Consider the following 72,089-nt stretch of genomic DNA (forward strand, 5'->3'; position numbering starts at 1 on the left):
CCACCTACACTTGTTTACAAATCCGTGTTACTTATCGTTATGCTATCGAACTATTCAGGCTAATCTTACTCTCAGCGCTCTCTTCAATCCATAATCAATCACTATGAGTATACTCGATCCCTTTTTGCTTTTAGCACTTTTGGGTGATACATACGTTGCCTATACCAAACCACAATCGATCACACTACTCAAACTATTTGAACGCTAACCAATGTGCATGTATTACGTGACTTAATGAATGCTTGTTGATTGTGTTTACACGTGGAATGCTGTCTACCTGCCTTAACGACGTAGTACTATAGTTTGGACTCAGCACCCGTTCACACGGGGGTTGTTAAGGACAATTACTTGCATGGATTACGGTGGTAATCATGTATTGCGAACCGTCTCGGACGGTCAACCCGCAGTCATTGGTATCGATAGGTCCATGTCGATAATTAACACGCTTCGTTTTCCTCTGTGTGCGTGCTGGTTATGCGTAAACTATTCAAACTCTATATGCTATTATCAAACCTGTATGCTCACCTTTACATTTTATGTATTGACTTTATTTTAACGTATGTGACAGGTGCTTAAGTTGCTAGGATGCTTAGGTGCTTGGTGATGAAATCGAGGCTAGGGAGGGTCTAGAAACAATAAACAATTGTCTGTAATAAAAATCTGAGTTGTCGGAACAGAATTACTTGTTTGGTTGTTATCTGTAATAATATGTTTGTTTATTCGGGATACGGTATGGGACGTATCTTTAACTGGATTATATGAATAGTTGTTATGGAAACTTCTGGACAATCTGTTTCGCTCAGTGTCGCGCCCCGATGATTCCGCCATCGATTGGGGTGTGACAGATTGGTATCAGAGCCATAACTATAGGGAATTAGGTTAGATACGACCTAGTCTGGGTCGCTGTCTTAGAGACCTAGACTATAGTTAGGAACCAACAGACCCAGTTTATGTGCCTTATTCTGCAATTCTCCGTTATCACTTCACTTGAATTTTCAATTAAACTTAAACGATTTGGTCAGGAATATGTTTGAAAGCCGCAAAACTCCTGACCAAATTGCCTGACTAATGCTGATTTCATGCTTATCGCATTGTTTTCCAAAAAGGTATGAGGAGAATTTTCATCAAGAATAGGTGTGAAAACCGTGAACTCTCGATGAAATTATCCGCTCAATCTCCTTAAAATTTTCTTAAAACAAGGAAGAAATTGCTAAGCCAAGGGGTTTCACCCTAACCTTGGCAGTTTGTTCTGAACTTTATCTATCTCACCAAGGCCTCGACGGACTCTAACGACCTGAACTCACAAGTATGACCTAGGGAACGCGTGTGGAATGCCCAAGAATCGAGGCAGAAACACGACCTCTAGAGTCGAAAATGATGACAAGTCTACTGTGAATAGTCGAGTTGCCTTGGGTAGTCGATGTCTAGTAGCCGCAGATAATCTACCTCTCGATTTTTATGTATTTCGATTCTGAGAACCGCAGCCGTGTACTCTGATGACTCGTTGATTTTATGTGTTTCTGTGTGCTTCGTCTGTTTACGTGTTTTTATTTTGGATGTTATTCGATTTTACTGCCATTCGATCAACACACACCATTTGCTGTTCTATCTCAATTTGACATCCAGTTTTCGCAACTCTAGACGATATCATACTATATAATGCTATACGACTAAGTTAGGCTATACTATACGATGCTATTCGATATACTATACGAACGACACGCGAGCCTTGAATGATAGGATCTTGAGGCAGTCAGAGTACTCTGTGTGTTTATAGGAGAACTACGTGCTTAGCTGCCTCTGTGATTAAATGCGTATGTGCCTTTCGTGACTATGTGCTTCTATGCTCTACTTGCTTACGTGCTTCTGTGGTTATGTGGATTCTGTGCTTTTGTGTCCATGAGATTACGTAATATATGTTTCGACGTGTTCCTAAGCTTTAGCAATCTAGACGTGTGAGGTGAGAATCGATTACGTTGTGTTGAGTCCTGTGACGATGTCTATTGCAGACCATGTCGTCGTCTGGATCACGTCAACGTCTGACCCGCCAAGAAAAGAGAGACAGGCGTCTCGCTGCTATCATCTCCAAATCCGTAGCGAAAGCTGTGAGTGAGGTGTATGAAAACGCTAGCAAGTCGTCTGAAGGATCTCATGCTGATACTCCTAAAGATTCCAGCAAGACTGCCTTTAGCTTCAAGCAGTTTAAAGCATGCGGACCGAAGGAGTTCACCGGTGAGGATGGCCCTACTGCCATGTTTCATTGGTTCGACTCGGTCGAAGTCACCCTGCGACAAAGCGGATGCCCCGAAAATCTCCGCACTCTCAATGCTACTGGCATCTTCCAGTCCCGTGCTCTAGACTGGTGGACTGCTGAACGAAACAAGCGTGGGAATGATGCAGCTTATGAGCTGACATGGGAGGAACTGAAGGCAATCATGATTGACGAATTCTGCCCTCCCCATGAACGCCAAAAGCTGGAGGATGAATTTTGGGTCATTAAGCAGAAGGACGGAGACAACGCTGCTCTCACTGCTCGCTTCAAGCAGCTCAGTATCATATGTCCCGATCAGGTCAAGACTCCAGAAATGACCATCAAGAAGTACATTCGAGCTCTGCCAGACTGTGTAGCAGATTTTGTTCACGCCTCCAAGCCAGCAACGATCGAAGAAACCTACCTACTCGCCGCTGAGATCAATGACAAGCGAGTAAAGTCTGGTTTCTGGGACAAGCAAACCAAGTCTCTGCACCAAGCCACCGCAACACCCACCGACTCATCTGCTCAATCCTCCAAGTCATCTAGAAGGAAGAAGAAGCACAACAACAACAGCTCCAGCAACAAGAACTGTGCTGTGACAACCATTGCTGCTCCTCTTCAAGCTGTACCAGTTCAACAGCAGCAGCACCAGCGCTCAGCCCCAGTGATCAATGCACCGCCAGCGAAGCGTGCATACACAAGCCCTCACCCACTCTGCCCGACATGCTCTTATCATCATCCAGTGGGTCTGGCTTGTCGCTTTTGCGCTCACTGCAACCTTTACGGTCATTTCACTGCGAACTGTCGCTATGGTCCCCGTCAAGCCTCAGTTCAAGCCACTGTCAACCAGGCTCTACTCCCTGCCCCTCAAGGCCAACAAGCGGCTCAGGTACCAGCAGCCAATGTCACACCCCCAAAATCCACCTGCGGAGTATCACCGCTTGGGAGCGTGACTGACCAGGATCAAGCCACCAATCATATAGAACAATATATATAGTAAAAGTAATTGCCATTAAACCAAACCAAATCCATATGAAAGGTGTTCCAAAACATAAGTATGTTATCACAGTTTAGCGGAAGCGTATAAATAAAACCCATCATAATAAAGTATCAAATGTCATAAGTGTTTAACAAGACAATCACGATTTAAGCCCACAACGACCAGCTCCTCCCTGTGCAAGCTTCATGTATCTAACGACCTGCAAGGCATGTAACAGAGGATCAACAACTAGTTGAGCGAGTTCACAGAAAGTAAATGCGTAATAGTAAGTTCGTTCGTAACATATGGCTCTACTGGGCCGATAGTACGTTCTATTGGTGGGGGCTTCCCATGTTGTATATCCACTAGACTATTCGTAACCATAAGTGTTCTTCACAACCGAGAACAGTAGCACGTACAAGCTTTACGTAGGTTTTACGTAAGTGTCCTTCTGTACCCGAGGACAGTGGTACGCGTGGGGTTTACGTAGGTTTTACGTAAGTGTCCTTCCTGACTCCGGAAGATAGTAGCATATTATTATTTACGTAGGTTTTACGTAAGTGTCCTTCCTGACTCCGGAAGACAGTAGCATATTTCCTGTTTACGTAGGTTTTACGTAAGTGTCCTGCTTAACCCGAGGACCATGGTATATAGTCTAGTAACCGTGTATGTACGCGTAATTGTTTAATTCCATCATTCAACCCATTCCCTATCCCCTGGGAATCCCATGCCTTAGTAAGAGTGTGAACTCACCTTGGTTTGCTCGGTATGTTAGTCTACGTGCTTGTAAACAATCAATCAATCAGTCAAGGCCTATGGTAATGCATTTACACACAGTCACTCCATGTCGGTCAAGTTTCACATACAATCTAGGTCATAAAGTGCTTGATAGTTAATCTCATGTATTGTAATAGCAGTTGATTGGTTTCATGTCATTCATACTTCACGTCAGAGTCTTTCATAGATTATCTCACGTATTCATCGTTCACATAAAGCACCTTGTCGTACATGTAATGCACGCATGCAATCTCATTCATGATAGCTCATCCATACATCTAGTGTCATCTAATAATCATTTAACATGTATTTAGCTCATATGTACAGCATATAGACACACATAACATACTCGCATACACTTCATGTCTAGTTACTAAACATGTGCAGCCCATGATCTAAGCAAGGCCCAAACAGGTAAAGCTTAACCCAACCGACCCAACTAAACTCGGACCCTAAGCTTGCCATTCATCAAAATTCGGACAAGAAGTGAGGGGGGGGTTCCCTGTTCAAAAGTCGGACCAAAGGGTAGGGCCAAGAAACTCGGACCACAAGGTTGGGGGTTAAAAGTCGGATAACATAGGTGGAGGGTCACAAAGGTCGGACTTGGGGTGGGGGTCACAAAACTCGGACTAATGGGCATGCCAAATAAAACTCAGACTTCTCACTCAAAGGTCGGACTAAGCTCTAAAATAAATGAAAGTCGGACAACTCCCTCCTCTCAAATAAACTCGGACCCATGGGTTTGTTTAAAAACTCGGACGACATGTTTTAAAGAGTTCGGACCTTTTACATAACCAACACTTAATACAAACATCGGACATCATGTTAAACACATAAACATCGGACACATTACATGTTAAAAAGTCGGAACATATATGTTTATTAAAAAGCTTGGAGCATCTCCCTTGTTATTCAGAAACTCAGACATTAACATTCATTCACAAACCTCAGACAAACATTCAATCATTCGATATTTGCAATTGAAACAGTTACGTTTCCTTTCGATCAACAGTTTCATTCATCATTCTAAAAACCCTAATTTCTTTCACTTAAACGGCAGAAACATAATCAATCGATCAATGCTTAACAACAATAATCATCACAAGAACAATCTAACAATCATGTAACTAATCATCATCATCATATTCACAATTATCCAGAATCAATTCAAAATCACAGAATATTATATAAGGAACTAGGGTTTTTTTTTTTATGAACACATAATCAAGAATAAAAACAACAATCAATCATTAACAATTTACCTTGGATGATCCTAGAGAGAATGTGGAAACAAAAGTGATGAATGTCTTGCCAATGATTTGGTGATGATTGCCAGAGAATGTGAAGTACGTGTTTTGGTTTTGTGAAAATGATTAGTGAACAAGGGATTAGGGTTAAGTATAGTTTAATTTTCACTAATTACTCTACACACCCTGAATTACTATATCTTACACAAGCACACCATCTCACATCAATTTCACAGTTTCACCACCAAGTTCACATATTTGACAAGTCTTTCTAAATTAACAAACAACCATACACAAATCACACAATACACTTCATTGTATTAAAACGTATACAATTTCATAGCAACTAATCGCACAAATAATTAACTACACAAACAATGAACGTGCAATAAATGCGAAATAGAAATCTTGGAAATTCGAGTTGTCACATTATCCCCAACTTAAAAGAAATTTCGTCCCGAAATTTGGTACGCACTCACTGAGGAAGCTAGGTAAGCTGTATTGTTCACTGGTTTTCCTGGGGTGTCACATCATCCCCCCGTTGATTTGGAATTTCGTCCCGAAATTCAGTAGTAGTAGCTTCAGCCTCAGTAGTGGTTGCATTGGTTCCGAATAACTGGGGGTACTTTTCTGTCATCTGATCTTCGCGTTCCCCGGTGTACTCTGGGCCATGTTTGGAGTTCCAACGAACTCGGACAAGAGGGATTCTCTTGTGCTTGAGGACCTTAACATCCCGGTCCGTGATTTCAACTGGTTCCTCGACGAACTGCAACCGCTCATCGATAGTGAGTTCCTTGAAAGGAATTATGAGAGTCTCATCTGACAGGTACTTCTTCAGATTCGACACGTGGAATACGTTGTGCACTGCACCGAGTTTAGCTAGTAGGTTTAGTCTGTAGGCTACCTTGCCTATTCTTTCAGTGATTTCGAACGGTCCAACATACCGTGGATTGAGCTTGCCTCGTTTACCAAATCTAACCACACCCTTCCAGGGTGAAACTTTGAGTAAAACCCGGTCCCCGACCTGAAATTCCAATGGCTTCCTACGCTTATCTGCGTAGCTTTTCTGACGGTCGCGTGCTGCCGCCATGCGTTGTCGTATTTGTGCAATTCGTTCAGTAGCATCAACTACCATTTCTGGACCTGTAATCTGACTATCCCCCACCTCTGCCCAACAGAGAGGTGACCGGCATTTACCTCCGTACAATGCCTCGAATGGAGCGGCTTGTATGCTGGTGTGGTAACTGTTATTGTACGAAAACTCCACTAACGGGAGATGCTTTTCCCAGCTGTTGCTGAAATCGATAACACATGCCCGAAGCATGTCTTCTAGAGTTTGGATCGTGCGCTCAGACTGCCCATCCGTCTGAGGGTGATAAGCTGTGCTCATGTCTAATCGAGAGCCAAAAGCTTTGTGCATCGCTTGACATAGTTTTGAAGTGAATCGTGCATCGCGATCCGAGATGATAGAGGTGGGCACCCCGTGCCTCGAAACAACTTCTTTCAAGTAGATGCCTGCTAATGTAGAGAACTTATCCGTTTCTTTGATAGCCAAGAAATGAGCAGACTTTGTGAGTCGATCTACGATCACCCAAATAGTATCATTCCCCCGCTGGGATCTAGGCAGGCCAGTAACAAAATCCATGGAAATTTCTTCCCATTTCCACTGTGGTATCCTGGGTGGCTGAAGTAGGCCTGAGGGTTTCTGGTACTCTGTCTTGACTCTCGCACAAGTCAAACATTTGCCGACGTAAGTTGCAATGTGGGCCTTCATGCTAGGCCACCAGTATGTAGTTCTAAGATCGTGGTACATTTTATCCGAACCTGGATGTATCGAGTAGCGAGACTTATGAGCTTCATCCATCACAAGTTCTCGTAAACCGCCGTATAGTGGGACCCAGATACGTCCTGTTACATAGTAGGCGCCGTCTTCCTTCTGTTTTAATCGTTGCCTTGAGCCACGTAAGGCTTCAGCCTTTACGTTTTCTGGTTTCAATGCTTCCACCTGAGCATCTCGTATCTGTGCAGGAAGACTAGACTGAATGGTGAGCTGCAAAGCTCGTACACGCCTAGGTAGAGTGTCTTTTCGACTGAGAGCGTCAGCCACATCATTGGCTTGCCTGGATGGTACTTGATGGCGCATTCGTAATCATTAAGTAACTCGACCCATCGTCGTTGACGCATGTTCAATTCCTTCTGCTTGAACATATGCTCGAGACTCCTGTGATCGGTGTAAATTGTGCACTTGGTACCGTACAGGTAGTGTCGCCATATCTTGAGCGCGAAAACAACAGCTCCCAGCTCTAAATCGTGCGTCGTGTAGTTCCGTTCATGAACTTTGAGTTGACGAGAAGCGTAGGCAATAACTTTATCCCGCTGCATCAATACACAACCAAGCCCCTGTATCGACGCGTCATAATAGACCACAAAATCATCCGTGCCCTCTGGCAATGAGAGAATAGGTGCGCTGCATAATCTATCCTTCAGGTACTGAAAAGCGGTTTCCTGGGAGTCTCCCCAGCGGTAGGTGACACCCTTCTGTGTCAGCATTGTAAGCGGTTGTGCGATCTTGGAGAAGTCTTTAATGAATCGTCTGTAATACCCCGCCAAACCCAAGAATTGGCGTATTTCCGTTGGTGTACGCGGTGCAGGCCAGTTCCGTATCGAATCTACCTTGGATGGATCGACATGAATCCCATCCCTGTTCACCACATGGCCTAAGAAGTGGACTTCACGAAGCCAGAAGTCACATTTAGAAAATTTGGCGTACAATTGTTCCTTTCGAAGAAGTTCCAAGATAAGACGTAAGTGCTGCTCGTGTTCCTCCTGACTCTTGGAGTAGATCAGGATGTCGTCAATGAAAACGATTACGAACTTGTCTAGATAGGGTTTGCACACCCTGTTCATAAGATCCATGAAAACTGCAGGTGCGTTCGTAAGCCCAAAAGGCATGACTAGAAACTCGTAGTGACCGTAGCGAGTTCCGAATGCTGTCTTGGAGACGTCCTCATCCCGGACTCTCAGCTGATGATAACCTGACCTTAGGTCAATCTTGGAGTAGTAACTCGACCCTTGCAACTGGTCGAATAGGTCGTCAATACGAGGAAGAGGATAGCGGTTCTTCACTGTGACCTTGTTCAGTTCGCGATAGTCTATGCACATCCTGAAAATGCCATCCTTCTTTTTCACGAATAGTACTGGAGCTCCCCAAGGCGAAGAGCTTGGACGAACAAAGCCCTTATCCAAGAGTTCTTGTAGTTGCATAGACAGTTCTTCCAGTTCGGTTGGAGCTAATCGATACGGTGAGCGAGGTGTAGGTGCTGTCCAGAACTATAGGAATGAAGTCGATAGGGAACGTCTACCCAGCGAGGATAAGATTACAACCCTGAACTATGGGTGGCCTCTAGTCTTGTACCATAAACTAATACTACGACAGGTTAGGTGTTCAAGGGAGTTGGTGTATGTTGTAACATTTGACTATCTTTCAAGAACATATAACTGGTATCCACACCCAAAACAAACAAGACAGTAACATAAAAGTCGTCGAGAAGAAACTTACCCATTTTTACGTTTGGATCGTTCCTTGCGTCACCCTGATCAATCACGTACATGCGGCCTCGGCGTCAATGCTTCCATTGTTTTCCCCAACATTATCCCCATTGTCGTCCCTGTTTCCATGGTCGTGGTTCTGAGTCTGGTCCTGGTTTATATGCGGACAATGTCTCTTGTAGTGATCTTTAGCATCACACTGAAAACATCCTTTAAAACTTTGTTGTTGCTGCTGATTCTGTGAAGATTGAGGCGGCCGTAGTTGTTCTTGAGTTACAGGACGTGAGCTTCGACAATCCTTAGCTTCATGACCAATCTTGAGACACCTGTGGCAACGACCCTTGTTGCACTGACCGCTGTGGTGTCTATTGCATCTGTTACACTTTGGATGATTTCCTCGATATCCACTCTGCCCGCGACTACTAGAAAATTGCTGTCTGGGGCTCTGGTAGTCATCTATCTTTTGCTGCTGCGCCAGAGGCTGGACCAAAATTAATTCCTTGCTCAGGCTTTCATCCCACTTGCGTTTGTTATCACTAGAAGCACATGTAGTATCAGTCTTAGCACGTTTCGGTAACTTGTTTTGTTCTACAGCCAGGTTTGTGAGACGATGAGCAAGTCGAGTGACTTGCTGGATAGTGCCAAGATTAGCTGCGGTCATATGACTCTGAATTTCGGGCACCAGACCCTTGAGATACAGTTCGATGCGTTTGGTGGGAGGGTCTACCATAGTGGAACAAAATGTGGCTAATTCGTTTGATCTCCTCGTATAAGCTTCAATTTCAGACCCCACCATCTGTAGGTTGAGGAACTCTACCTCTAGTTTGTGGATGTCTTCTCGACTGCAAAACTCTTCCTTAATTAGGTCCTTGAACTCGTTCCAGGGGGTGGCATTAGCAGCTGCCAGCCCTAACATTTGAACCTGTGCTTCCCACCAGGTTAATGCAGTACCTTCGAGTGTTCCAGTAGCAAACTTTACTCTACGAGACTCAGGGCAATCACACACCTCGAAGTCAGTTTCGAGCCTCTCGAACCAGTGGAGGAGGCCTTCAACTCCCTCAGTTCCACTGAAGGTACTAGGTTGGCAATCCTTGAGATTTTTGAAGGTGCAAGCAGGTGGCTGAGCGTGTTGACCTATTGTGTATAAGAATAGGACAAGGTTAAACACAAGAGTTGGTTTAGGAGTGTAGGATCTAAAGATCCTAGTTACGACTGCAGGGTATACCTCCTGCTTGTATGGCTGCAAGTGCCACAGCAATCCGTTCGTTAATGAGAGCCGTCAACTGGGCTTGTGTCATGTTGATACGTCCGGCCACGATCTTCATAGCAAATGTAACGTAAGTGAGAGAGGTTCGCGAATAGTGCGATGACAGAAGAGTGTAAGCACACAAGTGTTCTCCAGCAATAACAAATAGTGAGCAATGTAATCTAAGCATACCACGAGAAAGGTTCTATGTAATTCTAGCAAGTAGGCAATAAACATAAACCTTATTACCTAGGACGTTGAGTCTTGCACGTGGAGTGAAGCGTCGTTGTGGATCGTTGAGAGCACTGTACTGGTTATAGTCTGGCTTTAATAAAAACGTTTTCCCATATTAAAACCAAGTTCTCTATAACCAATGGCTCTGATACCAATCTGTCACACCCCCAAAATCCACCTACGGAGTATCACCGCTTGGGAGCGTGACTGACCATGATCAAGCCACCAATCATATAGAACAATATATATAGTAAAAGTAATTTCCATTAAATCAAACCAAATCCATATGAAAGGTGTTCCAAAACATAAGTATGTTATCACAGTTTAGCGGAAGCGTATAAATAAAACCCATCATAATAAAGTATCAAATGTCATAAGTGTTTAACAAGACAATCACGATTCAAGCCCAAAACGACCAGCTCCTCTCTGTGCAAGCTTCATGTATCTAACGACCTGTAAGGCATGTAACAGAGGATCAACAACTAGTTGAGCGAGTTCACAGAAAGTAAATGCGTAATAGTAAGTTCGTTCGTAACATATGGCTCTACTGGGCCGATAGTACGTTCTATTGGTGGGGGCTTCCCATGTTGTATATCCACTAGACTATTCGTAACCATAAGTGTTCTTCACAACCGAGAACAGTAGCACGTACAAGCTTTATGTAGGTTTTACGTAAGTGTCCTTCTGTACCCGAGGACAGTGGTACGCGTGGGGTTTACGTAGGTTTTACGTAAGTGTCCTTCCTGACTCCGGAAGACAGTAGCATGTTATTGTTTACGTAGGTTTTACGTAAGTGTCCTTCCTGACTCCGGAAGACAGTAGCATATTTCATGTTTACGTAGGTTTTACGTAAGTGTCTTGCTTAACCCGAGGACCATGGTAGATAGTCTAGTAACCGTGTATGTACGCGTAATTGTTCAATTCCATCATTCAACCCATTCCCTATCCCCCGGGAATCCCATGCCTTAGTAAGAGTGTGAACTCACCTTGGTTTGCTCGGTATGTTAGTCTACGTGCTTGTTAACAATCAATCAATCAGTCAAGGCCTATGGTAATGCATTTACACACAGTCAGTCCATTTCGGTCAAGTTTCACATACAATCTAGGTCATAAAGTGCTTGATAGTTAATCTCATGTATTGTAATAGCAGTTGATTGGTTTCATGTCATTCATACTTCACGTCAGAGTCTTTCATAGATTATCTCACGTATTCATCGTTCACATAAAGCACCTTGTCGTACATGTAATGCACGCATGCAATCTCATTCATGATAGCTCATCCATACATCTAGTGTCATCTAATAATCGTTTAACATGTATTTAGCTCACATGTACAGCATATAGACACACATAACATACTCGCATACACTTCATGTCTAGTTACTAAACATGTGCAGCCCATGATCTAAGCAAGGCCCAAACAGGTAAAGCTTAACCCAACCGGCCCAACTAAACTCGGACCCTAAGCTTGCCATTCATCAAAATTCGGACAAGAAGTGGGGGGGGGTTCCCTGTTCAAAAGTCGGACCAAAGAGTAGGGCCAAGAAACTCGGACCACAAGGTTGGGGGTTTAAAGTCGGATAACATAGGTGGAGGGTCACAAAGGTCGGACTTGGGGTGGGGGTCACAAAACTCGGACTAATGGGCGTGCCAAATAAAACTCAGACTTCTCACTCAAACGTCGGACTAAGCTTTAATATAAATGAAAGTCGGACAACTCCCTCCTCTCAAATAAACTCGGACCCATGGGTTTGTTTAAAAACTCGGACAACATGTTTTAAAGAGTTCGGACCTTTTATATAACCAACACTTAATACAAACATCGGACATCATGTTAAACACATAAACATCGGACACATTACATGTTAAAAAGTCGGAACATATATGTTTATTAAAAAGCTCGGAGCATCTCCCTTGTTATTCAGAAACTCAGACATTAACATTCATTCACAAACCTCAGACAAACATTCAATCATTCGATATTTGCAATTGAAACAGTTACGTTTCCTTTCGATCAACAGTTTCATTCATCATTCTAAACACCCTAATTTCATTCACTTAAATGGCAGAAACATAATCAATCGATCAATGCTTAACAACAATAATCATCACAAGAACAATCTAACAATCATGTAACTAATCATCATCATCATATTCACAATTATGCAGAATCAAATCAAAATCACAGAATATTATATAAGGAACTAGGGTTTTTTTTTTATGAACACATAATCAAGAATAAAAACAACAATCAATCATTAACAATTTACCTTGGATGATCCTAGAGAGAATGTGGAAACAAAAGTGATGAATGTCTTGCCAATGATTTGGTGATGATTGCCAGAGAATGTGAAGTACGTGTTTTGGTTTTGTGAAAATGATTAGTGAACAAGGGATTAGGGTTAAGTATAGTTTAATTTTCACTAATTACTCTACACACCCTGAATTACTATATCTTACACAAGCACACCATCTCACATCAATTTCACAGTTTCACCACCAAGTTCACATATTTGACAAGTCTTTCTAAATTAACAAACAACCATACACAAATCACACAATACACTTCATTGTATTAAAACGTATACAATTTCATAGCAACTAATCGCACAAATAATTAACTACACAAACAATGAACGTGCAATAAATGCGAAATAGAAATCTTGGAAATTCGAGTTGTCACAGCCAATGCTCGAGTCTGCTTTGCATGTGGTGACCCTAACCACTTTGCAAACAGGTGCCCGAACAGGGTGGTTAAGCAAGAGCCCCAGCAGCAGCAGCAACAGCCTCAGCAACAACAGCAAGCAGCCTATGCCCGAACCTTCAACATCAATGCCCGTCAGGCTCAGGCGGATAACAACGTGGTTAATGGTACGTTCCTTTTGAATGGTATTTAGGCATCATGTTTGTTTGATACTGGAGCCGATAACTGCTTTGTGTCGTTTGAATTCGAGAAGCTCCTTAGTCGTAAGCGCTCTTATCTGTCCTCGTCATTCGAAGTCGAAGTCGCTACGGGAAGAACTATTGCCGTTAATTCAGTACTCCGTGATTGTACTCTCGAACTCAACAATCACATCTTTCCAATCGACCTTATTCCAATGCAACTCGGAAGCTTTGATGTCATAATAGGCATGGACTTTCTTTGCGAAAACCATGCTGAAGTTGTGTGCTTTGAAAATCTGATTCGATTCTCGCTCGCGAATGGTGATCTATTGTGTGTGTACGGTGAAACAGCGTCGAAAGGCCTCAAGCTTATGTCATGCATCCAAGCTAACAAGTATATCCGCAAGGAATACCGAGCCTTCTTGGCCAACATTATAGTAGCAGAGGAGGAAAAGAAAAAGAACGTTGAAGTCAAGGACGTTCTAGTGGTTCGTGAATTTCCTCAGGTGTTCCCTGACGATCTTCCCGGACTACCACCAAGTCGTGATATCGACTTTCGTATCGACCTCCTTCCTGGAGCTAACCCCGTTGCCAAAGCCCCTTACCGACTCGCACCATCCGAAATGAGGGAACTCTCGAACCAACTCCAGGAATTACTCGAAAAAGGCTTTATTCGCCCAAGCACCTCTCCTTGGGGCGCGCCAGTCCTTTTTGTCAAAAAGAAGGATGGATCGTTCCGTATGTGCATCGACTATCGGGAATTGAATAAGCTAACCATCAAGAATCGATACCCCTTGCCCCGAATCGACGATTTGTTTGATCAGCTACAAGGTGCGTCATGTTTCTCTAAGATCGATCTGCGTTCAGGATATCATCAACTACGGATTCAAGAGGAAGACATTCCTAAAACCGCTTTTCGAACCCGTTATGGCCATTACGAATTTGTTGTTATGCCCTTTGGTCTAACCAACGCACCCGCGGTTTTTATGGACCTGATGAATCGCGTGTGTAAGCCTTATCTTGACCGTTTCATCATCGTGTTCATCGACGATGTCTTGATTTATTCCAGAACAAAAGCAGAACACGCGCAACATCTACGTTTGGTTCTCGAGTTACTCCAGGGGAACCAACTCTACGCAAAGTTCTCCAAGTGCGAATTCTGGTTGGAGGAGGTTCAGTTTCTGGGTCACATCGTGAATAGTCAGGGTATCCATGTCGATCCCGCGAAGATTGAAGCCGTCAAAAGCTGGATTACGCCTAAGAACCCGTCAGAAGTTCGTTCTTTTCTCAGACTAGCGGGCTATTATCGACGATTCATTGAAGGATTCTCCAAGATCGCTGTGCCACTTACCGCTCTTACTCATAAGGACAAGCCTTTTGTGTGGGGAAACGCACAAGAGACTGCCTTTCAAACCCTCAAGCATATGTTGTGCAATGCTCCGATTCTTACGCTGCCCGACGGAAGCAACAACTTCATTGTCTACTGTGATGCTTCTAACCTTGGTCTCGGCTGTGTCCTCATCAGTGTTGTAAAAGTCGGATTCCAAGGCCGAGTACTCGGCGAGTACGCGGTCCTCGGAACCCCTCCGAGGCGACTTCCTCCTAGGCGGACTCAATTAGTCGGCCTCGGTCAAACTCGGCGCCTAGTCGGCCTAGTCGGCGCCTAGTCGGATGTAGTCGGAAAGAGTCGGCCTAGTCGGTCTAGGCGGTCAACGTGGTTTGTTGACTTTTAATTAGTCAAAATCGGTCAACATCGGCCTACTCGGCCTTGTACTCGGACTACTCGACCTTGTACTCAGGCTAGTCAGACTTGTATTCACAATATTTGAACAATTAATTTTCTTTGTAGTTACCATGTCCGCGTACTCCCCGAGTACTCTCCGAGTACTCCGATTACTCCCAACTCCCCAGTCGGCCGACTAGGGACCGCCTAACGACTTTTACAACACTGGTCCTCATGCAGTGAGACAAGGTTATAGCCTACACATCTCGTCAGCTCAAGATCCACGGGAAGAACTATACAACCCATGACCTTGAGCTAGGCGCGGTTGTCTTTGCATTAAAGATTTGGCGACACTACCTGCATGGCACTAGGTGTACAATCTACACGGATCACAGGAGTTTACAACACATCTTTAATCAGAGAGAGCTTAATATGCGTCAACGCCGATGGGTAGAACTACTCAACGATTACGACTGTGAGATTTGTTATCACCCAGGCAAGGCGAATGTGGTTGCCGACGCGCTCAGCAGAAAGAGTTACGTGCTCAGTACCCGAAACATCCAAGCCCAGCACAATCTCGAAACCCTTATCCGCGAAGCTCAACATGCTTGCTTTAATGAGCGTACATTGAAGAAAGAGAGGATCTTTCACGATGGAGCTCAGTCAGTAAGCAAATCCGATGGGATATTCTACTATCTGGACCGAATTTGGATCCCTAGGCGGACCGAATTGCGAAAGATTATCATGAATGAAGCCCACAAATCCCGGCATTCCATTCATCCCGGTGCAGATAAGATGTACCAGGACCTTCGTTATAAGTACTGGTGGCCGGGTATGAAACGGGATATCGCTCTTTACGTTGGAAGTTGTCTAACTTACGCAAGAGTCAAGGCTGAACATCAAAGACCTTCTGGCTTACTCGAACAACCGCCGATACCTATATGGAAGTGGGAGAGTATAGCTATGGATTTCATAACCAAACTCCCGCCCACACCATTAGGTCACGACAGTATTTGGGTCATAGTCGATCATCTAACGAAATCAGCTCACTTCTTGCCGATACGAGAAGACTACAAGGTGGAGCGACTAGCCCAAATCTACACCGACGAGATCATTTGTAATCACGGTACGCCTCGTGACATCATTTCAGACCGTGACGCTCGGTTCACTTCGCGATTGTGGGAAACGTTTCAATTGGCCCTTGGTACGTCGCTTAACCTGAGTACTACATTCCATCCTCAAACCGACGGACAGACTGAAAGAACGATCCGTACTCTTGAAGACATGCTCCGGGCGTGTGTCATAGATTTTGGGGGTAGTTGGAACAAACACCTGCCATTGGTGGAATTCTCGTACAATAACAGCTATCATGCCAGCATCCAAATGGCACCTTTCGAGGCTTTGTATGGTAGAAGATGTCGATCGCCTATTGTGTGGCACGAGATCGGTCACTCGCAACTAACCGGTCCCAAGATTCTACAAGAAACGACTGACAAAATCCACCAGATTCGAGACAACTTGGTAAAAGCCCGGAACAGACAGAAAAGTTACGCCGATAGAAGACACAAGCCCCTTGAATTTGACATTGGCGACTACGTACTCCTAAAGGTATCCCCTTGGAAGGGTGTAGTCAGATTCGGCAAGAAAGGGAAACTAGCGCCTCGATATGTTGGACCTTTTAAGATTCTGGAAAGGATCGGAAAAGTCGCCTACAGACTCGAACTACCGGAGGAACTCAGTAACGTCCACCCGACTTTCCACATCTCTAACCTCCGAAAATGCCTTGCTGATCATGATCTAATCATACCACTCGACAATCTTCAGGTCAACGAAACCTTCCACTTCGTGGAAAAGCCTGTCGAAATCATGGATCACCAAACCAAGCAACTCAGGCGCTCACGCATCCCTATCGTGAAGGTCCGATGGGAAGGCAAACGAGGCGCGGAGTTCACTTGGGAACTCGAAAGCGACATGAAGGCCAAGTACCCACAGTTGTTTAAATAAATAGATCTGAAGCATCAAATTGGTAGATCACGGCGTTGTGTAGCCTTCGACCTAATTTCGGGACGAAATTCCCTAAACAAGGGGAGGCTGTAACACCCCGTGTTTTCGAATGCAAAGTCAAAGTCAAAGTCAAAGTCCAAGTCAAATTTGACTTTCTTTGACTGTAGATAGTCTATTTTATGTTTTAGTTGTATTCTGTGGAGTAAGTGTTGTAATCAGCAAGAATCGAATGTTTTAACGCGAACTGATCTACGACTGTGAATGATAGGAAGTAACAATGCGATAAAGTTAACTAATCAGAACTCAAACCGATCTAACAATCATCGAACTCGAGACTCGGATTATGCGAATTTTGGTATTGTTATACGTGTGTGTGCCTTATGTGTTACTTGTGCGTGTTTACTTTATGTTTGGTGTGGTATTCAAGCAAATCAATCGAAAATCGAATCGAAACTTGAAAAGCAATCGAACTCAATGGAAACCGACAACGAAACGTGAAATGTAGATGCTTGTATGTAAATATAGTGGTTGGGACTGAAAGTAATTTGACTAGGAACTCTATCGTATTCGTATCATCGTCCATCGAACTCGAAACATCGAAATTCGTCGCGAAATACTCAAAGTGGGTCGTGGATCGAACAGAAGGCACCCTGATCGAACAGGCCAGCCGATCGGCTAGCATCTTCCTAGCCGATCGAGCAGCCCATTCGATCGGAGCTCCTAGCCGATCGGCTGCCACTTTCCTCTTTTGGAGCCTATAAATAGGGCTGTCATTGTCACACTTTCTATTTTTGGAGAGCTTTGACCGAACCAGTCATCTTCTTCACCTTTTCTCAGATTTCTCTCAACTCCGGTAAGTTTTCACTCTAATTCTTGTACGTTTTTTATCATTACTTGATTCTACACCTTTCTATCTTTCAAAACTCGATTTCTAACCATGAAATCACCAAGATCTAAGTGTTCTTGGGTGATGTCATCATGGTGTTCTTGAAGAACATCAAACTTTGGCCTCATTCAACCGTGAATAGCTTAGATCTAACCGATTTCCACATAAACAAGTTAGGATCTATCAAAGATCTAAACATCCACATGTTGTGAAGGATTGAAAGAAGGAACCCCAACTTTCTTTCAACTCTTTTACACTCAATGCCTTCAAACCGGTAGAAACGGAGCTTGAGCCAACCCACCGATCATTCCAATGGTTGGATGGTTCAAGAATCGGGTTCTATCTACGAGATTCACCGACAATGGGTTAAACTCTAAGCCGACGTCCCGAACCGCTCAACGGACGGACTTGGGTGATTCCTGTCCGAGCCGGAGAAACGAGTAAGAACGAAGGTATCATAGTTCAACTCGTTATCAAACTACCTCGATATAATGTCAAGTAACCAAACAGCCAAGTGTTAGACGAAAGGCCGACCAGGTCAGACTTGCTGGCCGAACGGCTAGGCCCAGCCGATCGGACACACCAGCCGATCGACCGGGCCAGCCGATCGGCTAGCACATGGTCCCACACTTTTCAAAGTTCATGAAGCATAGTATCGAGGGAGAGATGTTCGATCGAACTGCGTTGGGTGAACATTACTCTTCGGATCATGAGATACTACTCTTCAACACTTGATCGATTTTACAACTCGTTCGTAGTTTGGAATGCCACCCGATCGAACATGTTGTCCGATCGAGTGACATTCAGTTGAGGACTATTTCTGAAGTTCCTAGCCGATCGAGTGAGCTGGCCGATCGAACGAACCGTTCGATCGATCGACTTAAAAGGTAAGAACACTTCAATGTTCTCAAATACTACAACGAAGACTTCAAAAGTTCAAATCCTCGAACACAAACACACCAGAGGAAGAAACAATCCACTCGAATGACCCGGTCGATCGAGCCTACCGGCCGATCGAACAGGACTGTTCAACGGACATACCAGCCGATCGAACAGCCGTTCGATCGACCAGCCAATTCGATCCACCTACACTTGTTTACAAATCCACGTTACTTATCGTTATGGTATCGTACTATTCAGGCTAATCTTGCTCTCAGCGCTCCCTTCAATCCATAATCAATCACTATGAGTATACTCGATCCCTTTTTGCTTTTAGCACTTTTGGGTGTTACATACGTTGCCTATACCAAACCACAATCGATCACACTACTCAAACTATTTGAACGCTAACCAATGTGCATGTATTACGTGACTTAATGAATGCTTGTTGATTGTGTTTACACGTGGAATGCTGTCTACCTGCCTTAACGACGTAGTACTATAGTTTGGACTCAGCACCCGTTCACACGGGGGTTGTTAAGGACAATTACTTGCATGGATTACGGTGGTAATCATGTATTGCGAACCGTCTTGGACGGTCAACCCGCAGTCATTGGTATCGATAGGTCCATGTCGATAATTAACATGCTTCGTTTTCCTCTGTGTACGTGCTGGTTATGCGTAAACTATTCAAACTCTATATGCTATTATCAAACCTGTATGCTCACCTTTACATTTTATGTATTGACTTTATTTTAACGTATGTGACAGGTGCTTAAGTTGCTAGGATGCTTAGGTGCTTGGTGATGAAATCGAGGCTAGGGTGGGTCTAGAAACAATAAACAATTGTCTGTAATAAAAATCTGAGTTGTCGGAACAGAATTACTTGTTTGGTTGTTATCTGTAATAATATGTTTGTTTATTCGGGATACGGTATGGGACGTATCTTTAACTGGATTATATGAATAGTTGTTATGGAAACTTCTGGATAATCTGTTTCGCTCAGTGTCGCGCCCCGATGATTCCGCCATCGGTTAGGGTGTGACACACTGGTTCTAAAGAAAAGAATCTAAAAGGAAGCAATTTCAACATCCGCGCACCAAGATAGAGATAACATATCCTTGCGCAAGCTCTCATGCAGCAAAACAGTTAGGATAAAGACCTAACAACATCTCCGCCCGGATATCACCCAGACTTGGACAAAAAAGTAACTTTTCTGTTACAACAAAATTTACATGAGGCAAAGCCACATGGGATTACAGTTGTAAACCTTCTAGAAGGCTTTATCGTGCACAAACCATTCGGTTATAACCGAATGGCAACGTGGCATCATCCTGAACACCCCTCAAGATCACGGTGATGGCACTAACTTGGAGAAGGATCCACTCTTGCCCACTTTCCACATGGCATCACCCTAGCCGTGGGTCGTAACCATGATCCGTGTGCACACATGTAAACGTTAGTGGTTGACGGTAAAAGGATAACCGCTTACGGAAGTTACTTTCCGTCATTTCTCCCGTCAGCAAACTTTCCCACCCAAATTCGGTTATAACTAAGGCAATTCATGTATCATTTCTCAAGTTACATTCACTTCACTTTACTATTATTTCTTCTTCATCATCAAACCTTGTACTTATTCTCACGCCGAAGGGTGGTCACGGAGAGAATCCCCATTCTCCCCGTGGCGAGTCTAACGGCTGTTTGTTTTGCAGTTGTTGTTCGAAGTAGGAGATCATTTACCCCCAAATCAAACGAGAAGAATTAACCCTTTTATGCAGATTCAAACCTCCTGGTTCAATTGATTCTGGTCGATTAAACCAGTGTTTCTTCAGTTTGGATGGCTAATAATCGTTTTGTAAGATTTCTATGACATAAACAACAAAGCTTTTATTTTATTATATATTCATATTCGCATTTTGTTTAACTGATATTTTATCCTGATGTTGTTGTGAAGATGGCTAAACTAGGTGAGTATGTTAAACCAATCACTATTCGAACAATAGAACGTGAGGATGTTTTGGTAGGCGTTAGACCTGAGAACAATGGGGAGGGATATCGCTATGCGTTAACCGGATGGGCCGATTTCATGTGCTTCAATGACATCCAGGTTGGTGACACAGTTTACTATACTTTCGATGAATCTAAACAGGTGTTGATTGTTGATATGGTTGTGCGTCGCATCAGGCGTCGTATGTAGTAGTTGATTATTATCCATATTTAATAAAGGATGACATTGAGAAAAAACTTGAATTTTTAAGGTTATTATACCTTTGGTTTTATTTTTATTTATGGATAAACTACCTACGTATGAATAAAGATTTAACTTTTCGTGCCTTTTTTTATTCTTTACAATAGATGTTACATCCTTATCACAAACTTATAATTGTTTGACGCATCTTGAGACCACTGATGTTAAATTGATATGGTTTATTACATTTAAGTATGTTACTAAGACGCTGTATGTTTTGTATATTGTTGTTGTGTTGCTATAAATTTTTACATATGAATAAAGTTATGTGTTGTTCTAGTGTAATCGAATTCACATACAACTTACATTGCAGATATATATCATTGTTTAGATTAGATGTGATATGTGTTTCATATATACTTACAGAATGATCATCTATTTATCCTTATTACAAACCAAAATATTTGTTTTCCTGTAACCTAATTACAAACCAATATATTCGTTATACTGTAAAGAACATCTCAAAAACTACGTATATATGTAATTTGACCGGCTTATAAACCAATATCATATACTTCTCAATCTTTATTTAAAAAATAAATACAACTATCCCTTTACTATTATATGTTGTATATATATTTTATATTCTTTGTTCACTGCTATGATTTAACAGTGATCACTGTAAAATCAACTACACGAGTAATACAAACTACACCAGTAAAATCAATGAAAAAGACAATTATTTCTATTCAAATCTTTAAGTTAAAATCAACTACAGTAAGTGTATTGAATAACATACCATGAATACTAAAATGCTTTCACTCAAACATCTCTATGATTTTTTATTTTAATATTATAATCAATATTTTTTAAGTCAGTTAAAGTTGTTTGATTTATTGATTTGTTAAAAGTGTACATAAATACATAAATCAACTAATTTGAAATTCTATTCATTTATAAAACATTTCTAAAATTACTAAAATTTCTAAAATTACTAACATACTATCAGTCAACCATATATATGATTAAGTCTTACTTACCCTAAATACAGGTGAAATCAAATCAGTTAAATTTTAACAAAGAAAAAGTTATCCAAATCGAGCCAACTTATAAGATATCTCATTTTTCAAAATCATATACAAGAATTCAAGATTTCATGGTTGACTACTTTTGTAGACTTTTCTATGTTTCAGAAAATTATTTTTGCTAATGATTGATGTATTCCTTTTATAATGTATCCTATTATACACATAAATAGTGTTGTTAGGTTTCCACTACCATGCATATTCACTCACAAAACCTTTATTAGGTCTTTCTTATTTCTTATTTCTTATGCTCTCCTTAACATTGTCTTTTTTACTGCACTACATCACGTTGGAAAAACAAAAGAAGTCATGTTTTGGTTTCTATTTTCTTTGTTTATTTGCTACACAACTTATTTTATCTTACTAAGCATTTTTTAATTCTCTTTTGCAATGAATAGCATATATTATGGAGCACCGGAACATAACAATGTTGAGAGCTGTTGATGCTTTTCAAGAAAACTTCACAGTCAAGGTTCCCAATCCACCGGGAATACATGCTTTTAATGTTAGTGTGAACTCACCTTTGCTTTGCTCGGTAGATAAATTGTTTGTCCTAAGTTGGTCAACCACTTCCTATTATGGTTACCACTATTAGGACCGTATACAAGAAATCATGTATTTACAGGTATTTAACAAGTTGTGTACAAGTAACAACTATCGTATGTTATACCAATCATGTATATATATTCACATATATCATAAACCAAAGTGTACAATGTATGTGTGCGGTTTAATAAGGGTATGGACCTTATAGTGTGCGACCCACTTCGAGTGTGTGGCCCACTAGAAACATGACCAATACATATCAGTGTGCGGTCCACACGGGAATGTGCGACCTCCTAACAAGTGTGTGGTCATGCAGAGCTGAGTTGTACCTTGTGCCTTAGTGACTTGTACGAGGAGAGTGTGCGGATCATAAGGTGTGTGACCTTATGCATCCTGCTTGTACTTTATGAAACAGTCCCTTGTACATCGTGCATTAGTGATCGTACACTTAGGAGTGTACGGCCACCAGGAGTGTGCGGTGTGCTGGGTGAGGATTGTACATCATGCAGATAATCTTGTACATTCATATAAGCAGATCCCACAAGCAAAAATCATTTCATCAAACAAAACCACAACTTTTACATCACTTCTTATTTTGAATCCTAAAATTGTTCTTATCAAGCATGAATCCTATGTTCATTACTCAGTTACAAATACTCATCAAATATTCATAAGGATTTAACCCCAAACATTTATTCATACATATCTAGGTCCCCGTTATGACCTCATAATTAGATTATTTACTAAATCAGTGGACAAAGTTCTTTGTCTACATCATGAACATTTGATCATCCAATTCGTTCATTAAATGGATCTAAACAATTATCATTATCACATCAAAAAGATCCAAACTTTATATCAACATCAATCATCAAAGATATCATCAAATATACTCAATATTCACGGATTATTATCAACTCATTCGTACCATATAAAATCAAATCATCATGAACATTATACAACTCATCTACCTAGATCTATGAACAAGCACATCATTTTATACAAATCATTGAGACATGTAAAGATATCTGCAATCCTAATCCTTTTAAAAACACTCATGAACCAATACAACATCATAAAAACATTCATCGATGAAATAGTGACTCGCATCACATCAGCCCTAAAATTAACTAAACATAATCATTCATTCAATTAATTTAGTGACACTCAAGTGAAGAAACACAAGATTACATAACACATAATTACACCAACCTGGATATGGAAGTCCAAGAAGAAGTGTGCGAGTTAAGAGAGAAGAAAAAGATCTTTGGAAGCTTCAAAAAGAATGAAAAAGTTGCTGATGATGCTTGAATCTTCAAAAAGGAATGAGAGAGGAATGTTGGTTGAATTCTAGGAGAATGTTTCTAAAAATGGGTCAGCCGCTAAGAATGTTTTGGGAAAAGGTGTTAGGGTTTTGACTGATATGTGAATTTATACTCCCACTCAAGATGTCGCACACTCAAATGGTGGTGTCCAGCTGTCAAAGATACCGTATACATATGCAATTGGTGGATGGATTAGCTTGGAGCACCTTGTCCTTCTACACGAAGAAAACATAGGTGTGTGAGTTTGGGGAGATCGGAAGATTATACATTCGGAGTCTAAAATGTATGGAAAATAACATAAGTGAAAATAATCATCTTGTACACATAACACTTGTTCTTGACACTATTGAAACTCAAAAGAGTTTGTATGATTTCATGGATTCAAAGGTCCATTAGAGTCGTAACAAGTGCATGGTCGTAGATGATGTAACATATTCTTGACAAGTAACTACTAAGTTATCATCAAGTTTAGTTACTTAGGTATATATATGGAATATATAGATAATATAAAGATTACAAACTCCTATAGGTCAAGTATGAGGTAGGAGATTAAAGTCTCCATTTAAGCACCTCTTTGTGTCATATAATTCATACATGAGGTAGGAAGAACAAAGCTTCCATTTAGGTACCTCTATTGTTCACCACTACACTTGTTGTTATAAACAACAAGGAGGGTCATGAACTTACAAGTAATAATAAAATAGAAACAACTAATCTATGGAAAAAATCAAGTAGTGAGTGGATTTCTATGAAGGATAGCCCAAGCTAGTCCAACTATCACACATTCATCAAGCTTCATGCTTGAACACTACTTGTGGGTAAAACCCTAACTAAAACAGAATGTTTATGAGGTTTTAACCTCTGATTTAACATTTCTCAGCCTTGTTTTTAAGCCCAACTAACCATTTAATTGATTATGAGCATTAGGACATAGGTTTGAGATGAGATAGACTCAAGTTCAACTAAGATTAACAAAGTTTAAATGAAAACAGAAACTGACAGTCCACTTTGGAGCCTTTTTGGTGACATTCCAGAGCTTGGTTTTCCATGGAAAACCTCTGGAAATGTTCCTAAGGTTGTTCCAAGCAAGTGGGAAAAAGAATCAAGTGAAAAGGTTAAGTATTGAGTGAGTTATGCTCACTGTAGTGAAGGTTGATGATTCTGCTCGAACTTCTGATTAACAGCTGATTAGAGGAGGATTTGAGAGTGTTGTTGTTGATTTGCAAAGTGTAAAATGCTTGGTAAGCACTTGGGTTTTATAGGGGAAGATTAGGGTTGGGTTTGGTGAGGTAGTTAATGCTAAAACAAGTTTAAAAATCAAATAAAACACCAGAAACCCGCTAAAAAATGCGTCTGATCATAATTTTGCGAGCTGGGCTGCTCTCGCGGGCCGCGAAGCCCGAGCTCAAGTTGTCCGTGGGCCGCTACTCTCCCAAAGTGGTCAGATTTTATTTTTGTCACAACAGCCCCTATAGTTCCAAGTTTTGACGTTGTAAGTGTAATTTAGGGTATTTTAGGTACAAGAAACATATGTAAAGGTATGTTATGCAATCGGATCATAAGATAGATATAAAACAAGTATATTTATGTTTATTTGTCAAGAATTAGCATCAGTTTTGCGTAATTTAGCATATAGATCAATAGTTTGCAAGTTTGACGTTTTAGCACAAAATATGAATAAAGTGTCACACGAATAATGTTTTCGAACGTATGAGCATGTATAAGACGTATATAACATAAATGTAACGAAAACATGAATTTCATTATGGTTCAAGTCTCGGATTTTACATGGATTACGATGAATGAACGATTACAAGATCACAAAATTTTCAGAAATAGAATGACAAGCGAGGGTTTCCAAATATGGAAAGTATGTAATAGCATGGCGTTACAGTCTCTCCTCCTTCAGGAAATTTCGTCCCAAAATTTAGGAAGAAGTAACGAAAAGATGCGGATACTTGGTCTTCATATCACTCTCGATTTCCCAAGTAAATTCAGCGCCACGTTTTCCTTCCCATCGGACTGTGACGATAGGAATTTGAATGCGCCTCAGTTTCTTGACACCTCGGTCCATGATTTAGACGGGTTTCTCCACAAAGTGCAAAGTGTCGTTGATTTGGAGATCTTCGAGAGGAACTTGAAGTCCTTCAGCAAGACACTTCTTTAGATTCGAGACATGAAACGTTGGATGAACATTGTTAAGTTCTTGACGTAAATCGAGTTGATAAGCCACCTTGCCAATCCTTTCGAGTATCTTGAAAGGGCCGACATAGTGAGGGGCAAGTTTTCCCTTTTTACCAAAACGAACCACTCCTTTCGGAGGAGATACTTTGAGTAGAACATGATCACCAACGTTAAATTCCAACGGTTTGCATCTCATGCCAGCATAACTCTTTTGTCGACTTCTAGCCTTGAGTAGATTATCACGGATTTGAAGAACCTTATCCATTGTTTCTTGTATGATCTCACGACCAGTAAACTGCTTGTCACCAATCTCATGCCAGCTTAAAGGAGATCGACATTTGCGACCATATAATGCCTCGAAAGGAGCCATTTGAATACTGGAGTGGTAGCTATTATTGTACGAGAACTCAATCAATGGTAAATGCACATCCCAACTACCACCAAAGTCGATGACACAAGAACGGAACATGTCCTCTAGGATTTGGATAATACGTTCAGTTTGTCCATCCGTTTGGGGATGAAAGGCTGTACTAAGATTCAAATGAGAACCCATAGCGGACTGAAAAGTTTGCCAAAGACGTGAAGTGAAACGACCATCACGATCAGAAATGATGTTGAGAGGAATACCATGACGGCATATGATTTCGTCAGTGTAGAGTCGAGCAAGTCATTCAACCTTGAAATCTTCACGAATAGGAAGGAAATGAGCGGTTTTGGTCAAACGATCGATAATTACCCAAATACTATCGTGGCTAGAAGGTGTACGAGGAAGTTTGGTTATGAAGTCCATAGCGATGCTATCCCATTTCCAAACGGGGATTTCAGGTTGTTCGAGTAGACCAGAAGGTCGTTAATGCTCGACTTTGACTTTCGAACAGGTAAGGCACTTAGAAACGTACGTGGCAATGTCTCTCTTCATACCAGGCCACCAATAGGATGTACGTAGATTATGGTACATCTTGTTAGCACCAAGATGAATCGAATACTTGGATTTGTGTGCCTCGTTCATGATGAGTTCACAAAGATTGTCGCGATTTGGCACCCAAATGCGATCACGACAATATTGAAGACCATCAGATTTTGTAACAAGCAGATCTTCAGTAGCACCACGTATTTCGACGAACAAGGTTCCTTTGTTAGCAGACGAGTATTGAGCTTCATGAATGCAAGTGTGAAGATCGCTAGAGATGTGAAAACAACGAATACTGCTAACATGAGTCTTATGACTAAGTGCATCGGCCACGACATTCACCTTACCAGGGTGATAGCGAATCTGGCAGTCGTAGTTGTTAAGTAATTCCACCCAACGTCGCTGAAGCATGTTAAGCTCTTTTTGGTTAAAGATGCATTGTAGGCTCTTATGGTTAGTGAAAATCACACAGTTAGTACCATATAGGTAGTGTCGCCAAATCTTTAACGCAAAAACAACTCCGCCAAGCTCAAGGTCATGGGTAGTATAGTTTTTCTCATGTATTTTGAGTTGACGAGAGGCGTAAGCGATGACTTTGTCTCATTGCATGAGAACACAACCAAGACCACGATTCGAGGCATCACAATATACCACGAAGTCATCATTCCCATCAGGGAGAGCGAGAATAGGAGCGTTGCAGAGCAAGTCCTTGAGAGTTTGAAAAGATTCCTCTTGCTCAGGACCCCAAGCAAAAGGTTTCTCCTTTTGAGTCAATGAAGTGAGAGGAATGACGATCTTAGAAAAATTCGAGATGAATCGGCGGTAACAAGCCGCCAATCCTAAGAAAGAACAGATTTCAGAAGGAGTTTTAGGTGCAGTCCAATTCTTCACAGCTTCAATTTTGGAAGGATCCACATGGATTCCCTTTTCATTAACAACGTGCCCAAGGAATTGGACTTCTTTGATCCAGAACTCGCATTTGGAAAACTTTGCGTATAAGCGTTCAACATGTAAGAGCTCGAGTATAAGACGTAGGTGACGTTCGTGATCAGCTTGAGATTTAGAATAAATAAGAATATCATCAATGAAGATGATTACAAAACGATCCAAATAAGGTTTATAAACACGACTCATAAGATCCATGAACACAGCGGGTGCGTTGGTCAAACCAAAAGGCATAACCACGAACTCGTAGTGTCCATAGCGAGTGCGAAATGCGGTCTTGGGAATATCCTCTTCGAGAACACGAAACTGGTGATAACCAGATCGAAGATCGATCTTGGAGAAGCAGGTAGTGCCTTGAAGTTGGTCAAAGAGGTCATCGATACGCGGAAGAGGACAACGATTCTTGACGGTGAGTTTGTTAAGTTCACGATAGTCGATGCACATGCGGAATGAGTCATCCTTCTTTTTGACGAAGAGCACAGGAGCACCCCAAGGTGAGGTACTTGGACGAATGAAGCCCTTTTCGAGGAGTTCTTGTAGTTGACTAGATAACTCTTGCATTTCGGAGGGAGCAAGACGATAAGGAGCTTTGGCAACAGGAGTCGCACCAGGTATGAGATCAATACGAAAATCGATAGATTGAGGTGGAGGAGGACTAAGCAGATCTTCAGGAAAGACATCAGGGAAGTCGCGCACCACTGGAACATCACTTACGCTCTTTCCCTTGCCATTTTCTTCCACAACGTGGGCTAAAAAGGCAAGGTATGGTTTGCGTAAATATTTGTTCGCTTATGTGCAGGACATCAATCTTAGTCCTTTTGAAGGTTGGTCTCCATAAACGTGCAAAGTGTCACCAGATGGAAGAGGCGGAAGAACATACTTCTCGTAGCAAGCAATTTCAGCATGGTTTTCACGAAGCCATTCCATGCCAACGATGATGTCGAAACTACCCAATTGCATGGGTATAAGGTCGATAGTGAAGGTATGATTGTTAAGAGTAAGAAGAAAATCACAAAGAACGAAATCGACTAAAACGGATTTGCCATTGGCAACTTCGACAAAGAACGACTTAGGCAGTTTAGAGCGTGTAACATTTAACAAAGGTTCAAATTCAACGGACATAAAGCTTTTGTCCGCACCAGTATCAAATAATAATGAAGCATAAAGGTAGTTGACAAGAAACGTACCATTAACGACTTCATTGTCGTTGCGCGCTTGGTTCGCATTGATGTTGAAAGCTCGACCTCTAGCGGGCTGTTGTTGCTCTTGGTTCCATTGCGGGCATTAAGGACGGAGATGAGTAGTATCCCCACATTTGAAACAAGCTCTAACTGGTTTGGCATTTTGCTAAGCTGGCTGTGCTTGTTGAGCTTGTGGTTGAGGGTTACTTTTACAATAGGCGGTATCATGTCCAAAACGGTTACAATTGGTACAACGGCGACAGTTGACATTGGTAGGGTGATGGAAATTGCAAGTAGTACACTTGGGATGAATCCCAGTGTATGGCTTTTGCTCGTTTGCAGGTGTAACAGGGTTTGGGTTCACAGCTGGTACAATCGCGTTACAACCAGGGTTCTGTTGCTTTCGCTTCTTCCCCCTGTTGCTACTCAACTATTGGGTGATTTGATTGGCTGGCTTGGATGAAACGGGGTTTGCAGCTTGCTTATCGCGAATGCGATTGTTGTTCAGGGAAGCGGCTAAACGGTAAACGGCTTCGATATTATCGAGTCTAGCTGCCTCGATGGCGTCACGCGTCGCAGAGGGTAAACCATTGATGTACTTCCTTATTTTGCGGTCGGTGGTCATAACGAGGTGAGGAACAACGAAACTAAGCTGTTTGAAGCGAGTAGTATAGGCTAGGTTATCATCACCAACTTGTTTTAAAGCCCAGAATTCTTCTTCCAACCTTTGTTGCTCATGCGGAGGGCAAAATTCTTCTATCATAAGTGTCTTAACTTCTTCCCAGGGTAGGGTATAAGAAACTTCGTTAGAACGAAGATTCCTTTCGTTTGTCCACCATTCGAGAGCTCGGGCATGGAATACCCCAGTCGCACTACGCGTTTTAAGCTCCTCGGGACACTCACTATTGATGAATGTGACTTCTATGCTGTCAAACCACTCAAGCATAGCAGTCACCCCTTCATTACCAGTGAATGGTTTGGGGTTGCAAGACGAAAAGTGCTTGAAGTTAAACGACACAGGCTTGCGTGCTTCAACCTTTGAATCGAAGGAGGAGTTTGGAGTATCAGAAGCTCGAATCTCAGTGACGATCTTAGGGACGATACACGCAATCTGATTGGCCATGAATGCCATCATCTTCTTTTGAGAGCTGGTCTTTGACTTCTTAGTCGAGTTGGAGAGATGAGAAGACATCTAAGATTCAAAAGAACGAAAAGGGTGAGACTTGATCATAATGTTTGTTTAAGAAAATCGTTTTCATGAAATGCATCACATAGCATAAAGTGTCACATAATATAAAAGTATTCAAATTGTTTCATATAAAGGTTCAAATAGTATAATCACGGTTTCCACATAGCATAAAATGAATTTCACATAGCATAACATGAAAATGAAAGCATCGTAAATTTAGTTTGTTCACGAGAGATTATTATTGTTTTTTATTGCGATAAACGTGTGAATTGTGTAACGGTTTTGAAATAAACGAAGGTTCAAGTATAAAATCACATATAAATTGAGATACATAAAAGAGAGGCTCAATAAAACATTGGATCGTTTCAGGTATAGAAACGTCGACTATTCCAAAGTGGGTCAAAAGTCCTTTCGAATTAGAGAAAACGTGCTTTGGCTTATAGGTAAGATACTCTCATCGAGAAGCGATTAACGGTATCTTACCCTTCCAGTTACTACACTTCTCTAATTGATTGAAACAATCGGGACTTTGGCGAGATTGGAAAATCGAGGAATGGGACTTAATTGACAAGATGCGGGTTTCACCCCTAACTTGACGATTTCATACCCTAAATGTGGTTGGTACTCATCGGGTCAAAATATAATTTTGACACTTTGACGAGGGTCAACTAGAATTGAAATGGAAATTACCATTAAGTTCTGGATTTCACTCCTAGCTTAATGGTGTAATTTCGTGCAAAAATAATTTAAGGTAGAATGAGAGACGTTTACCAAATTGTGGGTTTCACGCCTATTTTGGTAAAGTCGTCTCGTTTATGTTACGAGTGTCTTCAAATAATCAAAGTGTATTCATGTTAGCCTTAGGAAAGGCATGTAAGTTTAACAAACAAGAAGAATTGCTAGGAAGCATGTAAGGTAGAGTGCATAAATTTTAAACAACAAATAAGAGTCAAAGTTCCTAAAACTATAGACTAGGGCAAACCATTCCTACTTTTTCCTAATTCCCTATAGTTATGGCTCTGATACCAATCTGTCACACCCCAACCGATGGCGGAAACATCGGGATGAGACGAAAACTAGATTGCAAGAGACTTCATAACACTATGTGACAATATAATTTAAATTCAAATTTCATTTCAATACTAAATGTCATACAAGATTCAATAAAAAGACAACAATTGTTTCATAACATAACATCGAAATAACAAAATTAATCTAGGTGTGTATCTAAGTCCACCTAAATTGCATTTCTTCTCATCATCAACTCGACAATCAACCTGCAACATGTATTAAAATATCAACAAAAAAGTTGGCGAGTATACAAGTTTTCTTACATAGCATAATATAGAATAAAAAGTGCTCATATCCAACATGATTCATAATATGCGAATACTAGTATGCAAAGATGGCGTACAATATGTTCAAACCCAAGTATACAACGCGTTAAAATAGCTTATCCCAATAGAGTAGCGGGAGGTGACATGTTTAACTTAACAATACCCCAAGACTAATGGGCGGTGCGTTAATCCTATAGCGCTATAACTGTTAAGGTAGGCTAGCAAAGTTAGTGAGCATATATCGACCAAATAGTTTACATAGCATACGAGATTAAAAAGCATCACACATAACATCATGTGAAGCATGCATAGAGTATGTTTAAAATAGTTCAAGTGTCATGTGATTTTGTATAATATACATGTTGCATCCCAAAGTGTTAAAGAGTAAAAAGGGTCGAGTATACTCACGGTTTTGCAAGCTTTTCATCTTGTACACATAACACTTGTTCTTGACACTATTGAAACTCAAAAGAGTTTGTATGATTTCATGGATTCAAAGGTCCATTAGAGTCGTAACAAGTGTATGGTCATAGATGATGTAACATATTCTTGACAAGTAATTACTAAGTTATCATCAAGTTTAGTTACTTAGGTATATATATGGAATATATAGATAACATAAAGATTACAAAGTCCTATAGGTCAAGTATGAGGTAGGAGATTAAAGTCTCCATTTAAGCACCTCTTTATGTCATATAATTCATACATGAGGTAGGAAGAACAAAGCTTCCATTTAGGTACCTCAATTGTTCACCACTACACTTGTTGTTATAAACAACAAGGAGGGTCATGAACTTACAAGTAATAATAAAATAAAAACAACTAATCTATGGAAAAATCAAGTAGTGAGTGGATTTCTATGAAGGATAGCCCAAGCTAGTCCAACTATCACACATTCATCAAGCTTCATGCTTGAACACTACTTGTGGGTAAAACCCTAACTAAAACAGAATGTTTGTGAGGTTTTAACCTCTGATTTAACATTCTCAGCCTTGTTTTTAAGCCCAACTAACCATTCAATTTATTATGAGCATTAGGACATAGGTTTGAGATGAGATAGACTCAAGTTCAACTAAGATTAACAAAGTTTAAATGAAAATAGAAACTGACAGTCCACTTTGGAGCCTTTTTGGTGACATTCCAGAGCTTGGTTTTCAATGGAAAACCTCTAGAAATGTTCCTAAGGTTGTTCCAAGCAAGTGGGAAAAAGAATCAAGTGAAAAGGTTAAGTATTGAGTGAGTTATGCTCACTGTAGTGAAGGTTGATGATTCTGCTCGAACTTTCTGATTAACAGCTGATTAGAGGAAGATTTGAGAGTGTTGTTGATGATTTGCAAAGTGTAAAATGCTTGGTAAGCACTTGGGTTTTATAGGGGAAGATTAGGGTTGGGTTTGGTGAGGTATTTAATGCTAAAACAAGTTTAAAAATCAAATAAAACACCAAAAACCCGCTAAAAAAGGCGTCTGATCACAATTTTACGAGCTGGGCTGCTCTCGCGGGCCGCGAAGCCTGAGCCCAAGTTGTTCTCGGGCCGCTACTCTCCCAAAGTGGTCAGATTTTATTTTTGTCACAACAGCCCCCTATAGTTCCAAGTTTTGACGTTTTAAGTGTAATTTAGGGTATTTTAGGTACAAGAAACATATGTAAAGGTATGTTATGCAATCGGATCACAAGATAGATATAAAACAAGTATATTTATGTTTCTTTGTCAAGAATTAGCATCAGTTTTGCGTAATTTAGCATATAGATCAATAGTTTGCAAGTTTGACGTTTTTAGCACAAAATATGAATAAAGTGTCACACGAATAATGTTTTCGAACGTATGAGCATGTATAAGACGTATATAACATAAATGTAATGAAAACACGAATTTCATTATGATTCAAGTCTCGGATTTTACATTATTACAACGAACGAACGATTACAAGATTACAAAGTTTCTAGAAATAGAATTACAAGCGAGGGTTTCCAAATATGGAAAGTATGAAATAGCAGGGCGTTACACATGCCACCTAAGAAAACCTAAGTTAATAATTGATTATAAGCCTCAACAAAATATATACTAACGCATTAAGATGCAAATAAATTGGTGGCGATGATGATGTTATTTATCGTCTATGCCTAAACATTCGAGGTTTATGGGTGTACCTCTCGGTTGACCAGCGGCCCAACACGTAGTGTATCTCGTGATCCCTATAAGATGGAATCTACCTGCGTACAACATGTAGTTATACTCGTGGTACAGTTCCCTCTAACCTAAGGGTTGATATTTCCACATCTTCCATTTTTGATCACATGCGCCTACACATTGTTCTATTCAGTTATACCATATTGTATAGCTTTCAAAATCTTTGATCAAAAATAAAATTAATAAAAAAGAAAACATATCATAACTGAAATAGTTGATAGAAGTCAATATAAATTATACATGTTCTTGCTCTGCATCCAAATAGGTGATTATCTTTGTTTTTTAAGAAAGCACCTACACAATTTTTCATTCAGTTGGACCATATTGCATAGCATTCAAAGCTCAAGGAATACCTTTTTCTTTCAAATATTCAAGTCATATTTCATCAGCAGTACACTCCAAACACAACCTTTTAATGGCTGAGGTAAAATGAGGATAATTGACATCCATTCTACTCTGAAGTCTAGTCCACCTTATTCAACCATTTGAGTTGAAGTCTGAATCATGAGAAATTTAGTGTAAGGTTCACATAATCATATTTGTGTATTTATGTTGTGTCTCAATGGGCAATAGATATACCTGTAGTTTTTTCCATTTTTCATTCACCGGAATCCTAGCCGCCATAGCCGGAAGCGGCAACTAGGTCTTCCAAACACCAACGCCACAAAAAGGAAACCGAAAACACCGAATCCTACCTTATACGAAGCCGTCTTCAAAGATTCTTGTTCAAATGGCCGCCTAATGGCCGAGTCCTCTAATATCATAGCTGCCACCACCATAAAATCTTCAACCTAGTGAACCAATTTCATTCTTTTTCATTCTTCTGATCCTAAACTTCAACCATCCGACCTCCTGTTATGTACAACCTAAGAAAATCAAGGAACAAACATGATGAAACTGAAATTGAAAGAAAAGAACATCAATCAAGCAAAAAAAAAACCCAAATCGTTACATTAAACATACATTACCTGGTCGCTTCCGATCTTGATTGAAGATGAAGTTGATTTAGGGTTCTTGATAAATGTAATAACTTTATGGAAAGCCCTTTATGAATGAATGGCGTGTGAGGAAAGAAAACGGAAGAAGTAGAAGAGCTTTTGGTTTTAGCGCTCAAAAATAATAAACATATAGTGGTATTCAGCCACATGGCAGTAACAGGTGTAAGAGGCTAACAAGTGGCACTAAAATGTTTTGTTTTAATATACTTTGTAGATTTCTTAGTATCTATATTTTGATAAATATAAACAAGTTATTACCATTGATATGATTATGTGAAGTTCATTCTTCATTTTTTTTTTATAAAATCATTCTTTTGCAGATGATGGTGGTGGTGGGGGACTCATGGTGTAGGGAAAACCAAACTATAAGGATGCGGTGTTTTTATATTGTTGAAATGTCTAGTTTACCTCTGCTACAATGTATTTAGTTAATCATTTAACGGTAAATTCTAACAGAACCTAATCTCAGGGACTCAATGTGTAACACTTCTACAAAATAAGAGATTCAACAAGCAAATTTTTCAGAATGGGGACCCGACTTAACACCAGACTGTTTCTTCAGGGACACAAATCACAGTTTAATCTTAAATTTGTTTATTTGAGTTTTTAAGATTGGTATATTGTGGATTCTCCAAAAATTACCAAACTACCATCAAATGATAGAGGATAAACTCGTAAACGCAGCAGCCTTCTCTCCAACTCAAAGTTCCTTTCGTGTCTAACAAGAATTCTAGGGATTCTGATATAAGCTCCATCGCCACTGAGATCCTGATAATCTTGTGAGGAGAAAGAAATGGCGTGCTTGCATGATCACAGCTGCGAAGATCACGACTGTTCATCCGATTGGTCTCTCTACAAACACATTGACATCCACAAGGTCTTCTTCTCCCCCTTCTTATCTGCTCCTTACGCAACTTCATATTCCATATTAATCAATATTGCCTGATTTATGTTATGATAAATTAGGACTTTTTAGTTACAGTTGGTAATTGACTGATTATATGTGTTGTATTGTTGCTGTGTGATCAGTGAAATTATTTGAGAATAAAAGTAGTAATGCATATGTTTGAGCAGTTGTTAGGGTTTTTTTTTAGTACTTCTATTACTTTAATTGGGGACTCTAGGTTATATAGTATACATCTTTTTGTTTTTGAGAATATGGAAAATAAATCACTTATTTTGTTTTAAAGGTGTCTGCACTGAATGAGGCTGTTCCTGGAAGTGTCAAATCGGTTTTCAAAGCTTGGGAGCACCGCCTAAGTTCTTCAGAGGTAATTGTTCTTTAAACGTTCTGGTAAGATGTTTGCCAATGCGATGATAAATGATCCAGATGATGAATATGGAATGATAATCGAGATTGTTTTCCTTATCGCTGATATGCCGGCTCGTGTTTTGTTAATAGTTATTGTAGAATGTTTTCTATGATTGTCGTATATTGAAAATAGCGAAGACACTATTGTTTCAAGTTCAAGGGAACCGCATTTTGTAATAAAAATTTGATGTTTGTGGGGGTTGGTTGGAATTATAAACCCTAGAAACAGGACATGGAAGGGTGAAAAAGGTCACAGAAGAAGATACGTTGTGTGTGCATACAATTTGTGTTCATAAAAGTGGTCTGGTACCTTGAAGAAATAAGCTTTGTGGTTGTGATTATATGCTTCGTAGAGAAAATCTATATACCCAGGGTGGCCTGGCTCAATTGAAGGTGTTGGGTGCGTTTCTAAACATCATGCGGGCTAGAGTTGGCTTGAGCAGCTCGCAAAATATATCAAAACCATATTCAATAGTCAAACTCATTCAAATATTAGACAACAATTCTAAGCTAGCCGTGCGCTACTTAGCCTTTCTTTTCTTGTTTACCTTTAAAGATATTGAAGCCATGCGCAAGTGGGGCTCAATTAGCTCTAAAGTATGCATATGCGTATATACCAGCCGTGCGGCACTTAGCTTGTTTCTGTTGAGCTCTAAAGATATTGAAGCAAATTGATACAAGCAGGCTCAAGTGGGGCCGATCAGCTCAAAAGTATGTATATACGCTATGCAGTCAATAGCGTGCTATAGCGGTGCTATAGCGCTTAGCGGACATACGAACCCATAGCTGTCTAAATATTGGTCCCTTATAGCGGTCCCGCTATTAGCGTTGCTAAATCCCGCTATTTTGAAACCCGTATAGCGGTCGTAGCACTGCTATTAGCGGTTTTTCTTATTTCAGCCCAAAAGTAAGGTAAGCCCACATTAATCAACTTTTTGTTTATAAGTAAAGGCCCAAACCCAAAATTAAACCTAAATCGAGACCAAAAGTCTTCATTCGCTGGTTCTTCATCAGTTCATCATTCAACAAAATTAAACCTAAATCTCTAAATAGCTGGACTTCCTCAGTTCATGTTTTGGATTTTGATATTACTACTAATATTTTGCATGATAATATGATATTACTATAAATTTTGATATTATTATTTATATTTTTCAATATATATATATATATATTTAAATACATATAAATATGCATGGTATAAAAAATTACCGCTATACGTATGTATATGTGTGTATATATCCCATCTTCATATTTTATAAGGTTTGAAATGGCTTAATAAGAATTAAAGTCAAAGCCCTTATAAACCTGAGCTCGGCTAGTTTGGTGTTTCTAGATTGAGCCTCTTTTGGCTTGACTCAAATTAGTCGAGTTCAAGCTCAAGCTCTTATTACTCTATACAAGCTCGACTAGTTTGTAGCCCTCCTAGTGCTATATTCAGCACACTACCAGGGGTGAAACATTCATATTGTCCCTGGTAGAGTGACTTGCATCTTCATCCTTCACCATTCTCTTCTTTTGATTATGTTTTCATGACCCGTGAGTGAGTTCTCTTGGTTTCTGTATTTTATTTTATGACTTGCTAACTCTGCATTCTGTTTAGCGTTGTTGTGATAGTCTCCAGCTCTCAACCTAAATGTGATTAGTGATTTTCTCCATTGATGCAGGGTTTCTTGGAAAGCAATGAGGGTGATCCTGAGTTGATTGTTTTTATTCCGTAAGTAGTACAGTATTATACTATTATACTATATTTCATGATAAGTAACGGCAATATTACTTGACTTTGTATTGCTGTTTCTGCATTCCTGATTGCACTCCTAATAGTATTTAAAAAAATGGTGAACGATAATTCATCACTAACATTACTGTTTGAAAAGACAAGACAACAACCGGAAGTTTTTTTGCAGCGTGTAGAGTCCTAAATATAAAATGATACAAGATTAGCCTAGAGTGAAAATTAAGAAACTCTAATTCATCACTAATATATTATATATATTAAGATACTTAAACGGCCTAATAAGAGATAAAAGTAATAAGGTGTAAGATAATAATGCACCTGACAATTTATTGCTTTAATAACTGCTATATGATGTTCCAAGGAATGGTATTTTATTAATATGTTATGTGGTATATTTTGACGAAACCGACCATGGTAAAAAAGAGGCTTATTTGTATTGGTGCATCATGTTTATTTCTAGGCTCGTGAGTGGACTATTATGTTAATTGGTTGAAACTGATGGTGACAGATTTACATCTGATGTTAAAATAAAGAGCATTTCAATTGTTGGTGGTGCTGATGGAACAAGTCCAATCAAGATGCGAGCGTAAGTAGAAATTTAAAACCCTACTTTTTCAGCTGCATAATTTCATAAAATTTGGTTAGTTGGAACTGTCATTGATTTTTTTTCGGGGGTTTTATTCTGTTATCGTACAATAATGACATCAATACTCAATAAAGCAATCACCTGCATATGTAAAAGTAACCCTCTATTTCTAAGCTTTTCCTTGAAGTTACTGGACTAGCCGTTTTAATTGCAATTTTTTTAACCAAACTATTGTTGGAAGATTTGTTTTTCATCGAGCAAGTTTGAAAAGTTGACATATTTAAAAGAAAGTATTTTATTTTCTTGAAAGGATTTAAACTTATAGGCTTTTATATCACTATTATTCTTTTAAAATTGTTTGGTTTGGTTTTCTGGTATACTTCAACAATGTTTGAGATGTTTAACTTCAAAATAGTTATCTTTCGTTGGCTTGATTTTGGATAATTTCCTCTTCCCATAATATCTTTAATTACTGTACAATTTTTCAATAGCTACAAACTAAACCCTAAAATGTAATTATTGTATGTAGGTTTATTAACCGAGAAGGAATTGATTTCTCAGATGCTCAGAGTATGCAAGCTGTTCAGGTGCGCTTGCTAAATATAATATCTTCTACAATTTGTAACACTTTTCATTAAATGATTTATACTGTCTTTAGGAGTGGGATTTGGCAGAAAACTTGCAAGGAGTTTTAGAATACCAGACAAGGTGCGTGTTATGTTTGTGTAACGTATAAAACGTGATAGAGAAATCTTTTTTGTTATGATTTTTTCGTCTATTCCGCTTTTAGTATACCGGGCAATTTTTAACGCATGTTGATCTATGTGTTGTACCAGATATTCTAGGTTTCAAGGTGTTGGAAATCTAACATTGCATTTTCCTGATAATTATGGCGGTGACACATCTAGAATACAATACATTGGGCTAAAAGGTGAAGCTACTCAGGTAAGTTCAGTTTCAGGATTTATTTTCTTATTTTGTGTGATTTTCTCAAAGTCTTTATTGATTGTACAGATGAAGAGAGATGTTGTTGCAACAATTGTTTATGAGCTAATGCCGAATCCATCTGATCACAAGTAAGGGACTGTTTGTTTACCTCTTAATGGTTCAGACCTCTTACTGGTTCAGCAGTTAATGGTTCAGACTGTTTGTTTCACGAGCAGATGTCTGAATGGTTCCAACATTTGCCTCTGAATGGTTAAGATTTATACAGAGTCTGAATGGTTAAGACTTTTAATCTGAATTGGTCAGACATTTGCCTCTGAACGGTTAAGCATTATACAGGCTCTTAATGGTTCAGCACTTAATAGTTCAGACCTCTTACTAGTTCAGCACTTAACCATTCAGATGTTGCCAAACAGCCCCCAAGTGCTACATGCATATCCGAAAGTTCTAGTATGAGATTATCGTAACTAATGATTTCTTGATTAGCATGCTTATGTAAGAAATACATAGTAGAATTATTAATCAGTATGCTCTTTTCTCAATCTTTTGCTCTCATGATACGCAGGACAAAATCTGAAACTGGAGGGGGCATGTCACATGTGGAGTGAGTTTGCTGGCGTTTCACTTATTAAGCAACTTCCTGCATGTAGAAGTAGGTGAAGGTCATGCTATACATAAAAAATGTCAGTAGTCTCTACCTCCGACTGTTTGGAAATTACTGAAATACCCTCTTTCAAAATGTTGTCGTATACTCGACTTGAATGATGTGTCTGCAAACTACATATCAGAAGTTTACAATGCTATATATGCTGACATGAGTCACTTTACATGTTTATGGCTATTTCACCTTTTGTGTTTCTCAAAATGATAAGTTATATATAAGTTTGTAGAATTGGAAAACGTGGTCAAACTTTAAATTCAGTTGTTTTCTGTCATTATAAATTTTAGAAGCCAATAAAATGATCTAGTCACTAACCCTGATAAATATTCTTACACTTCATACATACCAAATTTACTTCAATATGACACATTAAGCATGCTATTAAGATGGTTGACATGTCCGGCGGGACTAATATACTTTTCATAAGCTGTTAGCATTTAAATTTCTAAGGGTGAGCGGAGTGGGGCGCTAAACCCACTCGGTACCGCACCCCCATCCACCGCCAACCCTTTTACCGATCAAATGTTACCGAAATGGGGGGCGAAATCGGTGAGTGGTCACCGAGTCGGTGAGAGGGAGGGAAGGGGGAGAGAGATGGGTGTGTGGTGGGGTCCATTCCTTTTCAACCAATCACACATTTTTCCTTTTTTTTTTTAAATAGTTTACCTAAACCCCATTAGGTAAACCACCGTCAACGTTTTTGAGCATTAGGTAAACAATTTAGGTGAATTGACGTGGCAGTGTCTGATTGGGTGAATGGGGAGTTTACCTATTCCAAATAGGTAACCACTCCCTTCACCCTAACTTGTTTGTCGTTAACTCGTTATAAGTAGTGTCCAAAACCTTTCTGAACCATGTTCAAGCCTTTGTACTACACAACATGCATGTGGAATCAATATTTGGCGCCTCAACAAATAGTTTGGTGTATCTTTCAAAATATGGAATCTTGCTTTAAATAGACTGAATGCTCCTTCCACGAAGTTCTGTGAAGTTTTGAACAACTTTTTACACACATCTGTTTGGAAGATTACGAAATAGGCTTCGGGCGTGCTTAAAGTGAGATTTTATGGTCAGAAAGATATGCTAAACGATCCATTTGAGCACCAAAACTTTGATTTTGCATGCCAGGTTCCTTGACAATTTTAATAGCATGCTTGAAGTGTTATGGTGTATTAAGTTAAAGTGTAGGGTATTAGGAATATTTGTTCAAGATGAGGACACTATGTTTTAGTGATTAAGCTTTTAGTATCTATGAATTGTAGGACTATTTGTCAGAAATGACACTATGTTTAGTAATTGGATCATTTTATTGGATTTAAAAATTTATCGTCTACATAACTGATTGAAAACAACTGCATTTAGACATGTCTTCCGATTTTCTAAACTGAAAATGCACCAACCTATGAACACATTTTTCAAATATTAGAGAATTGGTTTGCAACTAAACACAAGCTAACGGTCCGTAACAATGCAACTAGATATATATGAGGATGGTAGGAAAGGTGGAGTTTAGACAAAACTGATTCAGGTTAAGTGGTAATGAGTCAGTCTGGGATGTATCACTTATCATGTTTTATGTTTCTTTTCTAAAACTATACTATAAATGAGCGTTCTTTTGCATTTATTAGAACTAATGACTGGTCTTTTACCCAATTGCAAACCGTGGACGTAGGTCAAGTTAGACTGAACCATGTTAAAATTTCCATGTTCTTTTCTTTTTTGTTTTAGTGTTTGTGTTTGTGTTTGTGCGGGTTTCTGCTACAGTATGCACTGTGAACACTAAGTCACTATCCGTGAACAGTAGCGTTGGTCAACTCTGGTCAACGTTGACCAACCCGCAAAAGTCAAACGCAGGTCTAACAGCAGCAGTTTCGCTACAGCTGCGTTTTTCCGGTTTTTTTCTTATACACAGCTGTGATACCCTAACACTTGGTAGTTTTTGAGGATAATCGAGACATGTTTAGCCATTTTTTAGATACGATCATCGTCTTTAGCTCAATTGGTAGTGTAAGATATAGTTAGCCATTTTACTGAGATGATGTTCAGCCTTGGTCCAGTTGGTAGTGTTTGAGGACAGTCAAGACATCGTTAGCCATTTTACTAAAATGATCATCGTGTTTAGCTCAGCTGGCAATGATATCCATACATGATTAGCTATTTTACTGAGATGATCATTGTTATATGATACTGGATAAGATGTAGACACTAACGGTAGTCGTTGCATATGATGAGGCTACTAATTTTATACAAGGCAACATAACTGGCATATCAAATCTTACAGGAACCTTTGTTGCGTACATCATGAAATAAAACACACACGCACACACAAAAGAATCGATTCTTATAAGCACCTGGCCCTTGCTAGCACTGCAGCTTTCCAGATCAGTAGTGTCAAATGAGCTATTAAAAATCAGCTCATTACATTGAATCCATAGTAGATGAGTATTTAACCGTGAGCCTCACATGCATGGTCAGAATCGTGAGTCAACATGATCGTATTTTTTTTTTTAGTTTGACCCCCAAATTGTCTTTAGTAGTGTAGTTAAAAAAAGAATTTATGTTGTGACCCAGTTGAAAAGTTCTGGTTCCGTCACTACCCACGTGTTGTTAAAGATTAACTATCTTGCTGGTTCCTTTATTTTTGGGCCACACCCAAGGTCAAAAGTAGTCACTTGGACCTTAGGCTTTATTAATAGAAAAAAGATTGACCACTAGAAACGCACACTATCATATAAATAATTATGACACACAAAAAAAATAAGTTTTATTAATAAAAAAATCATGAAAAAATATTTTATAAATTTTGTAAGTAACTAATTTTTTAGGACCATTTCTTTTTGTTTCTTTTTTATTATAATAAAAATAATACTATCATTTTCTTTTCTTTTTGTTACCTAAGGACCCCAGAGAGTATAGTCAGGTATCTCTTCCCAGTCAGCCACAGGGTCAAAGTAACTAGCGTTAGAAAAATACGTTTTCGGATCATCCAAAAGAGCATCATTTAATTCCATCCAAAATTTGGGGGAATCAAGTGGTGACTCATTTATGGCCTGAATTTGGCTCGGTGAAAGCCCGACATTGACCGGCACTGTATGACCCGAGCTCGAGCCACCTTGTTCTTGCTCATATTCCGGCAAGGAAGGTGTGAACTGCAATGCCGCTTCTTGTGCCACCATGCGTATGCATTCCGCACTCGAGTTCACCGGCCTAGGGAGACCGTTTACCCTTTCGGGGAAATTAAGCTTGGCAACATCACCCCTGAGGTAAAATGCCGCCGCGTCATAAGCGGCTGCCGCCATTTCCGGCGTCTCAAAACTCCCAAGCCAGATTCTGGTATTCTTCCCTGGCTCACGAATTTCGGACACCCATTTGCCCCATTTCCGCTTCCTGACACCCCGGTAAACGGAAGAAGTACCGCCTCGATGACCGTTTTCGCTCATGATTAGTTGTCTTAAGCTTAGCTTAGAATATTCTTGTCAAAGGTAATGCATTACAGAATGTAATTCTGCCATGTATTTATAGATGCAAGTGATCAATATATATTTTAAGTTGTTGAAGCAGCTTCCAAGTAGGTTCAATCTACTTTTATGAATAGATTTTTATGTTTTAATGTTTGCTACAAGACAATGATCTTGGTTTTGACCATTGTGAGACTTGACATCTGTCCCTTCACTCTCACTGTGTGTTTTTGTATTCATAGGATCTTGGGAATCAACCATTTTTATAATGAAATGAGCACTTAGAATTTGGATGACAGAGATTTTGTTTTCACTGTTTATAACGCGGTTTCCTGCAGGTGGCTTATCTTTGCTCTTCTTGGGCCCACTTAATCTTTTCCTAGGACCATATCTTTTCATTTCTATAGACTACAAGTATTCAAAGAATATTCTATTCTACTACAAATTAGTATAAAACCCTCGTGTCTATTGTACTATTGTATATCGTATCGTATATTATATTGATGCGTCGCCTTCTCGGTTAAGGAGTTTTGGTGCTTATATTGCATGCACGGGGCTAAGTTTTTACCTATATTTGGTTATTGTCGTGGGCGATAGTGGTGGTTTGGATAGAGTTAGCTATTAGTGTGTATTGTATGTCGTTTTTTATGTTGACGTGTCGTGTTCTTGGTTAAGGGAGTTTTGGTGCTTATTTTTCATACACCGCGCGGAATCAAGTCTTGTTTCTACCTATACTTTGGTTGAGTAGAATTGTTGAGGGTGCAACCTAGAGTTGTTAAAAGAGTAGAGTTATTGGTAGCAATGGAGGCAGAATGATAACTTCATGTTGACATCATGGTTTGACTATGTCAACAAAGTCAAAGTTTTGAATTGGAGGTGGCGATGATGAAGTTTTGAAAGTGAGTATTATCCATTTTAATTGTTTCGAATGTAGAGAACAGCTGGATGTTAGTAAGCTCCCACATATCAAGTCGTTTTCAGTTACAATTGCGTCCACACCTTTTCTCATATACTTGTTTATATGAATTAAATAAGAGTAATGTATGTGTGTTTTTTAATTTGAAAGGCAATATATTATAAACTTAAAACCAAAGAAGGCTCTAGCAAGTATGTATGTATACACATATACTAAAAAAGGGACAGGCTATTGTAAAGGTCGTTTAAAGAAAGTACAAAGTGTACGGAGTCTAGAAATAGTTTGCATTGTTTGTACTTATGGGATAAAATACAAACACTTATATTTTATAAGAACGGTAAGAACTAACACATAATTGATAAGTGTCCTTCAATAAAAATTAGCTTAGAGGTAATTTAGACCTTTTAACACTATTTACCTATAGCTAATTAAAAATAATTATTAAAATATCTCTAAATCGTCCATTATCCTAGCTCAGTTGGTTGGTTGGCCGGTTGTCTACATTGGAGGCGCCGGTTCGATCCCCGGCTTGTGCTGGGTATTGGACATCTTGGTGAGGGCTTGGTCCGGGGTTTTACCCGGGTTCGAGTCCGAGAGGGGGGGGGGGGGGATTTTACCTATTCCACGGGGTTTCCGCGTATTTGGGGTGTGCTATGCTTTCTAGCGGTGGTCGACTAGTCGGCCTTTGGACATAGCTCCGAAAGGGTGGGTTTACACGTGAAAAGCTGTTAGCCGTTCAAAAAAAAATCTCTAAATCAATGTTAGTTTAATTCAAAATAAAGTTTGAATTTTTGAGCATATCCATGATCTGGTAACTCTCCATGATTGAACCAACCTATGGGAACCACCACAAAAAAATACAATCAGCACTACACTATATAATTAGCATAACATACTCAATCATTCTCCATTATCAGCATATCATTATATCTACTTTTGGTTTTCAGATTTAATACATTTGTGCTTATTATATCTGCTTTTGGTGTTTGTTTATATTTTATTGTAATTAACACATAATCAGCACACTCCCGTGTAATATGTCAGCACAGCACATGAATAACCAACTCATCTATCCCACATCTATGGTAATTAACACTTTAACAACACAAACCCAACATTAAACCCATCAGAAAAATACCTTACAGACCACCGAAAATTCTCAAGAGAACCACTCTCCACCAATCAGATAATGACACCCAAAAGGGTAATATAGTCATCAAAACTTTTTGTAAAAAAAAATTTAAAACCATAAAAAAAGTTTTTGTAAAAAAGTTTAAAAACGTGTGTAAAAAAAGGTTTTTGTAAAAAAAAGGTTAAAACCGTAAAAAAGTTTTCGTATAAATTTTTGTCTTTTGTAAAAAAAGTTTTTATAAAAAAAATTTTGTAAAACATTTTTGGTAAAAAAGTTTTTGTAAAAAAAAAGTTTTCGTAAAAAACATAAAAAGACTAAAAAACGTGTGTGTAAAAAAAGGTTAAAACCGTAAAAAGTTTTCGTATAAATTTTTGTTCTTTGTTAAAAAGTTTTTGTAAAAAACAAATCTTTAAAAAAGTGTTTTATAAAAAAAGTCTACAACCGTAAAAAAAGTTTAAAACCGTAAAAAAAGTTTAAAAATGTGTGTAAAAAAACGGCACGTAAATACGGGGCGAAAAAAAAACGACACGTAAAAAAAACAGCACGTAATAAACGGAATGTAAAAAACGGTGCGTAAAAACGGGGTGTAAAAAATGGCTCGTAAAAAAACCGGGTGATAAAACGACGCGAAAAAACGGGGGGTAAAAAACGGCGCGTAAAACCGGGCGTAAAAACAAGGTGTAAAAAACGCCGCGTAAAAAACGGGTCGTAAAAAACCAGCTCGTAAACACGTTTTTTTGTAAAAAAAAAACTAACAAAAATTGTTTTTTTTGTAAAAAAATTCAGATTTTAAAATGCTTTTTAATTAAAAAATCTAATTTTAATAAAAAACAATTAATTTATTAAGACAAAAAAGTAATAAAAAAACAATATAAACAATAAGACAAAACAAGCAAATTTACTAAACTGCCCTTTTGACATTAAAATATCAAAAACATAATAAGACAAAAATAATTTAATATTATTTTTATAACCTTTAATCTCATCCATCCATCTTCAAAGATCATTGGTTGGAAAGTGGTTCCCGTGGTTCTCTTAACTGGTTGTGGTTTTCATTTTAGCGGCCCCCTCTCTCTCTCTCTCTCTCTCTCTCTCTCTCTCTATATATATATATATATATATATATATATATATATATATATATATATATATATATATATATATATATGGGGTGGGATTCTAGAGTGAACACTAGTGTATTTGCGAACTGAGTGAACAAATCCTGGCCATTGATCTACACACGTGTATGGCCAGGATCTCATCATCAAATCGTAAAATACACTAGTGTATTTCAACATCAAATCCTGACCATTGATCTACACACGTGTATGGCCAGGATTAGTTCACTCAGTTCGCAAGCTACATTAGTGTTCACTCTTGAACCTAATCCTATATGTATGTATATATATATATATATATATATATATATATATATATAGGATTAGGTTCAAAAGTGAACACTAGTGTACCTTGCGAACTGATTGAACTAATCCTGGCCATACACGTGTGTAGATCAATGGCCAGGATTTGAAGTTAAAATACACTAGTGTATTTTACGATTTGATGATGAGATCTTGGCCATACACGTGTGTAGATCAATGACCAGGATTTGTTCACTCAGTTCACAAATACATTAGTGTTCACTCTAGAACCCCACCCTATATATATATATATATATATATATATATATATATATATATATATATATATATATATATATATATAGGGGGCTGCTAGAATGAGAACCACCTCGAATTGTAAGAACCGCGAGAACTACACTCCACGGGTGGGCGTTCACCATGATTTTTTTTACAACTAGATGTGTGTATTATAAACACATCCGTAAAAAAAAAAAAATTTTAAACGCCGCAGCCGATGGGGTACTTTTTTACACCACAAGTTTCGTGTTTTTATTTTTTTTTTCACCAAACTTGTGGTGTAAAAAACTACCCCCTCGGCCGCGGCGTTTAAAATTTTTTTTTACGGCTGTGTTTATAATACACACATCTAGTTGTAAAAAAAAATCATGGTGAACGCCCACCCGTGGGATGTAGTTCTCGCGGTTCTTACAACTCGGGGTGGTTTTCATTCTAGCGGCTCCCTATATATATATATATATATATATATATATATATATATATATATATATATATATATATATATATATATATAGGATAAGGATCATGTGAGAAGTAGTAGGCTAATTGAGAAACTTGAGAAGCATTCTGTACCACACATTTTCCCTAAGCAAAAAAATGCAAAACAAATGTAAAAAGATGCAATTTTTTTTTTTGAAAAATCGGAGCTTGTTCTTTAAGGTTTTGTTTTTTTTTAATTTTTTTTTTTTTTGGGATTTATACACATGTGTATATTGTTAATCTTTTAACTATACAAATGTGTATATTGTCAAATAGGGAAAGGTTCATTTGAGAAGAAATTTAATGTGAAAAGAAAAAGAAGAAATGGCATAATGGTAAAACATTAAATAGTTTATAATTCCTCCCATTAATTATGTTATTTCTCATTAATAAAGCAAAAAAACATTTTATCCTACACATTTCAAAATTTATCCTACATATATCTTGCACTTACCGAAATTTACCCTACGCATATCTAAATTTATCATACACATTTAAGAATTTGTCTTACACATACTAAAATTTATCCTACACATGTCGAAAATTGCCCTTCACCCTAAATTATTTTATCTTGAAAAAGTATATTTAAAAGTGAGTTACAAGTTTAATTAGTTAGCTAATTAATTACAATTACAAATTTACCCATATGCCCTTATTAATAACATTAAATACACATATTAAATGAACTAAAATGAAGCATTTCTATTAGTTTAAAACTTATTCTTTTTATTCTTACAAAATTTTTCTTCTCATTTGAACCCCCCACTTGTCAAATATACATATATGTATATACATGTTTAAAATTGAAGATAACTGTTATTTAGGGTTTAGCATTAGTATTTAGGGTTTAGCATTAGAGTTTAGGGTTTAGTATTAGTATTTAGGGTTTAGCTTTAGGGTTTAGCATTAGGGTGTAGCAATAGTATTTGGGGTTTAGCATTAGGCTTTAGTTTTAGGGTTTAGCTTTAGCTTTAGGGTTTGCATTAGGGTTTAGCATTAAGGGTTTAGCTTTAGTGTAACACCTCCAAAATACCACCTGCGGGAACTCCGCGAGGCGTGTTACGCATCAGAGTCTGAGCCACCAATCACATTGAACCAATGATAATTATTCAAATAAACATGTCATTAATTACCAATAGAAAATGTCAAACAAAATATTAATTCCCAAAGAGTTGTATAGCGGAAGCATGTGATAAATCGTTTAGCAATTGTTTCATAATAATACTCAAAACCAATGTATCAAATATAAGTAATCCAATAGCCTCGATCCATGACCACCCCAGCACTCCCAGATAGCAAGTCCATGTCTTGTATTCTAACGACCTGCAAGCATGCAGACAAGTGTATCAGACGACGCTGGTGAGTTCAAAGTTTAGTTAACGTGTTTTGTTACCGGGTATATGTTAAGTCAGTTCAACGATATGATTTGATGCTGTTTATAACTTGTTGAGATACCCTAGGGAGTGTGCCCGTATGTATCCGGGAAGTGTGTCCCTCAATAACCTGGAGTGTGTCCAGCCCCCAATGCCCCTAACCAAGCATTGGTAATGATCGATCCCATGTACAATAACCAAGACCCAATTACATTGTTTACCCAAGATTCCCTTTCCAAACGTTTACTAGTTGTCCCAAACCACCGGGACGCATGCTTGAGAAATGCAGTGAACTCACCTTGATTTGCTCGGTATGTTACAGTAAGTGCTCACAAACAATCAGTCAAGTCCTAAAGTACGTATATGTATATGATCAGTTGATATTCACAGAGTTGGCACGTATGTGTAATCACAAAGTACAATGCATCGATAATCACCAAGTAGCACATTGTACACATTCGAATTCCTATACGTCATGCGTATCACTTAACAGCAGTTAAATATCTCAGTTAGCTTCTAACAATGTTAAATCAGGTTATTGTGCACGTATTCAAGTTGGCGAAATACACTTTGGCGAATCACACTTTGGCGAATCACACTTTGGCGAAACACAACCCGTTTCGTCAATCCTGCCTTTGGCGAAACAGAGTTCTGTTTCGTCAATTGTCCCTTGGCGAAACACACTTGTTTCGCCGAGAGTTCTGTTTCGTCAAACCATTCATGTTCGTCAAACATCAGTTACGTCGATTATCAATTACGTCAATTATCAGTTACGTTTTACAGAAACCCTAATCATACAACTACAGCCGTTACATATCATCATCAAGCAGAAATGTTCAATCATCATCTAACCAACACATGATCCGCTAGCTATCTAAACGTAGATAGGTTCATGATAGTAACACATATCCAATCGATATTCAACCAACAAGATTAACAAACATCAACTCGATATGCACATACAAAACTAGATCATTGGCCTAAGTATGACAGTAACACCCGAATCTATCAATATCCGAGTAATACATTCTTTAATTCCTGAACCGAGGCCTACAAGCATCAATAGTTCCTTTGCGATAGAGATTCTTATTTAACACATAATCTATACATTATCATACATATATGCAGCCAATATAAACCGACAATCAAACAAGGATTAATACTAACCGCGAGATGAGATAGGATCGATCTAGAGGGTTTCGGTGAGATACAAGGCTGCCGTCAACAGTGAGAGAGAGCTCTAGGGTTTCGGTTTTGTCAAAGGTGTGAAACTGAAACCGTTTCACGTAGTTATACTCAAAACAGCGTATTGGGCCCTAACTGGGCTTTGGCGAATCCGGGCTCGGCGAAACAGGCTTTGTTTCGTCGAGATGATGTTGACGAATCTAATTCTATTTCGTCGAGATGACCTTGGCGAATCTAGTTCTGTTTCGTCGAGCACTATGTGGTTTAATCAGTCTAAGTTCAAGTGTTTCATGATAATTCTCACATTATGACAGTAATTACATATATGCACAATACGTTTCATTAACACATAAACATCACAATACATTCCATCATATCCCAACGTGTACCTTACAAGTCAATAAGTCAAACAACTAATCAGTCCATGTCAACGTGCATTTAATGTGAAAGTGAAGGTCGAAAACTCGAGTTGTCACATCATCCCCAACTTGAAAGAAATTTCGTCCCGAAATTTGTAAAGCCATCCATAAAACGATGCGATGCTAATCAGGATGACTGTGCGTTTTCCACGGGTGTCACATCATCCCCAACTTGAATGGGAATTTCGTCCCGAAATTCACTAGTTACATGAGATCTAGAATTGCCAGGGTTGGTCTTGTCCTTGGGAAACAAATGTGGATACTTACGTTCCATCTGGTCCTCACGTTCCCACGTGAACTCCGAACCACGTCTTGAGTTCCAACGAACTCTCACAATGGGTATACGGCTGTGCTTACGAACTTTAACTTCCCGGTCCATAATCTCTATTGGTTCTTCGACAAACTGCAACTTGTCGTCTATTTTCAGTTCTTGAAATGGTACAACTAGTGTTTCGTCAACCAAACACTTCTTTAACTGCGACACGTGAAATACATCATGGACATTACCCAACTCAGCAGGTAATTCCAACCTGTAGGCCACCTTTCCAATTCGTTCCAGAATTTTGAATGGTCCTACATAACGAGGGTTTAGTTTGCCGCGTTTCCCAAAACGCACCACACCCTTCCAGGGTGAGACTTTTAACATAACGCGATCATTAACTTCAAATTCCAGAGGTTTACTACGCTTGTCAGCGTAGCTTTTCTGACGGTCACGAGCTGCGGCCATACGGTCCCGTATCCGGACAATATTTTCCGATGTTTCAAGCACAAGCTCCGGGCCTGTGATCTGACTGTCACCCACCTCAAGCCAACAGAGAGGTGAGCGGCATTTTCGTCCGTATAGTGCTTCGAACGGAGCTGCCTTAATACTTGTATGGTAGCTGTTGTTGTAGGAGAATTCTATCAACGGTAAGTGCTTTTCCCATCCTTTCCCAAAGTCGATTACACATGCCCGCAGCATGTCTTCAAGCGTTTGGATGGTGCGCTCGCTTTGACCATCCGTCTGCGGGTGATAAGCGGTACTCATGTCGAGCCGTGAACCGAACGACTTATGCATTGCTTGCCAAAGTTCAGAAGTGAAACGTGGATCTCGATCTGAGATGATGGAAGTTGGTACCCCATGTCTAGAGACGACCTCTTTAAGATAAACCGCGGCTAGATGCGAGAACTTGTCTGTCTCCTTGATTGCTAAGAAATGTGCTGACTTCGTGAGACGATCAACAATCACCCAAATGGTATCGTTTCCGGCCTGAGTTCTTGGTAGTCCTGTCACGAAATCCATGGCGATCTGTTCCCACTTCCATGTGGGTATCTCTGGTTGCTGCGGTAGACCTGAGGGCTTTTGATGTTCCGCCTTGACTTTAGCACAAGTCAAACATTTACTGACGTAAGTTGCTATATGAGCTTTCATGCTAGGCCACCAGTATGTATTTTTCAAGTCGTGGTACATCTTATCTGATCCAGGATGTACGGAGTAACGTGACTTATGTGCCTCATCCATTACAAGTTCTCGTAAGTCACCATAGAGTGGAACCCAGATGCGTCCGGTTACGTAGTAAGCACCGTCTCCCTTTTGCTCTAGTCGTTGCGTTGAGCCGCGTAAAGCTTCAGCTTGAACGTTCTCTGGTTTCAACGCTTCTAACTAGGCGTTTCGTATCTGGGAAGGAAGATTGGATTGGATCGTGAGTTGCAACGCTCGCACGCGCCTAGGTGCACTATTCTTTCTGCTGAGGGCATCAGCTACGACGTTCGCTTTGCCCGGATGATACTTGATGGCACATTCATAATCATTTAATAGTTCAACCCATCGTCGTTGCCGCATATTTAACTCTCTCTGGTCGAAGATATGCTGAAGACTCCTATGGTCGGTGTAGATGGTGCATTTGGTACCGTACAGATAGTGCCTCCAGATCTTCAACGCAAATACCACCGCTCCTAGCTCCAAGTCGTGTGTCGTGTAGTTTTTCTCGTGAATCTTCAACTGCCGCGAGGCATAGGCTATCACCTTCTCGCGTTGCATTAATACACAGCCAAGACCTTGAATCGACGCATCACAGTAGACCACAAAATCTTCGGTACCCTCTGGCAAGGACAAGATCGGTGCACTGCAAAGTTTCTGCTTTAACAACTGGAAAGCCTCTTCCTGCTTCGTTCCCCAAGAGTACACCGTGTTCTTCTGTGTCAGCGAAGTGAGAGGTTGCGCGATTTTCGAGAAATCTCTAATAAACCTTCGATAGTATCCAGCGAGACCAAGAAATTGGCGCACCTCAGAAGGAGTCTTTGGTGCCGCCCAATTCTTAACTGCATCTACTTTTGCAGGATCTACATATATCCCTTTTTCGTTAACGACGTGGCCAAGGAAATGCACTTCTCGAATCCAAAAATCGCACTTAGAAAACTTCGCATACAGCTGTTCCCTTCTCAAAAGTTCCAGGATGAGACGTAGGTGACGCTCGTGATCCTCCTTGTTCTTTGAATAAACCAAGATGTCGTCGATAAACACTATAACAAACTCGTCAAGATATGGCTTACATACGCGGTTCATGAGATCCATGAAAACCGCTGGTGCATTTGTCAATCCAAACGACATAACCAAAAACTCGTAGTGTCCGTAGCGCGTTCGAAAAGCAGTCTTGGGAACATCTTCCTCCCTAACCCGCACCTGATGATAACCCGATCTTAAGTCGATCTTTGAATAAAAACTTGACCCTTGCAGCTGGTCAAACAAGTCGTCGATGCGTGGTAACGGATATCGGTTCTTGATGGTTACCTTGTTGAGTTCCCGATAATCGATACACATACGGAATGACCCGTCTTTCTTCTTTACAAACAGAACTGGGGCTCCCCAAGGCGAAGAACTGGGTCGAATGAAACCTCTATCCAACAATTCCTGTAGCTGATTAGACAATTCCTGTAGCTCCCCAGGAGCCAGCCGGTTTGGAGCTCGAGCAATTGGGGCCGCTCCTGGCGCCAGATCAACCTGAAATTATACTTGACGGTGAGGAGGTAACCCTGGTAACTCCTCTGGGAACACATCAGCGAAATCCCGCACCACTAGCAGATCCTCGATCCTTCTTTCCTCAGACTGAGCGTTTGTAACTAAAGCTAACATTGCAGGATACCCCTTTTGTAGATACCTCTGCGCATGCATAGCCGAGATAATACCAACCATCGTCCCACTACGATGCCCTTGAACTAATAATGACTCCCCATCTGGGAGAGGAATACGCACAACTTTTTCCTTACACAAAATCTCCGCTTGGTGCTTGGACAACCAATCCATGCCCACTACTATGTCGAAACTACCGAGCGTAACGGGAAGGAGATCAATATCAAACACCTGACCCACGAGGTCTAGTTTACACCCGAAAAGGACATGCGAGGCTTCTATCGTTTTACCGTCTGCTAGTTCTACTACTTGCTTAACTTCTAAAGGCGTTGGGGTTATCCCCAATCGTTGACTAAACTCTAGGGACACGTAACTCCAATCCGCACCAGAATCAAATAACACAGAAGCAATATGATTGTTTACAGGAAACGTACCGGTGACAACATTGCCGTCATTCCTAGCATCCCCAGCCCCAAGCTGAAACACTCTGCCCCGAGCACCATTACCCCCATTGTTGCCATTGTTGTTGTTGTTTTCAGCGTTGTTGTTATTCGGGCGGTTGTTGTCGTTGGCATTCTGGTTTAGCTGAGGGCAATCCCGCTTAAAGTGACCCTCATCCCCGTACTGATAACACCCCTTTCTGAAGCCCTGATTCTGCTGGGGTGGTTGTCCCTGCTGTCTCTGGTTCTGCTGGTTCTGTTGCTGCTGATGTTTGGGCTGTGGGGCCCTACAATCTTTGGCCTCATGGCCCGCTTTACCACACCTGTTACACGTCCGTCCACACTGCCCGAAATGATGATAGCCACATTTGTTACATCGTGGCTTCCTCCCTGCATACGAACCCTGACTTTGGCCACTTCCTTGGCCTTGATTGACAGAAGACGACTGGCTGATGCTGCGATTGCTATTGTTGTCTGGCCTTTTCTGAGTCTGACCCACACTAGATGCTTTATCATAGTCACTCCACTTCCTTTTGTTATCGTTAGCGGACGCAGTGGCAGTGGGTGCAGCAGCAGTAGTGGTTGAAACACGCGGCGGTAACGAGTTACTCTCTACCTCTTGATCTACAATCTTGTGGGTCAATCGAACAATCTGTGTCAAATCATTGAGATGGGCTGCAGTGACCAAACTCTTCACACGCGGAGGCAACCCCTTGATGAATAACTCAATCCTCCGAGACATAGGCCGGGACAAGTTCGGGCACATGTCGGCCAATTCATACGATCGCTTCACATACGCTTCGACTTCAGATCCAACCATCTTCAAGTCATAGTACTCGTTTTCCAACTTCTGGACCTCATCCCGAGGACAATACTCCTCTCTGATCAGTTCTTTAAAGTCATCCCAAGTTGTGGCATTCGCTGCCTCAATGCCTAACAACTGCACTTGGGCATTCCACCACGTTAGGGCACCATCCGCCATGGTACCCGCGGCATATTTCACCCTGTCCCCAGCGGGACAGTTACAGATAGCAAACACGGTGAAGGTCTGTGGCTTACAGTCCATAAACATTTTGAACGTACACGCAGGCTGGTTGGGTTGAGGTTGCATTTGCTGACCAGCTTGATAGGCTGCTAAAGTCTCAGCCACACGGGTGTTGATTAGGTCAGTCAACTCAGCCTGAGTCATGTTGATGTTGCCACGTCCGTGTCCTCGTCCACTCATGATTCTATATATATAGAGATGAACCGATTCAGGAAATCGAAACAAGATGGAAATCAAGTATTATGTTGGTATTTACGTACTACCAAGTTCACACATAGTAAGGCAGAACCCTTCTCACGCTCGATAAGCCTCACTGGGACTTGCATGCACCCCACGTTATTATTAAGTGTGCACCCATAATAATAAGGCAATTTGCATGCTTATCTCAGTGCCTCTTAGCTTACGCTCGAAGTTCCCTCCCGTTCACATTACACAACGAAAGGTGTCATAGGTTTACTATTCACATGAGTCGAAGAGTAGTGTCACACTATCAAGTCACCCTAGTGTCAAGTATATGGGGTCATACAAGCTATGAGTGTGTGACTACTAAGGATGTAATGCATAAACTAAACAGAAGACGAACCTTGCGATCTGGAGCTGAGTGTCATGATCGATTCTTCGAAGGCATTCGGTTATAGTCTGGCTTTATAAAAAGTTTTAAAACCTAGTTCACTATAACCAGTGGCTCTGATACCAAACTGTAACACCCCCAAAATACCACCTGCGGGAACTCCGCGAGGCGTGTTACGCATCAGAGTCTGAGCCACCAATCACATTGAACCAATGATAATTATTCAAATAAACATGTCATTAATTACCAATAGAAAATGTCAAACAAAATATTAATTCCCAAAGAGTTTTATAGCGGAAGCATGTGATAAATCGTTTAGCAATTGTTTCATAATAATACTCAAAACCAATGTATCAAATATAAGTAATCCAATAGCCTCGATCCATGACCACCCCAGCACTCCCAGATAGCAAGTCCATGTCTTGTATTCTAACGACCTGCAAGCATGCAGACAAGTGTATCAGACGACGCTGGTGAGTTCAAAGTTTAGTTAACGTGTTTTGTTACCGGGTATATGTTAAGTCAGTTCAACGATATGATTTGATGCTGTTTATAACTTGTTGAGATACCCTAGGGAGTGTGCCCGTATGTATCCGGGAAGTGTGTCCCTCAATAACCTGGAGTGTGTCCAGCCCCCAATGCCCCTAACCAAGCATTGGTAATGATCGATCCCATGTACAATAACCAAGACCCAATTACATTGTTTACCCAAGATTCCCTTTCCAAACGTTTACTAGTTGTCCCAAACCACCGGGACGCATGCTTGAGAAATGCAGTGAACTCACCTTGATTTGCTCGGTATGTTACAGTAAGTGCTCACAAACAATCAGTCAAGTCCTAAAGTACGTATATGTATATGATCAGTTGATATTCACAGAGTTGGCACGTATGTGTAATCACAAAGTACAATGCATCGATAATCACCAAGTAGCACATTGTACACATTCGAATTCCTATACGTCATGCGTATCACTTAACAGCAGTTAAATATCTCAGTTAGCTTCTAACAATGTTAAATCAGGTTATTGTGCACGTATTCAAGTTGGCGAAATACACTTTGGCGAATCACACTTTGGCGAATCACACTTTGGCGAATCACACTTTGGCGAAACACAACCCGTTTCGTCAATCCTGCCTTTGGCGAAACAGAGTTCTGTTTCGTCAATCGTCCCTTGGCGAAACACACTTGTTTCGCCGAGAGTTCTGTTTCGTCAAACCAGTCATGTTCGTCAAACATCAGTTACGTCGATTATCAATTACGTCAATTATCAGTTACGTTTTACAGAAACCCTAATCATACAACTACAGCCGTTACAAATCATCATCAAGCAGAAACGTTCAATCATCACCTAACCAACACATGATCCGCTAGCTATCTAAACGTAGATAGGTTCATGATAGTAACACATATCCAATCGATATTCAACCAACAAGATTAACAAACATCAACTCGATATGCACATACAAAACTAGATCATTGGCCTAAGTATGACAGTAACACCCAAATCTATCAATATCCGAGTAATACATTCTTTAATTCCTGAACCGAGGCCTACAAGCATCAATAGTTCCTTTGCGATAGAGATTCTTATTTAACACATAATCTATACATTATCATACATATATGCAGCCAATATAAATCGACAACCAAACAAGGATTAATACTAACCGCGAGATGAGATAGGATCGATCTAGAGGGTTTCGGTGAGATACAAGGCTGCCGTCAATAGTGAGAGAGAGCTCTAGGGTTTCGGTTTTGTCAAAGGTGTGAAACTGAAACCGTTTCACGTAGTTATACTCAAAACAGCGTATTGGGCCCTAACTGGGCTTTGGCGAATCTGGGCTCGGCGAAACAGGCTTTGTTTCGTCGAGATGATGTTGACGAATCTAATTCTATTTCGTCGAGATGACCTTGGCGAATCTAGTTCTGTTTCGTCGAGCACTATGTGGTTTAATCAGTCTAAGTTCAAGTGTTTCATGATAATTCTCACATTATGACAGTAATTACATATATGCACAATACGTTTCATTAACACATAAACATCACAATACATTCCATCATATCCCAACGTGTACCTTACAAGTCAATAAGTCAAACAACTAATCAGTCCAGGTCAACGTGCATTTAATGTGAAAGTGAAGGTCGAAAACTCGAGTTGTCACATTTAGCTTTAGGGTTTAGAATTAAGGTTTAGCTTTAGGGTTTAGCATGAGGGTTTAGCTTTAGGGTTTAGAATTAGGGTTTAGCTTTAGGGTTTAGCATTAAGGTTTATCTTTAGGGTTTAAGGTTTAAGTTTTAGGTTATAACACTTATTTTTCAATTTTAAACATGTATATACATATATGTATAATTGATAATATACATATATGAATAGTTAAAATATTAACAATATACACATGTGTATAAATCCCGAAAAAAAAAATTTCTTTTTAAAAAAAAAATAGAAAATTAAAACCTTAAAGAAAAAGCTCCGATTTTTCAAAAAAGAAATTGCATTTTTTTCACCTTTTTTTTTTGCATTTTTCACCTATATATATATATATATATATATAGGGTAATCTCCATAGAAAACCTTAGATTTTTAGAAAACTTTGCAAACCCATCTAATGGCCTACATGTTGCCACGTGTCCCAGCCACCTTCATATCCTTTTTAGCTTTTGATGGCGTATTGGTAAATTTACATATTCATACCCCACTCCCAAGATATTTTGACCAACCTGATTTGACACTATCACCCATCACATCATTCTCACCCATCATCCTCCATTTTGTTTACTTTATTTCAAATTAACCAGTTTTTTTTTTCAAAATATGTTAATCTTCTTAAACCACTCATTTCACACTAGATCCGCCATTAATGCACTATGGAGCATCCATCAACAATGGTAGATCTAAAGGAAAATGGAGGATACTCTGATGTGTTCGACCATGAAAACCCAAAACATCTTCATTGACAACGATGATGTGTTCTACAATGAAGATAATGTTCCAGGTTTGCTCTACAATCTTCATCATGTTTATCAAGAACACCAAGAACACATAGAGAGAAGCAAGTTTGAAGATCTTCATCGTGTTCATCGCATGGTTCTAGATCCCGTAAGTGTTTTAGAGAGAGAAAGTTGCTGTTTAGAGAGAGAAACAACAATCTATTGAGTATTTTATTTTAAAAAAATCATTTCACACTTGATGTTTTTGTTAAAATGGTTGTTAATAGGTTTTTGTGTAATGGCTGTTTTAGAGATGAAACATATTTTTTTTTTGTTAAAATGGTTCTTAAAAGGGGTAAATGTTTATGTAATTTGCAGGTTTTTATTTTTGTGTTAAAAAGTTGTGCTTGTTTGGTTGCTTATTTGGGCTTTTGATCTGAATAGTAACTGTTTTTTGTTGGTTTGGTTGCTTTGTTTAGGGCTTTTGATCTGAATAGTAACTGTCTTTGTGATGTTATTTGAGAAAAAATATTTTCTTGCTATGAATGTGTTAATATTTATGTTTGGTTAACGACTTAACGGTTATCTTATCTTTTTGTTATTAGGACGGTGATGGATACAAGGGAAATAAGATCCAATTCTCGGGACCGTTGGTTTCGTCAAACGTGGATCAGATGCTCAAGGATCATGACCATATTTATGTTACAGCACAACACAACTAACACGTGTTATAGCTTGAACTTCTCAGACATGCATGTGTTACATGTGACATGAAACCCATGTACAACGTAACACGTGTTACGTGTGACATGAAAACACATTTTTGTAACTTCCCTGGCATACACACACCCACATGTTTACAAACCGTTTCAAGACCGACCCAAACAAGCAAGGGTAGCCGCCGAAAAGCTAAGGCAGCAAAGGTAGCCGCTGAAAAGCTAAGGCAGACTGTCAAAGGAAGCTCCACCATTTTCTTAGTGCTATGTATTTTCATTTACTAGTAATATGTAATGTGAGGCTCTTATTGTTTTGTCTAGTACATGATGTTAAAATGGTATGGACTTAACAAATTCTGGAAGTCTTAACACACGTTATAAAAGAGGCTTAACACAAAAAACCCAAACAAGCAACCCAAACCAACAAAAAAAACACTTACTGTTCAGATCAAAAACCCAAACAAGCAACCAAACCAACAAAAAAACAGCTACTGTTAAGATCAAAAGCCCCTAACAAGCAACCAAACCAACAAAAAAACCCGTTCAAAATCTCATCCTAAAGTTTTTGATTTATTTAAAATACATGAACATTAACCATTACTAGAACACTTTCAGCCCACAAAAACATATTAACAACCATTTCAACAAAAAATCAATTGTGAAATGATATTTCAAGAACACTTACCAGATCTAGAACCATCCGATGAACACGAAGAAGGGTCTTCAAACCTTTTTCTCTCACACACACTTGAACATTCGACTCTCTCTCTCTCTAAAAACATTCATCATGCCATCGTTCTCTCTCTAAAACAACAAATTATAGAGACATTCAGACCCTTCATTTGCTTCTAAAGGTTGAAGCTTTTTGTAGAATTAGACGGAGAGCAGAGAGATTGGCGTGGCTATGGTTGTTATATGAGTTGAAAATTGAGGAGAGAGAGGGGGTCGGAGAAGCTTTTATGGTTGTTTTCAAGATTAGGGAAGAAGAAATGGGAAAGAGAAAGAGGTAAGAGAAAGAGAAGCTTTTTATAGTGATTTGATGTTTTGTGTTTTCCAAAGTCAATAAAGTTGCTTTTTCATTACCCAAAGGCAAGAATTCTCTAAACAAATGAGGGCCATTGATCTATTTAGATCTATTTAAATCAATGGATGAGGTTGGGTTTCCAAGGTTTTCTAAAAAAGATGGGGTTTTCCATATAACCCAACCCTATATATATATATATATCCGCTAGGAACCGCCCTTTATTGCTAGAACCGCGAGAACCAATGTGAACACAACCAAAAATGCCTAAAAATAGCTAAAAAACACACAATTTTTTTTTTAATATTTTTATATAAAAATCGCTACTTTTAGTAGCCAAAAAAAAAAAAAAAAAATTTGGCTACTAAAAGTAGCGATTTTAACATAAAAAATATTAATTTTTTTTTTAGTTTTTTTTATTTTTTAAGATTTGTTTTAGGTTTTTTGGGGGTTTAGTTTTTAGCATTTTAGCTTGGGGGGGGGGGGGGTTAGGTGTTTTGGGGGTTTTAGTTTTTAGCATTTAGCTTGGGAGGGGTAGGTTTTTGGGGGGGGGGGGGGTTAGGTTTTTGGGGGTGGGGGGTGGGGGTTAGGTTTTTTTTTAGGTTTTTTTAGGTTTTTTTTTTTAGCTATTTTAGGTTGTGTTCACATTGGTTCTCGCGGTTCTCGCAAAAAAAAAATAAACAAATTTCAGCAACTTTGCTGTGTAACACGTGTTAGGCAAAAAATGCTGAAACTTGTTTATTTTTTTTTTTAAATCCCTTCGGCGTTTTTTTGTTTTTTTTGGCCCAAAAGTCTTAAAAACATGTATATTACATGTGTTATTTTTTTCAAAAAAAAAGTCGGGAGCTTTGAGTTTCCCGGGTTTTGTCAATAAAAGTGGTTTTCTATATATCCTTACCCTATATATATATATATATATATATATATATATATATATATATATATATATATATATATATATATATATATATATATATATATATAGGGAGGGGCTCATGCGAGAACTCCATTTATTGCGAGAACCAATGTGAATACAACCTAAAATAGCTAAAAAAACCTAAAAAAAACCTAACCCCCCCCCCCCCCAAACTAAATGCTAAAAACTAAAACCCCCAAAAAACCTAACCCCCCCCCCCCAAAAAAAAAAAAGCAAAACCTAAACCCCCCTCCCCCACCCCCCAAAAACCTAAAACCCCCCTCCCCCACCCCCCAAAAACCTAAACACCCCCCCCCCCAAGCTAAAATGCTAAAAACTAAACCCTAAAAAACCTAAAAAAATCTAAAAAAAATCTAAAAAAATCAAAAAAAAAATCTAAATTTTTTTTAATATTTTTTATGCTCAAATCGCTTCTTTTAGTGGCAAAAATAATTTTTTTAAAATTTTTTTTCTTCGAAAAGTAGCGATTTTTATATAAAAAATATTAAAAAAATATTTTTTTGTGTGATTTTTAGCTATTTTTAGGCATTTTTGGTTGTGTTCACATTGGTTCTCGCAATAAGAGATGGTTCTCGCATGATCTTCTCCCTATATATATATATATATATATATATATATATATATATATATATATATATATATATATATATATATATATATATATATATATAAAGTATAACGTACAATAGGGCTTATCGTACGATACGTACGCGATCATCCCAGCCGTACGATCTGAAGCGAATTTAATCTTCGCATGTTATAAAAGGCAATGAAATTGCATGGCTTGAAAATGCAATAAAATCGCATGTTTTGAAATCCCATGCAAATGAAATCGCATGTGAAAAATGGCTAGCATGGGGGAACATGAAAAATGGCATAGGGTGTGTAGATGGACAAAATCAATGGCTTGCTTGAAATCTCATGCAAATGAAATCGCATGTGACAAAATGGCTAGCATGGGGTAATGTGAAAAATGGCATAGGGTGTGTAGATTGACAAAATCGCATGTGGAAGATTGAGTATCGCATGTGAAAAAATGGCTAGCATCGGGTAATGTGAAAAATGGCATGGGGTGTGTAGATGGACAAAATCGCATGTGGAAGATTGAGTATCGCATGTGAAAAAATGGCTAGCATGGGGTAATGTGAAAAATGGCATGGGGTATGTAGATGGACAAAATCGCATGTGGAAGATTGAATTCGCACCAGATCGTACGGCTGGGATGATCGCGTACGTATCGTACGATAAGCCCCATTGTACGTTAACTGACCTCTATATATATATATATATATATATATATATATATATATATATATATATATATATATATATGTATACATACACGGGATGTATTATGAGAAAATTAGTTTAAATGAGAAAACCAATTAATTAACTAAAAAAGCCTAAAAAAACATACCAATTTTTTTTACATTTTTTTATAAAAAAATCGTTATTTTTTATGTATGAAAAAAAAATTAAAAAAAAAAATATTTTTTTGTATTGCAAATGTGCACTAATACGGAAAGCTTAAACCACTTAACCCACCCCCACCGACACCCTCCAAAAACCTAAACCCCCCACCCCCACCCCCAAAAAACTAAAGTCACCCTCCCACCAAAAGCCTAACCCCCACCCCCTAAAAACCAACCCCCCCTCCTGAAAACCTAAATCTAAACCCTAAACATAAATCAGAAAAAAAACCTAACCCCCCCCACCCCACAAAAACCTAAACCCCCTCACCCCACACCCGAAAACCTAATCCTAATCCTAAACCTCCAAAAAACCTAACCCTAAAAGCTAAACTAAACTTAAAAGCTAATTTTAAGCATGTAATGCACATGTGCAGTATATATATAATGCACATGTGTAGTACAAGTTTTTTTTTTGAAATTTTTTTATATATAAAAAATAGCGATTTTTTATAAAAAATTGTAAAAAAATTGGTATGATTTTTAAGTTTTTTTAGGTTTTTTTAGTTAGTTTTCTAGTTTTCTCATTTATATGTAATTTTCTCATGATCCTCTCCACATATATATATATATATATATATATATATATATATATATATATATATATATATATATATATATATATATATATATATATATATATATATATATATATAGGTAGAGGTTCCTGTAAAAAAGGGTTTTTTGTGAGAAAGGTAAGAAAGAATCTACACCATTAGATCTTTGATCTAATGGTTAAGATCATAATGGCAAAATTGTAAATTATGTTTACTATTAAACATATTAATTTTTTTCTAGATTAAGGGTATATAGGTAAATTTAACATTTTTAAATTAAGAAACTCACATTAATGCACATGTAACTTCCCCCCGTCTTTTTTAAACGTCAATAACTTTTTATACGTAACTTTTTTTTTAAAAAAAATTACACCATAATAACGAGCGTTTTTTTATTTTTAATATGAGTACTATATTGCTATACTTATATAGAGAAAAAAATATGTTTTGATCAGATGTGTAGTCAATGAATGGTGTTATATACTTACTGAATGGTGTTATATACTTGCTGAATGGTGTTATCTACTTGCTGAATGGTTTTTACAGAGATCTTTTAATAAAAATTCAGTTCCTATAATTAAGGTGGGGGTTATGGGAAGTTTTTAATTAATTGAATTAATGATAAAATTACTTGTTTACCCTTTTGAATTAATTTAGATTTAGGACACATGTCATCTCCATAATATTTCTCATCTTTCTGACACTTTTAACCTTTTTTACAATAACCTTACCCTATATATATATATATATATATATATATATTGTTTACTCTCCAAGTATTAAACCCTTTAGGATATATGTTTATCTTCAAGTACTTGGGGGGTTTTCATGTGTTGTGTATTTGTATGTAGTTAGTAATTCACTGACTTCTAATACATACATATAAGTATTGATACACATAAGAAGGATTTTTCTAAGTATATATATATTTTTCACCCTATATATATAGGAGAAGGATCCGTTAGGAACCACCCTTTATTGCGAGAATCGCAGGAACCAATGTGAACACAACCAAAAATACCTAAAAAACACACAATTTTTTTAAATATTTTTTATAAAAAAATCGCTATATTTTGTTACCAATTTTTTTTTTTAAAATTTTTGGCTACTAAAAGTAGCGATTTTAATGTAAAAATATTAAAAAAAAAATTGTGTGTTTTTTAGGTTTTTTGGGGGTTTAGTTTTTAGCATTTTAGCTTGGGTGGGGGTGGGGGTTAGGTTTTTTTAGGTTTTTTTGGGGGGGTTTAGTTTTTAGCATTTAGCTTCGGGGTGGGGGGTAGTTTTTTTGTTTTTTTTTTTTTTTAGGGGTGGGGGGGGGGTGGGGGTTAGGTTTTTTTGGTGTGTTCACATTGGTTCTCATGGTTCTCACAATAAAGGTGGTTCTCAAATGAACCTTACCCTATATATATAGGGTAGGGTTCATGTGAGAACCAACTTTATTGCGAGAACCAATGTGAACACAACAAAATGAACCCACTACACCACCAAAAACCTAAACAAACCTCACCCCCCCCCCCCCCCGAAAAAAAAACCCTAAACCCCCCTAAAACTTAAGAAAAAACCCTAACCCCCCACCCAAGCTAAATGCGAAAAACTAAACCCTCAAAAAATCCTAAAAAATCTAGAAAACCACAAAAAAAATTAATATTTTTGTACTTAAATCACTACTTTTAGTAGCCATTTTTTTTTAAATTTTTTTTAATAACAAAAAGCAGCTATTTTTGCATAAAAGATATTAATTTTTTTTTATGTGTTGTTTAATTTTTTTTAGATATTTTTGGTTGTGGTTCCTAACGGATCTTTTTCATATATATATATTAGTTCAGTAACATGAAAAATTAACCATAAATGGTTAGTTTAACCTTTCATCAAGGTTTGTCTAATCATGATTAAAGTTGTTAATCTTGTTTAATTAAGATAATCACTTATTAAATCACACTTTAATCATGATTAGGATTTTAGAAAATTTCGTTATAATTTCCCCTATACTATGAGCGTTTTTCACGTTTTTAAAACGTATTTTTATACCCTTCCCAAACTCAAACCCCACAATAATCACAAATCAAGTTCCATTAACAACTTTCATGCATATGTTAACAGATATACACCTTCATTTTTTATGAACTTGTATATATATATATTTTTAAAAAACCACTAAAAATAATAACACTTTTCATATTCATCAACAAGTTTATCAATATTACATAAACTTGTCTATGTTACTTTTTAAGATCCTTATACTACAAATCATGATCTTAACTTCTTGTAAAAGTTATGTTTGTCAAAAATCACTTTCAAGTCTAGTGTTTAAGTTCCTGAATCATGAAGGTGATAATCTTGTTAGATCTAAACATCTTGATGTTTATATCAACTTCGTAAGCATGTTCATACAAGATCATACTAACTAAACAAGATACTTTACACTAATCATCGAGTTCATCCAAAATACTTTACACCAATCAACATAATAAACACATGAACACATCATTTTATAAGCTCATTAAGTTAGATTTAGAGTTTTAAGCTTTGTTTTTAAGTATTTTCAAGATGATCAAGTTGTACTTTTGTAAACTACAAAGTATAATAAGCATGAAAATGGTGTTAAATGGTCTTACTACTAGCACAAGGCTAGGGTAGAACTTATAGGAAGATGATGAAGGAGAAAAGTTGATGTTGAAGCCTCCAAGAACAAATGTGAAGCTCCTAGTGCATCTCCATAAGCTTGAACTTGCTTAGATCTTCTTGATAATGTGTTGTAAAGGATTCAATTAGGTTGTTTGAAGTTGAAAATGGATGGTTTATGGAGGGTGTTTGGGAGCCGTAGGTAGAGAGGGTTGGGAGGGATGTTTCTAAGTTTTGTTGAAGTGTGAATAATGAGAAGTATAGATGGTGTATGTCCCTTATAATGTTCAAAGAAATCTCCAATTCAAGAAGTGATCTTTATAGCTCATACCATCATCCATTATCATCACCAACTCTAGCATTAGGGAAGGGCTTGTAGGGCCCTTCCTTTGACCGTAAATAGCATGGGGATATGTCATGGTTTGTTCATTAATAAAAGGGAATAGGCATGTGGTCAGTGGCGGACCCAGGATTTTATTTCAATGGGGTCCATTTTCGGGTCGGTCCTCGTTCGGGTCGAGTTAAAGTGAGGTTTGAACTAGATTTAAAAAAAAAATAAGAAAAATGGGCTTATCAAGGATTGAACCCATGACCTCTTGGTGGAAAAGAGGGAGATTTACCACTACACCAGCTTTCTTTTTATTTCTATGGTGTCCACCTAATTGTATTTATGGGGTCCATACACAATTTAATATACCGAATCTACTATTTTTTTTTAAAGATTGGGGTCCGGGGACCCCGGTGGCATCAATGTGGGTCCGCCCCTGCATGTGGTGAATATATGTTAAAATATTTAGGTGGTTAAGGTTATTCTGGCATCATTAGTGTACTTAATGATGTTTAGGGTGTCAAATGGTCTTAACTAGTTCACTAGACTAGTTCATCATATGTTAGGATGGTAAAAATGTTACTAGTTGCTTCGTCGGGTTGGTATCGGACAATGTATGAAAGATGCGCGACAATACCGACAATACTACTTCGAATAATTATTCGATACCTTTGAGATCGTTTGGGATAATTAGCATTATTTACAAGCTTTTTTGATGCTAAAAATGCTGAATTTTGAGTTGCGGACAAGTTGTAGATGTTAATTTATAACTTGGATCGCACAATTTAATAGTTTAGGCATTTTCCAGAAAGTTAAAGTATAGTAGCAAATGATGCCGCTAATTAGGGTTTTTAGTATATACATTTGTGATGATACGCTTTCGTATCATTCGTTAGTTGTTTTGGAAAGTTTCTGAACTTCCTGCCATGAATAGTGTGTTCAGGTGAATAGTGTTTTCAGCATTGTTCGCCAACATATTAGGACATAGTATCCCGTTTTTTCATGACACGATGAAAGTAACAATACCAATTGTAAAGTTTAAATATGTCCTAACAATGCTAGCATTTATACAACTTAATTACCCATTAATCAAGTAAAAAATGAATGCAATTAAATGTATAAATAGTCATTAAGTTGTACGGAATTACCATGTAATTTTGCTGGTTATCACACTTTCCATGCCGTCAGTGCATTAATTGTGGTCTTCTAGGCCACTTGGCCGCCATTTGTCATGTTACCTCAATCCGAAAGCAAGCTACCCCTGCTCAACTTGTTGTACCTCCTCCTCATGCGTTACCTGTTCGTCCTCTTTACCCTTTTGGAACCTGCTTCAATTGTGGTGATCCTAGTCACTTCAAACACAATTGCCCTAGGCTTGCAAATGACAACCCAACCCATGGACGCGAGTTTAGCAATTGCACTAACGAGGCTCGTATTGATGACAATGCACTGATAAACATTTAAACCTTTACGTTTTCTGTTTGTCATCCAAAAATCCTGAACACTTCATGGTTATTTTGTAATGATATTATTATTCCTATTTCATTTACAAAATCCAATATGATTACACATATGTGTAACGAACATCTATATACTGACTCTGAGGATTCTATTCCATGCAAATTAAACTACTCTCGCAGTTTCTCCCATTTGTGATCGCACCTAGTGCAGCCACACACTCTCTACAACTCTCTACAAATCCTATGTACTCTTTTTTCTCAGAAACAAGTACTTTCACAAGTTATTGGTTAATTTCTATGCTAAGTGTTAATGTGTAATCTAGTTTGGTGAAACAAAGTATAAATCACAAGTTAGATACTTGTTGGATACTCAAAGTACTATTTTAAATCCTTGATTGGATTTTTAAGAGTACTTTCACACGTTCTTTGTTGGTCTTTAAGCAATGTATTTATGTGCAACTTATGTGACGAAACAAAGTAGGAGTGAATATGTGTTAAAGTTGTGTGGTGTTATAATATAGAATCTAGAGTGATTTAAATAACGAGACGAGTGTAATGCAATAAGGGCATGGTGGATACGCCATTGGTACTTCCTATATATAAGTGCTCTTATTGTATTACTCATCGCAGCATTATTCAAATCACTTGAAGATTCTATGTTTTGGTGGAACAAAAAATACAAATTCCAAATCTTGTTGGGTCTTTCTATGTAAATAGTTGGAACCTAGGATCCCAGAGTACTATCCCAAATCATTATTTAATTTCTATGCTTAAAGTTTAAATACTTTTTGTGAACTTGCTTGTTTGTTTTTTTCCCCACACATCACAAGATGAACTATGCGGACTATGCAACGAGTTGAGTAATTATGGGCGCACACATAATTATAAAAATTCGGAGCATGGAAATCATAGAAAGTTTTGTCATGTGTGATTCTATAGAACCTATAGTGATAAAGATAACGAAATGGATACAATATAATAAGGGCATGGTGGATACGCCACTTGTACTTCCTAAATATAAAAGTGTTCCTTCTTATATTGTAAACGTAGCGTTATTTAAGTCACTTGAAGTTCTTGTTCTTGACCAATGTTATTAGAATCTATTACCTAATGATGCCCATTCAATATGATTCTAAACCAATCATAAGCAAACAACTTATTTCCAATACCAAACGATGCCCTCATCATTGGGAACTAAACCATACAATGATAACGCTAGCGAAACCTTCCAACCAAATTTTATCCTATATTCTTTATCTTCAACTTTGGACACCCACATAAGTTTCTTATACAAATAGTCTTCATCGATTATTTGGGAAACATCCTTCTTCTCGTTATTCAAATCTCTTGTACTCTTCTAAACTCCACATTTTCAAATTTTCCAACATTATTCAAATAGTCTCCTAAAATAAATTTCGGATGAAATTTCCAAGAGGAGTGGAGAGTGTAACCCCTAGGAAATTATCGAGCCTTCAAAAACTTTAAATTTCTTTCGTAAATATTTATTTGAACATAATGATTTTAACGTAACGAACATTCTAAGACAAAGATATAAGTTACACATACCCTAAATACCCTTCATATAGTTTAAGTAACAAGTTAGAGGGGTTAAAAATGTCAAAAAGCTAATAATACAAGTCTAGGGGCCAAAACTGTCAAAAAACAAAATTTTGCGCATCAGAGTGCCTTACGGACCGTAAGGCAGTGGTTACGGCCCGTAAGGGGTGCCCAGATGTAGCAGATTTGCTTGATCACCATGTATTGCCACCTATCTTCAATTCTTGCCCCCTAGCACATTCCTTGCCACTTCTAATCTGGTTAAAACTTATATAAGGTATAATTTTACACCAAGACTGATCACATAACATAAATAAACTTGTTTTGACCTGTTTAATTCGTCATAAAATCCATTCGACCATTCAGACCCGTGTTTGCGTATACGGCTAGTTAATTAGCGTAAACTAGTTGTAACACGTCAAAATATTTCGAAACACTTTCCAATCAGAATGTTAGGTTTAACCAACCATGTTACATGAGATCCCATACGGTTAGTTAATTAGCGTAAACTAGCTGTAACAGGTCAAAATACTTCGAAACACTTTCCAATCAGAATGCTAGGTTTAACCAACCATGTTACATGGGATCCCATGCTCATATGGTTATAAACCACATTCTATTCACTCTTCCGTCAAATCCGTAATATACACAATTAATCAACTTTCGATGAAAACTCCCTGTTTGGACAGATTCTGTGTTGTTACTTTAACCAAGCATAACATGGTCAAAACTTAACCAAAAAAAGTAAACTCTTACATTTTTATAAAGTTCATAAAAATACCTTTTGAACGATGAATGATACATAAACAAATACCTCTGTTCGGTCCCTCAAATGTCTACAACCAATCCAAAGGTCAAAATTGGACAGTTTGTAAAGATCAATAGTTTTAACCACTTTCCGGATTCCAAATAGAAAAAAAATTCTATATGAAAGTTGTAGGGCACACTTTGAACTAGTAGACTAGAAATTTTATGATTTTTTGACAACGTTTACAATTTTTAACGTATTTTACAAAAACAACACAGAAGGCTACCAAATTTACTATCTTCCAAAACATCTAAACTTCTTCAATGTCACACCCCGACCGCGTAAAACAACAAACCGCGGCGGAAACGTCGGGGAGTGTAGTAACAGAATCATTGTTTCATAAGACATGAAATTTAAAGTTTGGTTTTATTATGTAAATTGTTTACATTGTCTTAGTTCAAACAGAAAACAGACATAATATAAACTTGTCTTGCTTGATTTTAAGTCACCAAGGCCCAAGTCCGCCTGAGTGTATCATGATCATCCTTATACATTAGCTCCTGAAACACATGTGAAAATAGGTACGTCAGCATAAAAATGCATGTGAGATACATAGGTTTTATTGATGAAAGATTCATGACTTGTAAAGTTACAAGAAGTTTTTAACAAAAGTAGTCATGAATCTTGTAAAATGTTTTCTTTTATAAAATCATGTGAAAATCAATATGAAAATCGCATAATATAAAAGAATGATGTATGGTTAAATAAATAACCAAGTGAAAATGATTTGTATAAAACATGTCATTTTGTAAAACAATGTCTTGTGAAAATATGTCATTTGTATAAAAAGGTGTCATGTCTTTGTCTTTGTCGAAGTGATTTAGATAACGCTACGATATGTAATATCATAAAAGCACTAATATATAGGAAGTACCAGTGGCGTATCCACCATGCTTTTATCATATTACACACGTCTCGTTATTTAAATCACTTACCAAATAACCACAAAAAAATGTCTTGTCAAACCAATGTCAAATGTTATGTGTAAACAATGTCCAATGTCAAGAATAAACTATGTCTTGTATAATTAAATGTCTTGTATAGTGAATAAAAAGTCTTTACTCAAACAATATGTATAATGTCGTGTATAACCAAATGTCTTGTGTAACCAAATGTCATGTACAAAAAATCAATGCTTTAATTGATATGAACATTCATGTGGTTGTATTTATCGCATACATTCAAGCCTTGAGACTATTGGATAAACCCTTAACAAGTTAAAGGTTATCAAAAATGTATTCGGATTCTGTCATTCCCTACTTCCAAACAAATCTAGGAAGCGGGGAACGGGATTTGTCAAGTCCTATGGTACCATTACATACTACCGAGCGGCGTGATCAGTGTTAATGAATGTATTCGTGTTAAACGTACCAAATGTCATAACCATTTACTAAGTATGCTAAGTAAACATACGAAGTAGAAACGTCCATGAAATCAATGTGCTAGCATGCTCAATCAACATACATAGCAAAAATGTAATGTAAATCAATGTGCTCATATGCTGAGTAAACATATGCCGCAAAAGTGTCTATGAAATAGATGTGCTAGCATAGTGTCTATGAAATCGATGTGCTAGCATGCTCAATCAACATACAGAGCAAAACATAATTGAAATCATGTACTATATGTGTACTAGTTGAACATAGCAAGCATATGTCATGAAAAGCATGTAAACATGAAAGTAACAAGTAGGCACATGTGTTTCACCCCAAAATATTTGAAAAAAAGTAAAAGAGGGGACTATGTACTCACTTGAGATTGCAAGGTATCCTCGATTAAATGAACTAACAATGCTCGGGCAATCAAGGAATCAAGTGGCACCTAGTGTAGGATCACTATGTTAATAAATCGAACCTAAATCGGGAGATAGGATAGAATGAGGTCATGTAAACAAAATGAGTGTTGGAACTCATATGATA

At 38.5% G+C, this 72,089-nt stretch overlaps 2 protein-coding genes across 2 annotated transcripts; one reads left to right on the forward strand and one right to left on the reverse strand.

Moving 5' to 3' along the window:
- Positions 1–35,264: 35,264 nt before the first annotated feature.
- On the forward strand, positions 35,265–40,160 carry LOC110878028 (PITH domain-containing protein 1). The gene is made up of 9 exons (XM_022126287.2): positions 35,265–35,615; positions 35,929–36,009; positions 37,718–37,767; positions 38,297–38,374; positions 38,904–38,961; positions 39,033–39,082; positions 39,211–39,319; positions 39,389–39,450; positions 39,885–40,160. The coding sequence occupies exons 1-9, from the start codon at positions 35,532–35,534 to the stop codon at positions 39,925–39,927; spliced, it is 615 nt and encodes a 204-aa protein (XP_021981979.1). The 5' UTR covers positions 35,265–35,531; the 3' UTR covers positions 39,928–40,160.
- A 2,019-nt stretch (positions 40,161–42,179) lies between these two features.
- LOC110878029 (ethylene-responsive transcription factor ERF021) lies at positions 42,180–43,550 on the reverse strand. Its single transcript, XM_022126288.2, has one exon. It carries the CDS (start codon positions 43,418–43,420, stop codon positions 42,875–42,877), a length of 546 nt encoding a protein of 181 aa, XP_021981980.1. The 5' UTR covers positions 43,421–43,550; the 3' UTR covers positions 42,180–42,874.
- Between the last annotated feature and the right edge of the window lie 28,539 nt (positions 43,551–72,089).

The sequence above is a fragment of the Helianthus annuus genome, chromosome 7 (assembly GCF_002127325.2).
Source record: "Helianthus annuus cultivar XRQ/B chromosome 7, HanXRQr2.0-SUNRISE, whole genome shotgun sequence".
Classification (NCBI taxonomy): domain Eukaryota; kingdom Viridiplantae; phylum Streptophyta; class Magnoliopsida; order Asterales; family Asteraceae; genus Helianthus; species Helianthus annuus.

Coding starts and splice junctions, on each gene's coding strand:
- LOC110878028 (XM_022126287.2), top strand. CDS start 35,532: ATGGCGTGCTTGCATGATCACAGCTGCGAAGATCACGACTGTTCATCC. Junction 37,768..38,296: donor GAGTTGATTGTTTTTATTCC/GTAAGTAGTACA, acceptor TGATGGTGACAG/ATTTACATCTGATGTTAAAA. Junction 39,451..39,884: donor CCGAATCCATCTGATCACAA/GTAAGGGACTGT, acceptor CATGATACGCAG/GACAAAATCTGAAACTGGAG.
- LOC110878029 (XM_022126288.2), bottom strand. CDS start 43,420: ATGAGCGAAAACGGTCATCGAGGCGGTACTTCTTCCGTTTACCGGGGT.